The sequence below is a fragment of the Emys orbicularis genome, chromosome 9 (genome assembly GCF_028017835.1).
Source record: "Emys orbicularis isolate rEmyOrb1 chromosome 9, rEmyOrb1.hap1, whole genome shotgun sequence".
Taxonomy (NCBI): Eukaryota; Metazoa; Chordata; order Testudines; family Emydidae; genus Emys; species Emys orbicularis.
Genome location: NC_088691.1, coordinates 96035937 through 96097521, shown reverse-complemented (window position 1 = coordinate 96097521; position 61585 = coordinate 96035937). Strand labels below are relative to the sequence as shown.

The 61585-nt window shown below is 40.1% G+C and overlaps 1 protein-coding gene across 1 annotated transcript; it reads right to left on the bottom strand.

Moving 5' to 3' along the window:
• Window positions 1-14266: 14266 nt before the first annotated feature.
• PIK3CA (phosphatidylinositol-4,5-bisphosphate 3-kinase catalytic subunit alpha) lies at window positions 14267-61251 on the bottom strand. The gene is made up of 20 exons (XM_065410550.1): window positions 60900-61251; window positions 55721-55930; window positions 54714-54964; window positions 53421-53666; window positions 51311-51396; window positions 38893-38998; window positions 37257-37409; window positions 37002-37136; window positions 24036-24160; window positions 23584-23665; window positions 22863-23027; window positions 22123-22226; window positions 20080-20251; window positions 19570-19676; window positions 18979-19100; window positions 18158-18236; window positions 17097-17267; window positions 16122-16239; window positions 15767-15918; window positions 14267-14660 (listed from the first exon to the last, which is right to left on the bottom strand). The coding sequence occupies exons 1-20, from the start codon at window positions 61249-61251 to the stop codon at window positions 14390-14392; spliced, it is 3207 nt and encodes a 1068-aa protein (XP_065266622.1). The 3' UTR covers window positions 14267-14389.
• Between the last annotated feature and the right edge of the window lie 334 nt (window positions 61252-61585).

Genomic DNA, 61585 nt, shown 5'->3' with positions numbered 1-61585 from the left:
ATAGTTACAATACACAGGAGTTGGAATTGGGGGAAAAGACATGGGAGCAGAGTATGGGCAGGTGGGGAAGAGTACATGGGGACAGTGTGGCTGTACGTGGATAAGGCAGGCTCTGCAGGAGATGGAGCATGAATGCCTGTGACATCCTCACTCCATGCTCCTTTCATCCAAGAGCTGGGTAGGTGGGATGGGAAACACTCATTGCACTTGGAATTGGGCCCAAAATGTAATGGAAGCCAGGCAAGGGTTGTTTTGAATATTTTGAGGGGAAACTTAAAATTAATGCTTTAATGTTAATGGAGCTCCCCACCTCAGTGTACCCCCTCCCCCAAATAAATAAACTATCCTGCCAGTTTGATCACAAAGTATGCAATGGCTTCACTGCATTATTTTTTTCATATTTTAGTCTACTGAGAGGATAAATGTATGTTATTATTTATAACTAGAGTACTTCAGGATGGCTTCCATATGTAACGTCATGTCTTTTGTGGGTAAAATGTAACTGCCTGAAGTCTGCCATTAACTCCTTTGGTTAGTTGCAAAGCACAATTTATCAGCTGAACATTTCACTTTACCATCTTCTGTAGCTTGGCTCATATATTTTCACACCTTTCAGAAAAAGCATAGAAAAGACCCAGCAAATTCAGACAGTTCATCCTGTTTTTTACAGCTTTGAGGCTTATGACCCAATTGTGGTTTGCCTGTGTCAGGAGCTTATCTCTATTCTAAATAGGCTCCTGTTTAGCTCTTTTAAAACAGTGAAAACTTTATATATATCAATAGGTGTGTGTAATGTGAAATTCAATTTCATGGCAATGCATTGAATAGTACAATGTTTGCTTAACTAGCAGAAAGGCCATGCTATTTGCATGGGTGTAATTTGTAAAGTCATGTGTGACTGACTGCTGCAAGAAAATATTAAACAGAGAAGGAATACAAATCCAAAACATGCACATTGCAGTTTGACAATGTATGCTCATGTAACAACTTTGGCTTATACCACCTAACTCAAACATACCCATCTCCTTCCCATTGGTAAAATTACTTAGGATGTTTATCCATGTTTTCATACAATTTTGAACCACACATTTTATTACTGTTGAAAGCATGTAGTTGTTTTCATTGTGTGTCAGACAAATGGTTAAAATAACAGGAGTACTTGTATTTTTGCGGATACAGACTAACACGGCTGCTACTCTGAAACCAGACAAATGGTTGCTAACTTGAGTGCTATATTTATTTGAATATGAAACTTATTACCAAGGTATGTTTCACCAATCTTGGTATACTGCTTTACCAATACTATACTCATTGCTGAAGTATGTGTTCACTATAGTCTGGCTTTGGACTTTTAAACTCTCTTTATTCATCTGTGAATGTGAGGGAGATAATTTCAGGCTGAAAACTCAACCTTTAATACACATATCTCCTTAGTTGCTCAGAGGGAGATTCCAGTTACCCTCATCTCATCCCTAACAGAGGAAATGGAAGGCAGTTCCCCATGTACTGTCTCAACCTAGCAGCAACACTTCTCTGCCTCCTGCTCCCCCGAGTTTTCTCGGTCTGGGACCAGCCACACCATTTCCCTGACTCCTCCTTCCCACTGCTCTGGGACTTTTTCTCTGCACTAGGGCCATCTGTGAAGTCAGCCCACAGGCTCTCATGCATAGCTTCCTCATGTGCACAGCCCTGAAAATCACAAGACTGGAGGGAAAAAAATGAGTACTTGTGGCACCTTAGAGACTAACAAATTTATTTGGGCATAAGCTTTCGTGGGCTAAAACCCACTTCATCGGGGGGAGGAGTTGTTCTTATCATGACAGCTTCTCCTGCATGTGCCAAAATCCTGCAGGAGGACTTGCAATCAATTCATGAGAGTTTAGCAGGGGGACCCCTGCCCCATCCACAACCCCCACCCCATCCAGACACCCCTGTCCCCTGACTGCCCCCGGACACCCGCTGCCCCATCCAACCCCTCCTCTCATTCCTGATGCCCCACCGGGCCTCCTGCCCCATCCAACCACCCCTTCTCCCTGTCCCCTGAACCCCTGCCCCTGACTGTCCCCCGCCGCCCCATCCAACCCCCCTCCTTCCTGACTGCCCCCCCCAGATCCCTGCCCCCATTCAACCCCTTGTTCTCCCCCTGAGTGCCCTGACCCCTATCCACACTCCTGTCCCCTGACCACCACCCCAAACTCCCCGCCTTCTATCAACCGCCCCTCCACTCCCTGCCCCCTTACCGCGCTGCCTGGACCACTGGTTGCTGGCGGCGCTATAGCTGCACCACCCGGCTGGAGCCAGACCACGCAGCACAGTGACCAGGTCAGGCCAGGCTCTGCAGCTGCGCTGCCCCAGGAGCTCTCAGCCCTGCCGCCCAGAGCATTGTGCCGGCTGCAGAGTGAGCGAGCTGAGGCTGCGGGGGAGGGTGGACAGCAGGAGAGGGGCCGGGGGCTAGCCTCCCGGGCCAGGAGCTCGGGGTCCGGGCAGGAGGTCCCACGGGCCACATGTGGCCATGGGCCGTAGTTTGCTCACCTCTGACCTAGGCACTTTTATCTGCTATTTACCAGGGTATAATTTAGAACCCAATTATTTCAGGTGCTCTGCACCCTCTGGGAATTGCTAAGAGCCATCGCCTCCCATTAGGTCAATAATGGAAATTCAAGGTTCTCAACACATCTCAGGATTAGCCCTCCAAAATGGGCCTGAATCAGCCCCACCTAGGGTGAAATCCTAGCCCTATTTAAGTAAAGGGGAGTTTTGCTATTGATTTCATTTTTAACTTGAGAATTTTGGAGCAAATTGTGTAGTTCTTTCTGGATTAAGTCTGATTCATTACAGTTTTGTTATAAACTTGTTACTTTTATTAACTTGTAGAGATCTCCTTTAAGATGCTGTCTCTTTTCTTTACAGCTCCTGTATTATGACTGAAGATCTCAATTATCAATGGAAAATCAATTCCGATTTTGTCCCAGTTATCTGTGTGCTTCTTTTAATTTTGAAAATAGTTATTGCTTAATATTTGTTGCAAAACAAAACCACTTTAGATAGATATTTGTGATGTCACAATGCAGATAAGAGCCACAGTGTGCTATAGCAATATATGGAGAGCTGGATGGCTCAATGTACGGATAATGGCTATAGAATGTTATGTTTTGAATTATAGCTACTAAGCCGTGACATTCGGAAGATTTCCAAGTACCATAGCTTTCTCCTGGCCTGTAAATTGTGGAATGAGCCCAGTTTGCAATATTTATGTCTTAGATGAGTTTTTTTCACCACAGCACTATCCCTATATTTGTTGGACTTGCCTTTGCAACTGAAATGGATTGTAGGCTCATATGATCATTTTCACCGCTTTAGGATACAGTCCCTATGTTTCAAGAAAGCTTTATTCCATGCTTGTCTGCTTAATTTTTATACACAGAAATTTCCTGAGATGATGAAAATACCAAGAGCATAAATGAATGGAATATTTTCTTTTTTGGTTCAATTTTTATTGGGAATCCTCTATTAAGAGCAGCCATACTGGTCAGACTAATGGTCCATCTAGCCCAGTATCCTGTCTTTCAACAAGCTGCTTCATAGGGAATTAAAAGAGAAGGGCAATTATCGAGTAACCCATCCCGTCATTCACTCCCAGCTTCAGGCAGTTAGAGGCTAGGGATGCCCAGAGCATAGGGTTGCATCCCTGTCCATCTTGGCTAATAGCCATTGATGGACCTCTCTATCCATCCTCTGTATTACACTGGGACTTACCGTTATAGGTCTCTATTGAGGTTTAGAGAACATATTAGATGGTACTGCTTAACTACTCCACAGAGTTTACAGGTTCTTGACTAAATTATGGGTGCCTGAGTAATCATTTAATTTATGCACCCCTGATTTGGGCTGGATTCAGCTGCCATTGAAATCAATGGAAAGACTCTATAGGGACTGGAGCAGACACTTAGCAAGAATCAGAGGGGTAGCCGTGTTAGTCTGAATCTGTAAAAAGCAACAGAGGGTCCTGTGGCACCTTTAAGACTAACAGAAGTATTGGGAGCATAAGCTTTCGTGGGTAAGAACCTCACTTCTTCAGATGCAAGAATGCGAGTTATGGCAGAGATTATAAAACTGGGGAAAACTATATAGAGACATCTTTAAAAAAAGGTAATCAGCTTTTTCTCAGAGTATTAATATTCTTCTTGTTTGCACAGGGTAGTTACCAGACCCAACCGGAGTGTCTTTAACCCTTTAAATTGCTGGTTGGGAAAGCAAAACCAGATGCCACTAATTTATATGCATCAATGATGGAGCAGCTAAAGCTTCCTTTACTCTTTGGTATAAAACCAAATCACGGACAATTTTAGCCTATTTAGCCCAGGTCAAAAAGCACATTTATAAATTATTCACAAGCCACTTCGTCTTAGGTGGGTGGAAGAGAGACTAGTAGGTAATTTACAAGGAGACAAAAATTCCAGCTACCCAGTGGTAGTAATAACCTGATCAGCTGAGGGTGCAAAAAAGATGAGGATCATGCATCTATCTAATCAGTCTGAAAGAAAGGGTCTTCCTTTGTTTGTACCCTTGCGTGAACTACATTGCCCTGGCAAGCTTTGCTTAATTTGTGTGCACAACAGAAATTACCAGAAAATTAATATAAAGTGTGATCAAATAATAAATGTTCCATTTCTAAATGTTTTATAAAGGGTAATAAATGGTTAATAGATGCTATAGACATGTATGTGTACATCTATGGAAAGTGTTATAGATGGTTATAAAATAACCTGTGACAGATACTGCAACTGCATACAATATTTTTGGGGACTATATTGTATTAAGTTTATGTATCATTATGGGCCTCGGATGGTATGCAACTCGGGGTGGGGGTGGGACGAGGTAGGGGGAGGGGAATCATAGCTCCTCCAGGCGCTAAGAACATTGGGGGCTGTTAGACTAATAATGATTAACCCTTTACTAAAATATTAATCATTTATAACAATTTATAAATGGAACCTTACTATGAAGTATGACCACTATTTGTATTCCAATAGTCCCTAGCGGTGCTAACCAACATGGGCATCGTTGTGCCAGGCATTGTGAGGTTAAAGTATTTTATGGATTTCTGTTTTAAAGCTTTAGCTTGTTTCTCATGAGCAGAAGCTATAGCTGACGAAGGACAACCTCTCTCTTATAGAAGATGTTAGTCTATTGGGTGGTCACTGAATATCCAATGGCACTTTTCACAGGAGACAGGATGTTAACTACAAGATCCCGGCTAAACCCTTATTCTGATAAGTGTATTTAACTATCTACATTCCAGCAACTGAATAGGATATTCTGCACCTCTTCTTCTCAAATATCATGCATAGTCCCGCTAGGGTGAGAAATAGCTGCCTAGTTTCAACCCACAGGTGGCTGTATATGTATTTAAGTGTTCCATATTTTAGCCACATGATAGGATAAGTAATTTATGTATTTTAAAAGTTGCATAATTTATGCATTTGGCTGAGCTCTTCAAAGACACCCAAGGGATTTGGACACACTGGTCCTATTAATTTTAATAGGAATTGAGTAGCCAAATCCCTTATGCATCTTTGAAAAAAATCTCATTAACTCAAGGCAGCTTTCTCCCACTGCAAGGCCACAAAAGGGTCCTGGCCCATGGAACTGTTTTCCACTCAGGGCCGGCACCAAGCACCAGTGAAGGAAGCAGGTTCCTGGGGGCAGCCAATAGAAAGGGGCGGCACATCCCAGTCTGCGGCGGCAAGTCCTTCAGCGGCAACTCAATCGCTCCACTTGTAGTCCTTGGCGGCGCTTCGGCGGCAGGTCAATCGGCTTTTTTCCCCCCCTTTTCTCCCCCCCCCCCCCCCGGGGCAGCAAAAAAGCTGGAGCTGGCCCTGTTTCCACTGGGCATGGCAAGAGCTGTAAATGGAGGGGGACACTCATTCTCTGTAGACCTCAGTTCTACCTGAGCTCTGAGCAACAAGACAGAAAGTTGAAGCTAGGCTGAGAGCCATCATGTGATAAAGAAAACAGTAATACTGCTAAAGCTATTCTGGAACTTCTCCAGCCCTCCCTTCATGCCTAGCTTCCTGCTGTAGGTTAAAGAAAATAATACATAATCTCACATCTTTTCCCTCTTATTTTTCTTTACAAGAGGTTTTAAACAAATTAAACAGCAAATTATATATCCAGATGGGTCAGTGGGTTCACCACTTGTTAAGGTCTGGTCATCATGTGACCTAGAGTAGGGTCTTGTCCAGTTGTTTCACTTAGATTATCAAATTCCTCAAGGTCTAGATTACCGTTTAAAAGGTGTAACATCTTAACAGGAATATCTCCCTTCACACAGGCCATGATGTGAGCACTTTGTTACTAGGGTCATGCAGCAACTCAAACATGCATGGAGATAGAAAACAAGTAGCACTGTCAGCTTTGTACAGAATCCCTTTATGGAGCCTGAACCTTGTTATAGGTTAGGCTGTGATCTCCCCTCAATCTTCTTCCCCCCTCCCCCCTTTTAATAGAGCTCCCTTTGAAATATAAAGCAGCTGCTATCACCGCAAAGAAAAGGCTTACTTAAAAAAAAAAATGAAACTCTACCGTTACAAGAGTCATCAGTAGGACTGGAGTCTAAGGAGCCTTTCTGATGTTCTTACTTCTCAAATTTGCTTTTCCTGTTCTCACAATTAGTCTTGCAGACATCACCAAGACCTTTCAAATAAACCTCACTTGATGTTGCTAGGACATGCCTTTTTTTGTGGTAATTGTAGCAAAGCATTTTCAGAACATAATCAATGCCTAAACATCTAAAGCCCTCTCAGAAACAGTTTGGTTGAAACGCCTCAAATTTGGACAAACATCTGTCCTGTTGTTACAGACAACACATACATTTGAAGTACAAATGACCTATTTTGAGAATAAAAATCAGACATAAATGGGAATTAAGTCTCAACTTTAACTATGGAGCGGCTATTGTGCTTGGATTTAGGAACAGGCAATGTAATTCTTATTTCTAAGAATTTTTTTTTTTTTTGGATGAACAGGTGTACACATTTTCTCTGTAGCTCCTTTCTTCTTACTGTTTGGAATGCGTCCGAGATGAAACACAAAATGTGCTCTAAATCAGCAGAAATTCCTTCAGTTCTACAGCACTAACTCCTCCATGAATATGCATGTTTCAGAATACAAAAACTGTACCAACCATATTATTTTAAATTTACTTTTTAGTATATACATTAACACTCAAAAATGTGATGAAAAACAAATACACATCATGATGAGATACAGACTGCAAAGTTAAATAAAAAGTGGACTTTTTACAGTTTCAGATGAACATAAACTACAATAAGTGCATAGGCCAAACATTTCTTGCTATTTGAATAGCACAGCAAAAAGGAAAAAAAAATGAACATTTTAAAATGATACTGCAAGACTATATTCTCAATACAACAACACATGCATCTTGCTGTGTCTTAAATACTCTTTTGGCCCAATACTAAAATTCCCTCCCACCCTCCCCATGTTGAACAATGTATTATACCACAGAACCTTTATCCATAGAATGACAAACTAATTACAGGGTCATATTTTTTCTCTAGCTAATAGTTATTTTAAAGGATAGGAATTGTCTCCATTTTAAGAGATTTCAAGTAAATACTTTGGGGGTATTTCTATGTTCTCCTCTTGATGCAGGCACATAATTTCCATTAGTTTTAAGGGAATAACATGTGGGCACCAAGAGCAGAATACACCCTCTTGGGCTCTATTCATCCAAAATTATTGCAGCTGTGAGTACCAGTTATGAGGACAACATGAAATCGACTTTCAAAATTCCAAGCACAAGAGCGTTGGAAGTCAGTTTGTTCCATTCTTTACCAAAGATGGAGGCATAGAATTCTTCCCCCTGTTGATGGGCACATAGGAAATATCCATCTCTTAAGTCAGTGGACTTTGACAGTCATGCTCTGGATATTGAGTTATCACTAGTAGAAAGGGAAAGGGGAAACTTTACAAGAAATTAAAGCAGTTTTGAGACCATGGTGGCCTTAAGGCAGAAAAAGAGGATTAGACCTTTTCCACTAAAAATACAACATTAAGACAATTTTGGCCAGTTGATAATCTCAAGGGATCCAAGAAAATTAAAATCAAGCCTAGAGATGGATTAAATGCATTTGCAGCTATGAAGAATCAGGTTTGGGCCCTCATGAACTAGGAGAACAGGACAGGCTTAGAAAGATGATTAAAGATCAAGTCTTGCCCAACTTGTCTCTCCACAGCCTGAGCTATTCAATAAAACAGGGCTGCTGGGTATGACCATGGATTAGATAATTTCAGATACTGGGCCAGATTCTCAGATACTGTAAATCAGCAGAGCTCCACTGAAATAAATGGTGCTACCATAATTTACATCAGCTGGAGATCTGGGCCAGATTATTTAATAGGATCCATTTGGCATGTGAATTATTATTATTATTTTAAACTTATTACCTCTAACGAACACCACACCACACAGTGAAAATAAGGACACTTAAAATGTAAGGTGTATGTGTTTTGAAGCATGTTTGAGCATCAAGTTTTGTGAGCATTGGCACAAGTGGTTGTGTTATAAAAACAAAACGAACTATCCCAAGTAATGTTCCCGTGGTGGTACCTCTCCTATCAAGATTTTGCCTAATTCCTGAACAAATGGTTTAAATTTGTAAACTATGGTATTTTAAAAAAAATTCTTTGTTTTGTATATGCTCTTATTTTTGGCCACAAGGGCTAAATGACATATCTCATGCCTTTAGAATTCTGTGCCCCAGATACTCAGAAGTCAGATGAATGTTCTACTCCCAATGCCATGTCAAGAGCACAGCCATCTTTTCTGAGATCAGATTTCATAAAGCACCCAACTGTCATTATGAAGTATGGAGAGAAACTCTTTTTAAGAGGACAGCTTTCTTTAAACTAGTGAGCTGCAGAGATCCTTGAAGTCTTAAAAACAGAAGCAAAAAAAGATAAGCAAGGCCATAGCACTCCTGAAATTGAGAACTGAATGAAGCTGGTTAATAGAAAACAAGTACACCTCTACCCCGATATAACGCGACCTGATATAACACGAATTCGGATATAAAGCGGTAAAGCAGTGCTCTGGGGGGGGGGTGGGAAGAGGGGCTGCGCACTCCGGCGGATCAAAGCAAGTTCGATATAATGCGGTTTCACCTATAACGCGGTAAGATTTTTTTGGCTCCCAAGGACAGCATTATATCGGGGTAAAAGTGTATTTAGAATTATATGTGTTTTACCAGCCAGTCAGTGTCACCAGCTTGCAATCAGGAACGTTCACAGGACTTGTCTATGCTTGGAATGCTATAGAGGCACAGTTGCGCCACTGTAGAGCTTCAGTGTAGACATTACCTATGCTGACAGGAGGGATTCTGCTGTCAGTGTAGGTACTCCATCTCCCTGAGAGGCGGTGCCTAAGTCAACAAAATAATTCTTCCATCCACCAAGTGCTGTCTATGCTGGGGTTAGGTTGGCTTAACTATACTGCTCAGGGTGTGAATTTTTCACATCCCTGAATGATATAGTTAAGATGACTCAATTTCTAGTGTAGACCAGGCCTCAGCAAGATAATAAATTAATTTTCATGTGTCACATGGACAGGCAAAGACGGAAGAATCTTTTTCAGATGAAGGGCTTAATTTTGATAGCTCATATGCTGCTGTGAATTAAGAGTAACTCCATTGAAATCAGAGTTATACCAGTGTAAAGGGACATCAGAATTACTGGAAACCCAAAGTCTCTACTAGGTCTGGCTCTTGCACACAAACGAAAGGTTTCTACACGTAGGCTCAATTTCTGATTAGTTCGTCTGATCAGTGGAGACCTAAAAACATGACATCTGGAGCATGGCAGAGTGCAAAACATTTTGGACAGATAGAGCCTTATATAAACTGAGACAACTTTGACCAAAGAAAAAATAAATACAAATTCACTATTGGTATGAAATATATTGCAACATTAATTGGGCTTCAATCATCTGCCACACAGTGTCCACAGCTGTATAGTATTTGTATAAAAAGTGTGGTTCTTCATTCAAGTAAAACCTTTAAAAAATGAAATATGGAAGTTGTATTTTTAAACAAAAAACCTTAGAAGCAGCATATCACAATCCTCTCCAATACCACACAGTTTTCTTTAAATTGAAGCATTTTAAAGGTGTCTGACCTCACAATACATCATAATTTCAAGTGGCTTTTTTGTTTTTAAACTGGTCCAGCCTAGGTCTGTAACCTGTACAGACATGAAAAACAGGAGGAAAGCACAATTATTGTTCAGCACAAATATTGAGCATGTCAGTTATAAAATGACAAAGCAAATAAAATGTCCCCAAAATTAACAAACATGGGCTACTGACCACTATGGGGCTTAGATGACTTTACAAGAGAAAAAATAACCACAGAGGTCATCAAATACAAAGTTCTTTACATGCTGCATAATTCTGACAGTGCCCTTAATATCTAGGCGGTTTATATTTTTTCCACAAGATGCCAAACCACTTACAATTTTGGTTTTGTTTAAATGCTTTTTATAAAATTAAGTTATACTGTTAGACAGTACTTTACCCATGAAGAAACTACTGATGCACTCCTTAAGAACAGAAAAGTATGCATATGTAAGTCAGTACAGGAGTTTCTTCTGCAACTTTTTGGAAAACAAATATATTTCAATGAAAAAAAAAAATCATCAGCAGCCTGTTTTTCATTAAAACAAATGTATAGTTTCACAGTTGGAAAAAAAAATTAGTTACATTGTTTTACAATTCAATACATATTCCCTAAGTCACTTTTTCCTAATGGCTTTGTAATAAAATGTAAGGACAAATCCTGGGCTCCCGACTCTGATCAGACTCCTACTACAATAGGCTTCTATGGGAGTTTTGCTGGAGCAAGATGCTTAGATTCAGTCCAAGCACAAAATCAACTATTTTAGTGTTTGCACAGCTGGTATTCAGAACAAAGGGAAGATTTTCAAACCTCTATTCAGGTTAAATGTCAACTGTAAAAAAAAAAAAAAAAAAAAAACCTATTTAAAAAAAAGCAAATTCCAAACAGTTTCACAAAATCTACAGCTCAGTCACCTATGAATTCAGGATCCTTTTTCTGTAGCTGAGATAGTGGGTTTAATTCTCTCTCACACACCAGTCTAAATTAGGAGTAACTTCATTAAAGTCAATGGACTCATATCAATATAAAATTGGTGTAATTGAGAGGAGAATAGGGCTTAGTATATTTAGGGTCAACTTTTTTTCTTTAAATATATTTTCTTGTTACTGTGAACAACTGTTTCAAACCCCACACCTCCATCCATTATCTTCCCATGCTTCCATTTTGTTTAATTCTAAAGTTACCCCAAACCCTAGTATACCTGGGTTGGCTACTCAGTTTGCTGTCTTCTAGCATGCACATAAGAACTCTTTTATAGTTTGTGCAGTGGTTGGTTGCAGTAACTCTTGAAGATATTGGGCCTGATTCTTCACAGCCCTACAACAGCTGCAAAGTGGGTGCAAACACTACCATTCTAATATGTCAGCATTTAACACAAGGTGCAAAATATGGAGAATCAGGCCCATAAAATCCAATAAGCTTGATTGGACCTTTTAATTTGGGTCCTAAAAGGCATCTCTCTACAAGGCAATATGTTGTCTCAATACAAGAGGAATCATAAGGGTAATTAATGTAGCACTCAATGTGGCATTTGAGTAACACGCATCTCTCTGTTAAATCATGAATTACCGCCCTCAGGGTTTCAGATTTGTATAATTTAACTGAATTTCTTGCTGTAACTAATCCCCAATTTTAAAAACTCTAGAACATTAGAGTGGGTTGACTGTACACTAATAATAAATACACATAAGGGTAGTTATGTTCTAGTAACTACAACTGAGTGAAGACACTCACATCTGAGCAAAGGGACATGTGAATTCTGCTGGATTGCTCTAAAATGTTCAGTAGAGATAAGACTAGCCATATTTCCCCATTCAAATCTTTGTATTTTTCATGAAGTGTTTTACCACATGAGCGTTAGTACCTCTGTGTTTAATAACTAACTAGGAATCAAATGACTACAAAATTGTCTTAAAAGCCCAAATAAAAGCCTTGGCTTTACAATCCCCAATTCACTGCTATCCATGTCTTCTAGAATATAATTGATTGCACATTTTTAATGTATTACAATTTGCTAAATGAATCCAACCACTCAATACTTCATAAATACAGCCTGTACAAAGTACAGTTTACTTATAAATGTGCTGACAGTTGGTATTAGAGTATAACTTTATATTACATCTGGTATTGCACTTCTTTTGAAGGGCACCTACACACACGTGTGTCTGTCTGTGTGCATGCATGTGAATAAACCCATCCGCCTCAAACTCCTGGACTTTTGGAATTCACTTCAAATGCTGTGAATCTAACAAGTTTAAAACACTGGAGTAAATGTCCTCCTCAGAATCCTGGGTTTAGCAAGTTACTGTCAAAAATATTTAAGAGTTTATAAAAAAGTTTCAGAATCCCAAGTTCTGCCTGCAGCTGTGCACGAGGACAATCTAAAAACCTCTGGTAGTCTTGATACTTGCAAAAATTGGTGCCCAACAATTCGATTTTCCTCTCACATTCTCACACAGAGCATATGAAAAAGCCAGAGCACGTGTGCAAGTGCATGCATGCTATAAAATGTTTGTTTCGCAGCTCTATATGCTGGGAGCTTTCCAAAGTGTTTGCTGTAAGTAGCTGGTGATCATTTTGAAAATCCAAACTTATTTCTCATGTGTTGGTTATAGAGATTAAGCAGCTACTTTCAAAGGAGCAGGAAAGAACTGAAAGAGAGAGAAAAGGTGGACCCAGAGGCTGAGAGTTTAACCATACATTCCTTGAACAGCCAGCATATCACTTAGGCCATGTCTACACTTACTGGTAGATCAGCAATGCTGCAATTGATGCAGCGGTGCTGATTTAGTGGGTCTGGTGAAGACCCACTAAGTTGCTGGCAGAGTGCTCTCCCATTGATTCCTGTATTCCAGCTCCCTGAGAAGAGCAAGGTACGTCGGCGGGAGGGCATCTCCCATCAACACAACGTGGTGTAGACACCGCGATAAGTCGACCTAATCTATGTCAACTTCAGTTACATTATTCATGTAACTAAAGTAGCATAACGTAGGTCAACTTACCATGGTATTATAGACCAGCCCAAAGTTATGTTAAGAATATTGCCTGAGATTCTTTGAAGAGACTTGGGCCAAGTTCACCTCTGGCACAAGTGGGTATATCTCCCACTGATTTCAGTGGTACTTGTATACTTTTTCACCAGGGTTGAATTTGGTCCTATGAGTACAGCTGAACACCATCAGTCACATGATGGACAATGAGAGTCTTGGACAGAGAGAACTGGGTTGCAAAATTAAATGAGTGACTATGGGACAAATCATGTAAAATAAAGAATATATATTAATAGTTCCTATTATATAAATAGCCTTTATAAAAATAATCTTTCAATAATTTTAATAACTAACCCTTTGCTAGGCTCTGGAAAACATGTGTGAAAAAATCTATTGTGTTCAAGTTAGATTAAATCAAACCCCAAAGTGAACACTACAATGTTTTGTTGCACTAAACCCTATCCTGCCCATTCAATTTCTAAGCCAGTCATTTGGGATGGTGGGGACCAGAGTTTCTTTGTGAAGCTATAAATTTCATCCCTACAAATACTGTCCAGGAGAATACCATACATAGTAGGCTTATTTCCTACTTCTTTCAAAATGGCGCAGATGACAGATCCAGAAGTCAAAGGTTCAATTAAAACCAAAATATATTATGCCTCTGACTAAATTTAAAAGGAACTGTCCCCTCACTTTAATCTTTTAAATCTTTGAGCTGAAAACGCCTTCAGTTTCAACACTATACCTACTATTTAAATAACCATGAAAACACTAAGTTTTCTTCCTTTTCAACTCTTTGAAACCCTACATAATCTTTAAAGTGATACTAGACCTACTGTAATATGTGATGGACTATTTTTGATGATAGCATGATTTTCCTTTTCCCAAATTATCCAAATTAAAAGCAAACAAAAAAAACCCTGCCAATCTTCCAAGTTTACCTTTTTGAGTTTAAGGCATAATATGAAATTGCACATCACACGAAAGCTTAATTTTGAAGTGTACAGTTTTAGTGCTATCCGAACCCCCCCCCTTTTTTTTTTGACCGTCTGGATATTTCATCTCTGCTCTTGCTGTAAATTCTAATGCCGTCTGTGGTTTGTGCAATTCCAATGCAACCAGTCTTTGCTGCTGACAAATATTAACAGTGCAGTGTAGCACCCATAAGTGGGCTATCAGTTTTTTAAATTCTTCACTTTCATTTCAGTTCAAGGCATGCTGCTTTATTGTGTGGAAGATCCAGTCCATTTTCGTTGTCCAGCCACCATGATGAGCATCATTCATCTGCTTCATGAAATATTCTAGAGCTTCTTGTTCACTTTTGTCCAGTGCAAGTGTCTTTCGAATGTACGCAATATCATCAAAAGACTGTAATTCTGGCATTCCTGAGCCAAGCATCATGGAGAAGAGATTTATGAAGAGATTGGCATGCTGCCGAATTGCTAAGTAAGCCTTATAACACATCTCCTGAAACCTTGAAAAGAAAGACAAGAGTTGGTTGGTTCAAGATAGGTGCTATTGGAACCACAAGAACTTTCATTTTTTGGAGGCAACAGACGATGAGAGGCAGGTGGGCCACTATAAAAGTTTGAGAGGCCAACTCTGTGGGGTGTTTTTTATTTATTTACTTATTTTTTTAATATAATGTAAATGCCACAATGGCACTGGAAAAATTTCTTCATTGTATCATCTTCCTAAATGTCCTCCACTTAGGGAAAGTTTATGCTACTGGTTAAGTCGATCTAACTTACATTGCTCAGGGGTGTGAAAAAGCACCTCCGCCCCAGCAACGCAAGTTTTGCACTGTCCACACCAGTGCTATTCCGACGGGAGAGTCGCTATAGTGGTGCATCTATATCAGTGCAGCTGCGCCGATATAGCGCTGTAGTGTAGATTTGCCCTTAGATTAGGTTAATTTTCAAGTGATTTTTCAGTGACTAATTGATACCAGGTAAATTGGAGACAGGCCTTCGCTTCTAAAGCCCTATTTTCAGTTCATAAGCTTTCTCAAAAGGTGAATTATTTAGGGATGTTTAAGGAAATCCACTGAGCCATTTGAGTTACGCAAGTCTAAGAAGAATACATATTTTAAGCATTAAAACAAAATTGCTCATCACCAGTAAAATTTACCAAGGACAGTTGTAGTTCTAACACTTGAGTAAAATTACATTTTTAAATCAAGTATCCTTAAGTGGTTATGTATGTGTCTGATCCAGCAAAGTCAGTGGGAATTGTGGATCAGCACCTTGAAGGATCAGGCCCACAGGACTGGAGTGCTGAGAACCATACAAAGATCTATCCTGGGTGGACAATTTGAAAGATTTGTGTCCCACAACTGAAATTAATGTAAAATTGGATGCCTGCATTATGTTTCTTTGTTACATTAAGCTCTACATGTACCTATACAGGGTCTTATAGCACATAGCTTGATTCAGGTAATAGGCCAAAGTATTAAAGATCATTGGTTCTTTATTATATCTAAAAGATATTTTGCTACAAGATATACCCAAATATATACAAAAACTGATTAAATATTTTCATTTATGTGAAATAACTGCTCAATTAAAAAAAATGGCTTACCTTTCAAATTCCCTTGTTTTGGTACATTCTTGGGCTCCTTTACTAATCACTATTAAGAAATCTTGCGTTAAGACAAATGGCACACGCTCTCGTTTGTAACCAAATTTTTTCTTCTTGTGATCCAGGAAGTGTCCAAAATCAATGTGAAACAGCTTTAAAGAGGGAGAAAATGGTTACACATTTTAAAATTATTTTGCTTATTTAAACAGCTTTCATAGTAACATCAGTTCATCTAGTTTTTGCATGGATTTTGTGATCCAAACACCAATATGCCATACAATTAGTGTCTATACATCAGACAAATGGAAGATGACATATTACATAAGCGAGAGGTTTTTGCAAAATAGTATCTTACTTGTCCGTCATCTTTCACCATGATGTTACTATTGTGACGATCACCAATTCCCAATATGAAGGTAGCAACACAATAGCCAGCGCAAGAGCGTGTAAACAAATCAATAGCTGCATCATACCTGTTGAAAACAAACACTGGAGGCATTATTCTTCTGAAGTTCTAACACCACAGAAGTGCAGAAATAACATGCATGTAATGAAGGATATGTGTATACTAGCTTAACGAAGCCATGCAAATCAAGAGTACTTGGATTTTATCATTGAACTGAATCAAAAAGCTAGGTAGAGATTCAGCATTCTTGGAATACAATAATACCTGTAAGTAAGATCAAAAAATAATAAAAACTTACCATTAGAGCAACTTTTTTAAAGACATAGAAAAGAAATTTTCACTGATAAGCTACCAATGCAAATTCAGATTTAAACCACATATTTGTGCAAGTGTATATCTTAAATTGACAATTTTTTGCCAACTGCTGCATTGTCACAAAAATATCACACAACGCCTTAACCTCAAGAGGAGAACTATGGATAGCAAAAATACCAGGTGTAGAGTATCGCTGTATGACTTAGGGCTAGTCTACACTTACCGGGTAGTTAGACGGCTGCGGATCGAAGTTCCGAGTTCGATTTATCGCGTCTGGTGTGGACGCGATAAATCGAACCAGGAAGTGATCCCCGTCGACTGCGGTACTCCAGCTCGACGAGAGGAGTACCGCGAAGTCGACGGGGGAGGCTGCCTGCCGTGTGTGGACCGCGTCTGAACCGCGGTAAGTTCGAAGTAAGGTATGTCGAATTAACGTAGCTGAATTTGCGTACCTTACTTCGACTTGGGGGGTAAGTGTAGACCAAGCCTTAGTTTCCCATTCAAGAAGGGGGGCATGAAATATTTCTGTTTTGAGGCCTCCATCAAAAAAACAAAAACAAACAGGTACATTAAAAAGGAGAATAAGTAAATGAAAAGTAAAAACCTCACATTTCTCCTTTGTTTTTGTCCTTGAGCCACTGATGTAATGTGTGGCTGTTGAACTGCAATGCGCCCTTTAGACCACCTTTACACTGAATCTGCATAATTGTATGAGAGCTTCTCACCACCTCAATAAGTCCCACACAATCACCAATAGACAAACAGCCATAAGGCAACATCCTGGAAGAAAAAAAAATTTTTTTTTTTAATAAAGAGAAGTTTTCAGACAGAAAGCATTTTAAACAATACAAAATTTACATGTTCTGGTTAGTAACCTTAGTCAGATCAATACCATCTATTGTTGGATTTACTTCATAGTGCTGAAAATACATTTGAAAACCCTACAGCTGTATCATCAGAAGTGTTGAGAAAAAAGTGTGCAAGAATGTTAGAGTTCAATAATGTGCCTGACTCTGTGGCCACTGCATCTGGCAATTTATTTCCTAGTTTTATACTGGGAAAAGATTTAAGCTGAAAATTACTAATTGTTTCCCCAATACCTCTGAATATTATCAATAATCATTAATGGAACTTTCAGAATGTAGGTGGATTTATCAAGACAGATTTCTGTACAGATCTTCAGACTTTAATACTAAGGGCAGGACAGTCTTCAGACTTTCAGAAAGGGAACATTCAGCACAACCTGAGTGCTACCAGAAACGCATAATACAGAATAATGCTTAAGTAAAGCCTACTTTAAGAAACCCCCCACATGCAATTTTAAAAATACATTTCCAGAGCTATTACCTGACAATATTATAAAATTGTAATGGAAACTCATGAACTGCAGCAATGCTGGTCTTAAGCTAGTCTTACTGATGGCCTTTCCTTGGAACTGGACTGAGGCCACCAAAATAAATTTTCACACAAGGCACTGATCAGTTTATAGACCCCAATATTTTGGATATCTTGAAGCTATAAAAGTTACAGTATAACATACAGAAACATGCTTACAAATCATTTTAAGTATTACAATTGTTTTTCATGGAAAAGGAAGGGAACCAGCTGTAGTGAATAAGTTAAACAGACAACATTAAGAATGGCACTTGAGAATACTCTCTGTTGCTTACCGTAGATCAAGACCCTGATTTTGCCAGATGTTTTCCATAATTCGAATGATCTGAAGTGTCAGCATGTCCTGGCGTAAATCTGAAATATTCAAGTACATACAGATGTTGTGGATTTTATAAGATCAGCACGAAAGCTTTTTGTAACATGCCATTTTATTTAGTTTTTTCCAATATATTTTAGACCGGGACAGTAGGTTGTGTATTTCACTAAAGTTATGTTCTCTAAAATGTATTATCATTATGCAGAAGTCAAAAGCAACCTTTAAGGTTTAAGAATTAATGTAAAAGAGTTGGGGTAGTTTCAAGACCGATTATTAAGATACAACTTTAAAATCTGCCTGGATTAATGAGATAGATATCAAACATGGCTTTACAAATTAGAGCAAATATTCTAAAGCATTTTAAAATTTGAATAGTATTACAGTTAAATAATACTGTGGTAAGCGTAAGAAAATATTAGACAAATCAGTTTCAATACTACGGAAAGTACAGTGCATACACGAGTCATGTTCTAAGAGGAAAAAACAATTCAAAATATTGTTATAAGAGAGAATGAGTGTTTGAAAAAGAATAGCCTAGGAGCACAGCTACAAAAATACTGTGCATGTGTTTGTCTGTTCATTTTTTACATGCCTATTTCTCTAGAAACTCTAATTAGCAAAGCCAAACAAGGTATGTTTATTTCTCTAACATGTATTCTACAAATTATTTAGAAAAAAATTTAAAGTCAACAGGCAAGGTATGAGAAGAGAAGTTTATGTATAAACACACAACTCTCTGGAATATGTTAACCAGGATATGTATGTATTTTGTGCCCTTACCATCTCCATTTTTAAAGATGATCTCATTGTTTTGAAACAACAGTTCAGACATAATATCTGGGTTTTCCCAGTTCAACCACAGTGGCCTTTTTGCAGAGGACATAATCCTGCACTCCTCAAGCCTACAAAAAGATAAGATTTCTTCTAAATAAGTATATTGTTGACATTAGTGAATGGTGTTTTTGTAATATTCCTGCTCTCTTCACCTTTCCTTCCCCCAACACTTATGGCTGATATGACACTGGATGGGCCGAGATGGACAGTTAACAACCAATTTTCATTCATGAGCCTTAAACTTAAAGCAAGAAGTGCACTAACTTGTGCTGCCTGAGAAGGGAACTGGCTGTATATAATCTTCAGGCAGCATCACTTCTGGCCAAATAATAAGGTTCCTCACAAAAATTGCAAGCATTATTCTGTGGTCATTTAAAGTTGTTTTATTGATGCTACTGGCTTAAGGTTAAAAAAAAGTATCCACTATACAATTTTCTTAGTACATTTGCAAATTTTAAAATCTTTTCCAAGATGCACTAATTTCAGAAAAATGGTCTAATTAAATATTTTGATAAATTCCAAAAGCGAAAAACATACCTGAGATTTCCCAGCTGATGAGCAGGGTTAAGAGGAGAAATAAAGCCTTGTAAAGCATCCATGAAATCTGGCCGCCTCATTTGTTCAACAAGAAACTTCATCTGTACCTGAACGGTAATCACATTTAATTTGAGAGCTTTTTGATTATTTGAGAAAGATGTACATACATGCTGGGTTTTAATTTTGATTTAAGCTGTAATTTTGTGTAATGCAAGTGTTAAAAAAAACCAAAAAAACCAACAATCCCACATTAGCCACATATCACTAGAACTGAAGCATTATTTTTATATTACCTGAGAATAGTTGTATGACATAACTTCTATTTAAATGACCTACTCAACTGGCCAACAACAGTGGGTACAGTAAAAATATCTCCAACACCTGGTAAGGAATTTTATTATTTACTGGAGTAAACAATACCACACTGTTTTAACTAACCAAATAAAGACCCAATTCTTATTAAACTACTTTTAAACATACTTAATTCTTGTATTCTGATAACAGTAATACCTTTTGTGTCTCATCCTTCTTCTCCTGCTTGAGAATATCTGTGAGGTTTATCAGTTTCTCCATAGCCTCCACCTGCCTGCTCAAATGTTTTAGGTACATCCCACATGCTCGACAGTAGGACTCCAAAAGTAAACCAAATCTCTGGCTTACATTTTTATTGTGCATTTCAGACCTATCAAAAGAGAACATTTTCAGGTAAAAGAAGAACATTTTCAGGTATTACTGTTTAGGGCTGATGCTGTCCCTGTGCCCTTTCTCTCAGTGGGCACCATTTCCAAGAGACAGGCCTACAGTTGCACTTCTCTCAGAATGGAATTCCACAATTCAGCCCACTTTTAGACTGAACAGATCAGGCAACAGCGTCTCCTGCTTACCCCCCATATTACCTCAGCAGGTCCAACTGGTTTTGGTCTCTGCTATAGACCCCACTCTGGGAGCTGTGATCCCCTGCTAAACACAGGGACAGAACAGCTTGTTCAAAACAGTATGATTTATCCATCCACAGGAACATAACAAGCAGAGAGAAAACGTTTAAAAATAACAAAAGCATACAGTCTTGCCCAAACATAGCATTTACCTCATGCAACCAAGTAGGCCTAATTTAGCCTTGACACCCTTCCTGTTTTCCCAGGGACCGAGTTACTGCCTGCTTCTCTGCAGACCCTCTATCTCTATGACTCAGAAGCTCAGCTTTTCAACTACATTCAATCTCTCTGTTTGAAAGTTCCTGCATTGAAACTCTAAGGGTGTCAAGTGGAGCTCTTGCACTCCCCTGCAATGGGGCCTGTCAACCCAATTCCACATTAGTGGAGGTAAACCTCCAAGGAATTATCAGCTCCACTGTCCATTTGAGAACTGTCCATCGGGATTGTCTACACTCAACCATTAACTTTTGGTTCCTAGAGAAGTAAGTTAACTATGGCTGATTTAACGTAGTTACTCTTTCGCCAGCAGCACAGTAACTTCAAAACCCACATGGTGTGTATATATATAAAAAATATTCATAAAATACAAATAATTCCTACATTCTTCACAACAGGCAATTTTAAAAGGCTCTTGCATATAAAAGTAATTTGAAATATCTTAAATTTAGAAAGCAAGCAACGGATATGAGCTAATTATCTACAGTGGCTATGTTCATGTGGAATTTGCTGATAATCACACTGTACATATCCAGTTACTAACTCCTCAGCAATCTTAATTTAAATTTCAACATCACGCACCAGCTATTTTTTAAACTTTTCATTACACTTTCAGCAGTGATTTAAGTAGAAAGACAAAGTGGAACAATGATCATGACATAGCATCATAGGACTGGAAGGGACCTTGAGAGTCATCTAGTCCAGTCCCCTGCACTCATGGCAGGACTAAGTAGGATATAGTGCAACAACAAAGGTCTAACCATAGGAACAGAATAAGTATACAGTAAAGCCAGAGTGACTGCTTCAGTAAACATTAACTGGAGGACAGGAAAGATTGAAAGAAACAGAAGAGAGGCTAAAGGAGGAAGACCAATGAAGAATGGTGCTCTTAAAGGGGAGCATACTTTCTTAGTGATACTAAATGCAATAACAAGGTCCTGAATAAATAAATAATAATTAAAAGTTATTGATCTTTGTATAAACCTTCCACTGAGAACAGTAGGAGATCTATTGTGGATTGAGGGAGTAGGGGGCCCTAAATTTATACCCTCAGCCCATCAGAGAAGGAATTCAGTTCTCTTCAATGACTGAGCATAACATTCCTACCTTAGATACAATGCTGGCTACTACCAGGGGGGGGGAAAAAAGGTAGTTTATTATCTTCTGTATCTTTCCAAACTTCTAGACACCTAAACTGACTACAGATTTGAGAACTAATTTTGTTTGGGGAGTCATGCTGCTTATATAGGAAACAAAAAACAAAATACAAAACAAAAAACGTATGGTAGGTAATAACTTAAGAAAAAAGGACATTTTAGTCTGACATTTCATACCTCTAACTACTGTGGTATAGCTTGGTGGAAACCCACCATTACCCAAAAAACTTCCCAAACAAACTTACTTTAAGTGCCAAAAGAAAAAGTGTCCTATCCTTTGATTGGTCAGTGCCTTCTTGAGTAAAAATCTCACCAGCAGATTATCCAAATATTGCTCATATTTCAGAACCTATTTATGGGTAAGAAGAAATGAGAATTTGGAACTGTAGCTTTCATTTTGCAAATATTTCCATGGATAATACACATCCAGACAACATACTATATAAAAAAAGAGCCACATTCTGGAAAAGGATTTTATAACTCAAGAATGTCTGGCCCTCATATTTTAGAGTTCGTAAATGTTAGCAGGAATTGTTCCAACCCTGCCTAACAGTACACACACTGGATAAGGTCCAAACTTACCACCTATCTGACATTTCCTTTATTGTTAACTTAACTGACACCAACCAAATTTTAGCCTCATTTTGCTAAGGTTTCTACAATTGCCTCTTCAGGGAACCTGCCCAGTCCATGCTACAGAAAGACAAATGGTCTGGCTGCCAATGTTAATCAGCAGTACAGCTCTGTATCTCCTTGCAGGGTCCTAACATCTCATATCCTATTTACAGAAAATAAACCAGGTTTGATCTTTCAAGGTTGCAACTACTGTATTTATTATCTATTCCCCAGAATCACTAGGGAATTACTGTTTGTCAAGATTTCTTCTCTTTCTTCTTGCTACATCAGATTTAAGAAGCAACAATTAAAAACAATTGTCAACAACAAATATACATAACCTCTAATTTAACAGAACAAGCTAGGGTACCTGTACTAGTTGGATTAAGTACTGAGACAGTTTGTCATCTGTCAAATACTTCTCCAGACACCGAACTGCGAATGCTCGCACCATTGGGTCAGGGTAATTACAGTCCAAAAGCTCCATTGCCTGTTCTGGCTTGATTGGAGGCCAGTCTTTTACCAAGCAGTACATCTATGTGGAACAAAAACAACAACCCAACATAATCCAGACATTTTAAGCAGTTGCATGGACAAAACAATAATTGTGAAATAGACGCATGTAAGACCAGCAATCATTTTCCTGTTTAAAAATTGAATTTACTCTTTGATCTCACAAATGACTAACTTGATGTAAACTACAACCTGCTAAACATTTTATCTACTATTAAAAAGGCTATAGTACGAATTACAACCTCAGTCATTCCATAGTCAGTAATGTCAACCCAGTGTAACTCACTGGTCAGCAATACATCAGGGATTGAACCAGGGACCTCTAGAGGGAAAAGCATAAGTCTCTTGAACTAAATAGCCTGGCTCTGGAGCCATTAGCTGTAACAGACCCATATCATCTGTGGATCAGGCACAGAGGGGGACAGAACACACACCAACCAATGGGTTGCACGAGCAGAACATATTCTAACTAACGATTGCTCACTTTCATGCAAGTTGAAGAAAATCACTTTTAAAAATCAAAATACTGTGTTTAAAATGATGTCTTTTAGCAGAGTTTCTTGAATGCAGTACATTACCTGGGCTACTTCATCTCTAGAGTTCCATTTAACAGACAAAAGTAGTTTTGGTAGAATTTCTGGGGTATTTACACAATAGTGTCTGTAAAAGAGAAAAAATGTAACTTGCATATACAAACTAGAGGTAAACAGTAAGTAGATTTACTTTGATCACAGCAGACTATGGTCCTCAATCCTGAAATATTATCTACCTTTATGCCTGTAGAGCCCCACTGAAATCAGCAGGGCTCTGCATGGCACAGGTATCTCTGTCCAGGCACGCAAGTTTGCAGAACTGAGGCACATAATGATTACTTCTATCACCAGCTTTCCTCCATAGACGTATAAAACTGTAATATATGCTTTCCTAAAATGCTAACCATAGCAAGGAACATAGTGAACAACAGGTCAGAATTCAAGTCAATTATGTGTTTTAGAGAATTCCAGAACCCCATCTTTATGATTCTTTATACCTGTGGCTCCAAAGGAAGTCCTTCTCTTGCTCAGTAATTTCAGACAGAGGGTCTCGAGTACAAATTGCACGGAGTTGCTCTTTGTCACTTTCTCTTAATTCATTATCTCTAGCTAGCCTGTTACTCTGTAAAAGAAAATGGTACATTATCCTTCCACACACTTTTTTCTGCTCTCATGCAAGCTACATATCTGATGTAAACAAAGTATTTTTATATAGTGTAGCATCATTTATACTCTATTATTAAAAATCTGTTGGTTGTTTCTTTCAATCTGAGTGCAGCTCTGTATTAGATTTTAAAAAAGATGAAATAGTGCTAGCTTTATAGTGTTTTGATTTTTGTAACTGCTTACCACCATGGGCAGGGATATCATTCCAAAGAAATTAGTTGGATGAAGGGACAATAGCAGTTGGCACACTACCATCAAATGAGATTCTAGCAAGAGCCTGATAAACCACAAGATGAAAGCGACAACCCCATCCCCATTTATCAAACTATTCAGGAAATCTGCTGCAAGGGGGCAGAGAAAAAGCCAAGACTGGAGAAGCAGAATGTGGGGGGGAAAATAGGTGAATATGAGGTCTGAGAGGAAATGTGGAACATGTCCAGGAAGCTTTGAAAATCAGAGGGAGAGTTTCAAATTGATTTCCAATGTGACTATAAAGCCAGTGTTCGTTAATGCTGAACAGATTCCCCAAAGGGATAGGGACACTCAAAGTAACCCCCTGGGGAGCTGGGTGGATCCTGCGATTGAGTTCATTTAGTGTCATTTCATGTGCTCAGAGCCTGTTACATAGATGCATTTTATAGATACAAAATAAAATAAACCACATGACTCCTTGGCCCCTTTTCTTTCTTTCTCCCATAATTTAGTAACTTTTAGTCTATGGTTGGTGTAAAACTTCTTCGTTTTACATCATGATGCCAGGGTAATGGAGCTTCTGATATTTTGTGTGTGGAATGGTTTGCAGGGTAAAAAGACAGAATTCCTAAGGGGTTTCAGTGATGTAGAGCTTTGGTATGCTCTTTAGCATAAGCCACAATTCACAGAGCATAGTGAAATTTTTCATCTTAAACTTGTTTCCACCAAAAACCACAGATTTTTCTGTGTTAAATTTGCTGAATTGTTTCAGATGAAAAAAACATCCAAAAAATTAAAAATAATATGTTTTATGATGACATTTTAAAAATAAAAGATTTTGGATTGATTGATTTTTGGATTCAAAACAACTGATTAAATAAACCTCAAGTTTAACAGAAAAAAAAAAAGCCACATTTTTTATTTTATTTTGAACTTTGTCTAAAAAAAGTTTTGGGTCAACTCAGAACAAAATTTCTCCCAATTTTTTTGGTACAACCAGCAAACTGAAAAATCAGTTATTCATCCAGCTCTATTTCTAAGTGCTATCATTTTTGCCATTTATTTGTCAGAAGCTGAAATGCTCCAGAAACATCTAATTTTATTCAGCTGCACACATCTTTAAATATGAATTCACATTTTGAGATCTTCAGGATGCATAGTTATAAAATATGGCAAAAAGAAAAGTGAAGAGGTAAGCCTCTTTGCCATGTGAAACGTGCATTAAAAACTAAATTTTGTCTGAAGTTCCCATTTTGTTGACAGAAACCTTCTTTCAGATCTAGATTACTGGGTAACATCATTGTGGAACTACCTAGAACAGGGGTTGGCAACCTTTCAGAAGTGGTGTGCCGAGTCTTCATTTATTCACTCTAATTTAAGGTTTCGCGTGCCAGTAATACATTTTAACGTTTTTAGAAGGTCTCTGTCTATAAGTCTATAATATATAACTAAACTATTGTTGTATGTAAAGTAAATAAGGTTTTTAAAGTGTTTAAGAAGCTTAATTTAAAATTAAATTAAAATGCAGAGCCCCATGGACCGGTGGCCAGGACCCGGACAGTGAGTGCCACTGAAAATCAGCTCGTGTGCCGCCTTCGGCACGCGTGCCATAGGTTGCCTACCCCTGACCTAGAACATCTTGGTAAGAAGATTTTTCTGTAAGTGTGGCTGGTTCTCATTTGAGAAACAAGACAAACTAGAATCACCCAGAGACAGACAGACATATTGTTTTGTCTTTTAAAGAGTATTATGACTTAAAATGTACATAAAATATTTTAACGCAGAAGGAGCTGACAGATTATAGCCTACTGCTACCTACTGCCTTTTAAAAAAAGGTACATAATAGATACTTAAGACTGGAAGTACTATGCTTTGCCTTCAGTTTTAGTTATGTCATTTTTTTGTTTACTGTATTATTATAGTTACTCACACAAAGCATGGATCACGGTGTTATATGGGGACATTTAAAAATGGCTTAAATTAAGTTATGAGCATTTCCAAAGGGAATGAACATACCACACTCCCTTGCAGCACATATCTACTGAAAATCCCTCCTTGACTTGTTCCCCACCCATCTCTCACCTGATTAGTAATCCAGCCACTCTAGCCTGTTCACTTTAATGCGTGCAGCTTCTGAAGCAAGTGAATTGGAGTCAGATATGGGAAGAGGCAAATTCTTTAGAACTACCACCAGTGGAAATGTTTTTTTAAAAGAACATGTAATAGATAAAGCACAATAATGTCTATTCCAAATGTCTCAGAGACATCAAAAACTGGGATATATACTTGATGTTATGGCAAGAGATGCTATAAAAAAAAAAAAAAAGCCTAAAACAAGAGAGAATTATGGGAGGTAAATTAGTGGATAAAGGATTCATGCCAGGAGTGGGGAAGCTATATATTCCATCCTATAAAAAAAGTCACACATTTATGTACTATTTATAAAATAGGATTAAAAACTTTTTAAAAGCATGTATTTATCTATCTTCCGGTAGAGGCTCATCACAAGTAGAACAAAGCCAAATTAAAAATAAGGAAATAGAACTAGCATACGTGCTACTGTCTAGAGTTAAAGCATCATCAACTAAAAGACAAACCACACTTCTGAAATTCCTTTTATAGCTGCAGCTGTTATAAACAATGAAGATTATTGTAACTTAAAGTGATTACAGAAAAATGATTTTTCAGTTTGTTTCTTTAGTTCACTCTTTTTCCTATACAAGTTATTCAGTTTTCCTTCTTGTTTGTGTGGGTATTTGTTGAAAAGCAACCAGGCAGGGAAAAAAGAAAATGGTAAAAAGGAAATTTGTTTACATACTATACACACTGGTAAGTGGATTTAGGGGATCAAGGGTAGCACTGGAAACTCATTTTTCAAAACTGACTAGATTTCAAGTTGACAGTTCCCCCTGTAAATTCAATGTAGCATAAAAGTTTCAGAAAGTGACTAGGAATCAGGAAGCTCAGTTCAAATCTAGATTTGCTTTTAATTCACTATAAATTTGGAAAAATCCCTACATTTTCTTGACCTTCACTTAATACCACTGTAAAATAAGATTATTTAAAACTATTTGCACATGTTGGATCATAAGACAAAATGTACCTGTATATTAGGTCAGAAAGTTCATGGTTTAGGTCAAGCCCAGTGGGAAAATGCATTTATCCTGTTGAGGTCAACATCAAAAACTTGAAATTCTATGAAGTGTGGGACAGTAAAGTAGATAATATATACATTTAATATTTGAGAAAGCTTCTAAAATATTTGAAGTAACAATGGATCTATAAATGCTCCATTATAACAGTATCTATGCCTGATCTTAAATATTTCTACTAATTTATTGGTTAAAAGTGCAATGGGGGGGGGGGTGTGAAAACATTTCAAAATTAAACAAAAAAACATGTCTATTGTTTTGTATGTTAACAGAAGATGTTTTATAGACCACCACTATGGTAACTTGGCCTGGTGATTTCCACAGCATTTGGGACTAACTTGTTTAAAATTTTTGACAAGTGTATTGGTAATTGGTAAACTCTAAGCCTGTGTCGGATCTTGACTGTGTAGCATGCATTGTCTTGTCCAAAGTTTTCTTTTCAAGTTACTTGGCATTATTACTCTACTATTATACAGCCATAAACACACGCGGTACTTTACAGAATACCCAGCTCCTGCCCCAAAGAGCTTACAAGATAAAAACAGGTAAGACAACATAAGGAACAACAGGTATGATGTGGAGATATCAATAGTGATGAGACAAATTTAGGAAGATTTTATGAAAAATGTTTTAAAGAGGGATTAGAAGGAGCAGCAAGAGGATACTTGGCAGACACAAAGTAGGAGATTATTAGAGTTTTAGTAGGTAGCAGTGTGGGGGGAAAAAAAAACACAAAAAGAGAAAAAGGAGAGAGTATGAGTAGCACGATGCATTACTGGATTGACATGTAAATGGATGCTAATACACCTTTCTCCACCTCTAACTGCTATGATCTCGCTCCTGAGTATTATAGGGATGAGCAAGCTGGTTCAATAGGAAATAAACACCCACCTAACCTTGAAAAACAAACCCTGAATATTTCTGAAGTTCAAAAAGTATCACATCATCTTTGTTGTGCCTTTAAAAACTATCAGAATTTATACCTCTCTGCATTTTCTAGTTTCAGCTAAGGATAGAAGAAACAGTACTGAGGTGGCTATATTTGAGCCTTAAAGAAACCAGAAAGCCTCTAGAAAACTAAAAAGCATCTGTTCTTTCAAGATTTACACTCAATCAAGAAGATACAAATATGCATCAGATATGCACCCCCCAACTTCTAGATTCTCACATGACCATCCTGCAACTCTGCCTCATTCCTACTTTAAAGCAACTTCTGCAGCGGAGGCGAATTGGACTAGTAATTAATGAGCAGATTTGTGTCCATCTGTGATTATCAGAGGACCCCCACTACTAATCTGTCCTATAGGTGGGAGAAAACTACAGCATTCTGAAAGCATAACTCTCACCTAGTGCATACTATTACTTTCACGTTGAAGAAAGAGAAATGGGGACATTCAGGAGAGTGCTTTGTAATTTTTAAAGGTACCACAGTCATGGGCTCAAAGAAAGAACCTAGACAGGTTTCAGCTACTGTAGAGATGAACATTTTAGAAACCACTAAGGCCTGGTCTACACTACGACTTTAATTCGGATTTAGCTGCTTTAAATCGAATTAACGCTGGACCCGTCCACACAACGAAGCCATTTAATTCGAATTAAAGAGCCCTTTAATTCGATTTCTGTACTCCTCCTCGACGAGCGGAGTAGCGTCAAAATCGGTATTGTCAATCCGAATAAAGGTTAGTGTGGCCGCAATTCGATGTTATTGGCCTCCAGGAGCTATCCCACAGTGCACCATTGTGACCGCTCTGGACAGCAATCTGAACTCGGATGCGCTGGCCAGGTGGACAGGAAAAGCCCCGGGAACATTTGAATTTCATTTCCTGTTTGCACAGCGTGGAGAACACAGGTGACCACAGAGAGCTCATCAGCACAGGTAACCATGCAGGCTGATAATCGAAAAAGAGCACCAGCATGGACCGTACAGGAGGTACTGGATTTGATCGCTATATGGGGAGAGGATTCAGTGCTAGCAGAACTTCGTTCGAAAAGACGAAATGCCAAAACTTTTGAAAAAATTTCCAAGGGCATGATGGAGAAAGGCCACAATAGGGACTCAGATCAGTGCCGCGTGAAAGTCAAGGAGCTCAGACAAGCCTATCAAAAAGCAAAGGAGGCAAACGGTCGCTCCGGGTCAGAGCCGGACATGCCGCTTCTACGCCGAGCTAAATGCATTTCTAGGGGGGGCCGCCACCACTACCCCACCTCTGACTGTGGATTCCGAGATGGGGATAATCTCATCAGGTACACCTGATGATTCCACGGAAGGGGAAGAGGAGGAGGAGGAGGACGAGCTGGCAGAGAGCACCCAGCTCTCCGTTCTCCCCAACAGCCAGGATCTGTTTCTCACCCTGACTGAAGTACCCTCCCAAGCCAGTACCCAAGACCATGACCCCATGGAAGGGACCTCAGGTGAGTTTACCTTTTAAAATATAAAACATGGTTTAAAAGCAAGCATTTTTAATGATTAATTTGCCCTGAGCACTTGGGATGCATTCGCAGCCAGTACAGCTACTGGAAAAGTCTGTTAACATGTCTGGGGATGGAGCGGAAATCCTCCAGGGACATCTCCATGAAGCTCTCCTGGAGGTACTCCAAAAGCCTTGCCACAAGGTTTCTGGGCAGTGCAGCCTTATTCCGTCCTCCATGGTAGGACACTTGACCACGCCATGCTAGTAGCAAGTAATCTGGTATCATTGCATGACAAAGCCCGGCAGCGTATGGTCCCGGTGTTTGCTGGCATTCAAGCAACATCCGTTCTTTATCTTGCTGTGTAATCCTCAGGAGAGTGATATCGCTTAGGGTAACCTGGTTGAAATACGGGAATTTAATTAAGGGAACAGAGGTGGCCGTTCCTACTGGGCTGTTTGCCTGTGGCTGAAAAGAAATCCTTCCCTGCATTTAGCCAAATGCAAAGGGGGGAGGGAGGATTGGCCCAGAGCTTTTCGCGTTTTGCTAGCAGGGATCTTCCCTGATACCAGCCACGCGGTGGGGGGAGGGATAAAGCACTCATCCCAGAGAATTCATGGCGGGTTGGGGGGGGGGTGTTAGTTTGGTTCCTGCAGGGATCTTCCCTGATACCAGCCACGCGGTGGGGGGAGGGATAAAGCACTCATCCCAGAGAATTGGATGGTGGGGGGGGTGTTAACCTTCAGCAGCAGAAAACAAGCTAACAGGAAAACTGCAGCACAACGGGCTTTGCTTGGTATGTGGGAAAGCAGGGCGCAGAAGCCTAAAGACAGTGGCTTACCATGGCAGCATGCAAGCTGAATTCTGTTGCCCGGACCTGCGTCTGTGATCTCTAGCAGCAAAGCCACAGGCACTCAATATTAAGAGGCAAAATGCGACCTTGCACAGAAATCACATGTGCTATGTAATGTGAATAGTATTTGTCACCGTGAAAGAGTATAAGCATTGTTCTGAAAAATGTATCTTTTAAAAAAATTCTCTCCTTTTTTCACTCCCTCCAGCAGCTGCAAATGTTTCAAGCCTCCCTCCTCCTTCCCGAAGGCTATCCCAGATAAGGCGTCGGAAAAAGAAGACGCGAGACGAGATGTTTGCAGAAATCATGCAATCCACCAGGAGTGAAAGAGCTCATCTGAATGAGTGGAAGGACACGGTTTGCAAGTATAGGAAAGAAGCCAGTGAACGTGAGGACAGGAGGGACCAACGTGAGGACATGAGGGACCAACGTGAGGAGGGGAGAGATGCTCGAGGTGAGAGGTGGCGTCAGGAAGATCAGAGGAGGCAGGATGCAACGCTGGGGCTGCTGCGTGAGCAAACAGACATGCTCCGGCGTCTGGTGGAGCTTCAGGAACGGCTGCTGGAGAACAGAGTGCCGCTACAGCCCCTGTATAACCCCCCTACCTCCTCACCATGTTCCATAGCCTCCTCACCCAGACGTGTAAGAACACGGGGGGGAGGCTCCGTACACCCTCCCATTCCACCCCAGTGGACAGCCCAAGCAAAAGGCTGCCATTTTTTTAGTGGGCTTTTCCTTCCCGCTGATCCTCCTCCCAAACCCCACTCAGGTTCTCTCCCTCTTTTTATAATCAATTAATAAAGAATAAATGATTTTTAAACAATAGTGACTTTATTTCCTTTGAAAGCAAGCTGGGGGAAGGGGGAGGGTGGGTTCCTTACAGAGAATGAGTCAATAAAGGGCGCGGGTTTTCATGAAGGATAAACAAACAGAAATTTCACACTGTAGCCTGGCCAGTCATGAAACTGGTTTTCAAAGCTTCCCTAATGCGCAGCGCTTCCTGGTGTGCTCTTCTAATCGCCCTGGTGTCTGGCTGCGCGTAATCAGCAGCCAGGCGATTTGCCTCAGCCTCCCACCCTGCCATAAAGGTCTCCCCCTTGCTCTCACAGAGATTGTGGAGCACACAGCAAGCAGTAATAACAATGGGGATATTGGTTTGGCTGAGGTCTGAGCGAGTCAGTAAGGATCGCCAGCGACCTTTTAAACGGCCAAATGCACATTCTACCACCATTCTGCACTTGCTCAGCCTGTAGTTGAACAACTCCTGACTCCTGTCCAGGCTGCCTGTGTATGGCTTCATGAGCCATGGCATTAAGGGGTAGGCTGGGTCCCCAAGAATAACAATTGGCATTTCAACATCCCCAACGGTTATTTTCTGGTCCGGAAAGTAAGTCCCTTGCTGCAGCCGTTTAAACAGATTGTGTTCCTGAAGACGCGAGCGTCATGAACCCTTCCCGGCCAGCCCACATGGATGTTGGTGAAACGTCCCTTGTGATCCACAAGTGCTTGCAGCACCATTGAAAAGTACCCCTTGCGGTTTATGTAGTGGGTACCCTGGTGCTCCGGTGCCAAGATAGGAATATGGGTTCCATCTATCGCCCCACCACAGTTAGGGAATCCCATTGCAGCAAAGCCATCCACTATGACCTGCACATTTCCCAGAGTCACTACCTTTCATAGCAGCACCTCCGTGATTGCTTTGGCTACTTGCATCACAGCAGCCCCCACAGTAGATTTGCCCACTCCAAATTGATTACCGACTGACCGGTAGCTGTCTGGCGTTGCAAGCTTCCACAGGGCTATCGCCACTCGCTTCTCAACTGTGAGGGCTGCTCTCATCTTGGTATTCTGGCGCTTCAGGGCAGGGGAAAGCAAGTCACAAAGTTCCATGAAAGTGCCCTTACGCATGCGAAAGTTTCTCAGCCACTGGGAATCGTCCCACACCTGCAACACTATGCGGTCCCACCAGTCTGTGCTTGTTTCCCGGGCCCAGAATCGGCGTTCCAAGCCTATAACCTGGCCCATTAACATCATAATCTCCAAAGCACCGGGGCCCGCGGTCTGAGAGAATTCACGGTCCATGTCCATGTCCTCATCACGCTTGTCGCTGCGCTGCAGTCGCCGCCTCCTCCTCCTCACCTCTTTTTTCTGGTCCTGGGTAAGCATAAACTCCACGAGAACGCGCAAGGTGTTTACAATGTTCATGACTGCGTTCTGGAGCTGAGCGGGATCCATGCTTGCTGCGGTATGGAGTCTGCAGAGTTCACTCAGGAAAAAAGGCGCGAAATGGTTGTCTGCCGTTGCTTTCAGGGAGGGAGGGGGAGGCTGTACCCAGAACCACCTGCGACAATGTTTTTTGCACCATCATGCACTGGGGTCTCAACCCAGAATTCCAAGGGGGGTGGAGACTGCGGGAACTATGGGATAGCTATGGGAAAGCTACCCACAATGCAATGCTCTGGAAATCGATGCTAGTACGGTAGCTTGGACGCACACCACCGAATTAATGTGCCTAGTGTGGCCGAATACATTCGAATTTATAAAATCGGTTTCCTAAATTCGAATTATATAAATTCGGATTAATCCCGTAGTGTAGACATACCCTAATTTACAAACCCTCACTATAGTCACTACTGATCTCTCCCTTGCCAATCCTAAGGACCATACGCATTCTCTTCAGTCTTTGCTACCTTTAATACTGTTGACCACCCAGCTCTCAAAACTATCTTCATCTTATGTGGACTTACAGCCCTTTCTTTTCTGGTTCTTCACCTGCATGTAATCTCCTTCAGTGTTGCCTTTGATTTATCATCGCACTTCTTCAACTTTGTTGCAGTTTTTCAGAGTCTGCCTCACCCCCCCTTCTCTTTTCCTTGTACAACCTCATACATAAGGCTGATCTCTTATCACCTCTATGCCAGTGACTCTCAGATCTACCCCTCATCTATCAAGGATTGCATCTCTTCCTATTTCTTCAGTATCTTCTTCTGCTTCCTCAATCCTAGGCTGTCAAACATGTAAACTTTGACTTTTCTTCTTCACCCTTTCTTCCCCAGTTTCAGACAACTCCACTATCCCTTGGGTACTCAAGCTCACAACTGTGGTATTCTTTTAAAGTTGTCCCTTTCCTTCTCCTTTCACATGCAGGCCCTTATCAAACCTTGTCACATCTCTTCCTATGTTACCACCAAAATCTGTCTCTTGTTCCCACTGCTATGCCTTTTGGTTCATAAAGTAACATCAATCAGGTTACCCTAATTTTTTGTCAGCTTTGTCCCTCTTTCCCTTTCCCGTTCCTCTTTCTGATCACAATTTAAAAACAGGAAGCTCTTCAAGGAAGGGACTGTGTCTTTATTTCTTTGTATACTTATTTCTTTCATGTAAGTTACAACAGTGATGATGATAGCCAATATTGTATAGTTAGGCAACTAAATTCACATTTAGGCACCTAATAAAATGAACTGACTCAGAGGTACTGAGCACCCACTGCTCCAATCAGATTCAAACTTCTCAACCTCTCTGAAAATCAGGCCACTCAGGGTTAGATCATGCCTAGCACTAACATGGCCGCACAAAGGAATTGGGGTGGGGTGGGAGGCTTCCTACCCACTCTGTGAGGCCACAATAGGGCTACAAGCCAAGCTGGGATGCATATATGCTGTCTCACATAAAGGGGTATCATAACTTACTCCTCCTCCAGAGAAGAAAAGGAGGCATTGTGGCTCTTAGAGGAAATATTGAGGCCTGGTCTACACTGGGGGGAGGGGAATCGATCTAAGTTACGCAACTTCAGCTATGTATAACGTAGCTGAAGTCGACGTACTTAGATCGACTTACTGTGGTGTCTTCACTACGGTGAGTCGACTGCTGCTGCTCCCCCGTCGACTCTGCCTGCGCCTCTCGCTGAGCTGGAGTACAGGAGTCGACGGGAGAGCGCTCGGGGATCGATTTATCGCGTCTAGACTAGACGCGATAAATCGATCCCCGCTGGATCGATCGCTGCCCGCCGATCCAGCCGGTAGTGAAGACATACCCTCAGCTTCAGTGACACCTGATCAGAGTGGAATGATTTAAATCAAGGCAATTTAAATAATCAATTTTAATCAACTTTTCCATTTGTACTTCAACTATTTTCTAAAGAAAGGTGCATTCTCATTGGTTGATATAACCATTAAAACATGCTGATTTACAACTAAATAGAACTAGATTTGGTACATTATAACAGTTTTATTTAAGCAATTATATAGCTTAATATTTTCAGATTCTGATTAATTGTACATGTTTAGCATGTTAGAAAATGGTGAATGATATATTGCCTATTTACTAGCTAATTAATTTTTGCTCATGATTTGTGTCAAGCTGCATTAGGATAGCAACTAGAATTTAATTAAACAGCATATACAATTTATTTTTATTAAACAAAACAAGCTCTTAGTACAGTACATGACCTACTGTGCCATATTCCTAAAGCTTGATCTCAAAAGTTAAATTTTTTCCCCATTTTCATTCTTCATAAAAAAGCAGCTTTTTTGGTAGAGGCTCATGGATTCAGCATATTTATTTCTCATTTAAAATGTTTTAAGAGATTATAAGAAGTTTAGGATTTAACATATTTTGTATTACATTCAGATTTCATTTTAAAGAGTTATTTTTAAAAAACAATTTAAATAAAATAAAAAAATATCTGATTTAAATAAAAATGTTTTAGTTTTTCCAAAAGAAATCACTGATTTCTATTCACCCTGAACCTGATGCTCCCACGGGCACTGTGCCTATATTACCCTTTCCCCTCTTATTCAAGACTGCGTCTTAAAGACAATTTATTCCTTATTTATGTGCAAAATATGACACCCAAGTCTGAATTGTGTGTGCTTGTTTTAAAGAAGGTGAAGCGCACATAACTCTAGGCACCTACGTTTGAAACTTTGGCCAGTAATGGTAACAGAAGGAGACTGCAATATCTAGACAACACAGAGCCCTACTTATCATTCACCACACATGGCCATGCCACTACCACTAGGGCGGCCCAGTGCTTGGATAAGATCAGCTCAAAGACAAAGAACAGCTGGCTGAAGCTGAACCCAACCAAGACCGAGGTTGCGCTCCTGGGCAGGGGAAAGCATTTTGAAGAGTTTGCAGACACAGTGCAGTCCATACTGACCAACATTTTCCAATTAATTTCAGGGAGGTTTGTGGAGGCAGCCAGGCCAAATTTGACTGAGTGGCATTGTGACGTGGCTCTTGGGGTGGCAGTGCCACTCATGTTTGGCCCAGCCAGAACAAAACGGATGTACAAAATAAAAACAGTCTGAATGGTTTGGAAAAGCACTTAGCGTCAGTCTTCTAAGGTTATACCATATACTCATGGCCCCATGGGATTCTGAAGTAAACTGGACCTAAACTACCATTTTTAGGTTTCAGTGCCAACAGTCTTTTGACATGAATGAGTTTACATATAAGAGCTATTGTTTCAGGAAGAAAACATTGAATTGGTTTTCATTCACATTTTTGAGGTTTTCTACTTAATCATCAGGGCTAGAAATATAATTTAATAAAAAAAAGGAAGCTCAGCATTTGAAGCAATAGATAGATTTGGTGGTAAATTTCAAGGCCACCGAATCGCAGAATGCATGGGGCTCAGCTCAAGACACTGTATCTCTGACTGCTAATAAAGTTAACTTTTGGCAGTTTGGTAGAACATAGAACTTAGAGATCAGCATTGCCAAAGAAGTTACGAGCATATTACAGACTATAAAAGAAAGGTTTTTCAAAGATAAAACCTATATACAACAGACAAGAAATTGTGGGAGGGAGGGAGGGGAGAGAGGGAAAAATTAAAAGAAATAGTGCCACTGATGGAGAATCTAACCCTATTAAGTTAATTTTGCAAAAAATGTAACGTTCAGACATCTAGACAAATTGTTTATATAAGCTGGGAAAAGTCCAGAACGGTTTGCACAGTAAGACACAGTTATATCCTTAAAAGATTTTGGTTGATCAGTGAAGCATCAAGATGTTTTACTGCAAGAGACAGAACCTGTTGACCATTTTTTATCTGGTGTTTATCAAAAAAAATTTGGCTTCATGTATTTTGATATAAAATATATTTCCCCCCCACAAATAAAGCACTTCAAAATGTGCAAATATTTTAAAGTTTTAGTATCTAATCCTGGAAAATAAATTCCCCTTACCAGCCCCGCATGGCTGTAGTTAAACCCTAGTTCTCGAGATATAGTCCAATTGGCATGTTCTTCAATCACTGTCATGTCTGGAAACTTTACAGGGCTGCTAAACCAATCAAATTCCAGCTCTAAACATGGAGTTTCCTGAGGAAAAAAGAATTTTCATGATTGTTCTGAAACAAATTATAAATTAGAAATCACTATAATCTGAACAAGTAGATGTGTGTTACTAAGGCTGAAATTAGAATATAAGCATCAATTTACCTTATTTGGATTTGACCCAGTAACGCCAATAGGATTTAGCAGATCTTCCAGCCCATGAGGCACAGGCCACAGATTCAAAGCCATTTTCCCAGACACAAGAGTGTCTGTATAATCAAACATGTTTATATTTCCCCAAGCCAATGGGCAGTGTTCCTTAAAAAGATCAAATGATCATTAATAAATGAGAGTGAAGAGTGATCAAGTTATAGTACAATATTGGATTTCAAGGAATAAAGGGAGGAGGAAAAAGATTTTTTGAAAAACTGAACTATGGAATCACACAATTATAAAGTAGATCAAAACACTATTTGTATTGTAGTGCATTGACACTATGAGAAACCAGAAATAATATAATTTATCAAAATGAAAGCCAGCATAGTTAACAGCCACTATTTTTCCTACATTTTTGACTTGCTTGTTTGTTATATCTTGATTTCTAAGTTTTCTAACCAAGAAAACAACACCACCATATGCGCATGAAAGTCATGTGCATGCACGCTGAATCAGATATTTCTCAATACTTTTTTCAGGCAATCTTGTTTGGATGTCAGCTGGATTAAGGAAAATAGTGTAGTAGAACCTTGCTATTAAGAATAAATAATGTATTACCGTAATTAATCAATTTTTTAAGTTAGCAAAAAGAGCAAAGCAAACAATTAAAAGGCAAGAATTACATCGCAAGTTGTACTCTGTTCATTTTGACAAATCTAGTTTTAATTATTTGTGATAATACTTAATTTACACAATATATTACAGAACATATAAGATTTGTCATGAGACATCATTACAGCACTATGTCTCTGCTATTAAATCCTTACTGTCAAATGTGGAGAGACAGTGTGTGTGAAAGTATGGAGGTTAGCAGAGAGCAAATTATGACAGCTGTAGCATATTTTCCCTGTGAGACTTCAAACCTCTGTCTTGTCAGCTGCTGTGACAATCATTTCAAAGAACACAATCTAAACAGTTACAGCTGCCTACCAGGATTTTTTCCTCAAGTAAGTCTTTCAAGGATTTTAAACTGCACAAAAATGCGAAGTCTTATATACTCACAAACTAACATAAAAAACGGATAGTACATCAGAACACATCCACACACACACACACACACACACACACACACACTTAAGACCAAAGTTTTTGAGCCTGGATGCTTAAAGTTAGGATCCAAAACCCACATTTTAGGCACCCCAGTAAAGCTTGCTGATTTTTTTCAAATTGTTTAGCAACCCCAACTCCCATTTAAGTCAAAAGGAGATACAAATGCTCAGCACCTTCTCACACACCTGTATTTTTTGGGCACCTAAGAATGGCTTGAGGAACCTAACTTTAGGCACCCACGTTTGAAAATTTTGGCCTAACCCTTTCTGTTCAACCATACAGACCACAATTAGTGCTGCATGGATAATATACAACAAATATATCAGGTAACAAAAAAATTAATTTGTAGTCAAAGTTAAGAGAAGTTTCTATACATCTTGGGTGATATTTTAATCAAATAAAAATTCAAGAAAATAAAAGATTTTGGTAAGACCAACTTCTATTGAAGTGTTGGCCAACTGTTCTTCCCAAACTTGGCTGCCTGGAGTTTTATCTTACAACACATTAGAACTATTAAAATTATTAAATATTTTACCTCCTTAGCACCCTTTCTGCCCTTAACAGAGCAGATGGAAAGGCAAAGCCGAGCAGCACGTGGGAGATCAGGAATGTACATGTCATATGACAGCCATTCATTCCATCTGTGGGATTTTAAAAGTAAAATAAAAACCAGGTTAAAACAGATAAAACTCAGTACACTTTAGTTAGTAAATAGGCACAAAATGATATGGAAAAATCAGAGTTTGTTCCTCCTCCAAGGATATTAAATATATATTTCTACTCTAGAAGAGCATCATCATCAAAATGGCACTTTCTGATTGAGCAGATCAGCCTCCTGCATGTATTCAGTCACGTCTACTGCTTTTAGTCACCAAAGTCCTTATTGCTTTTTACTCTGGTTAGCCCTGCAGAACCAATGTCGCTCCGAGAAAGTGAGCTGGATTTTATTCCTTCTTGAGCAGCTCTTCAATAGAATTGTTTACCAAATTTAATCAACACTCGCGCAGACTCCCTAACTGTAATTGTCAACGTAGTCCTAGTCTGAAGACATGGGCTTGCATGGTTGTTATTGAGGATTTAATTTGGCCTGCAAAATCTTTAACTATTCATGAAGATGCATACAAAGTAAAGAAGTTGGCTTGACTCTCAGAGCCCAGTTTGAGTTACAAGAGCTAGTTAGAAACACATATTTTCAACTACTTGTAAACTCAGTATTGGGATCATTCGGAAACAAACAATGCCATATTTATAGTTACATTACAATATAGAGCCATGCATTTTTAAGCACTTTAGTAGGCTTAAGTCGAGCAAAAAAATTTAAGCACGTCAGAACAGGATATAACTAATATGTAAGGCTGCGGGTTTGTCATGGAAGTCACGGGATTCCGTGACTTTCTGTGACCTCCGTGACTTCTGCAGCGGACGGTGCGCCTGGCTCAGGGGCAGCTCAGGCAGCCCGTGCTGCTGCTGGGGCAGTCTTGGACCCCCGCACCCCCGCCAGCAGCAGAGTTTGGGTGTGGGAGGGGGCAGGCGGCTGGGGCACAGGACGGGGTGAGGCGGGCTCTGGGCGGTGCTTACCTGGGGGGGCCCTTCAGGAGCAGCGACGTCCCCCTTCCTCAGCTGCTAGGCGGAGGCGTGGCCAGGCAGCTCTGCATACTGCCTCCGTCCAGAGCGCTGGCTTTGCAGCTCCCATTGGCCAGGAACCACGGCCCATAGGAGCTGGGACGGTGCCTGGCCACCCTTCTGCCTAGCAGCTGAGCGAGGGGGGTGTCGCCGCTTCCAAGGAGCCCCCCCAGGTAAACGCCGCCCAGAGCCTGCCTCACCCCTTCCCATGCCTCAACCCCCTGCCCCCTTCCACACCCAAACTCTGCTGTTGCTGGGGGTGGGGGGGAGGCGTGGAGCCAGGTAGGGAGCCTGCCGGCCCTGCCAACCCCCCCGCCCCAACACTAGCAGGGGTCCCAGCCTGTGCGCCACCACCTACGCCCCCCCAGCACCAGCAGGGGTCCTGGGCTGCCCCCCCCCCAGCAGCCAGGCTGCCCTCCCCCAGCATCCGCAGGGCCCCCAGGCAGCGCTTACCCCCCTACCCCTCCCCACAAGTTTTATGCACTGGTATTTTTAGTAAAAGTCATGGACAGGTCACGGGGCATGAATTTTTGTTTACTGCCCATGACTTATCTGTGACTTTTACTGAAAATACCCATGACTAAAATGTAGTCTTACTAATATGTAAATAGACGCTCTCTGAAGAAATCCCCCTCCCCTTCCAAGATGTAGAGGAAGTACTGTCACAGACAAATGGAAGAAAAAAAAATTCAATTCTGAGGATATAAATCCTAAGAGGAAGTAAATGAATGAAAAACTGTCATACACCACTGGTCAGTTTTACATTTAGTAAAAACCAGTGTCTCATCACTCTTCTCCCTGATGTACACTTCCTTTTCCCGGGTATGATAAAATATTGTTTTTTTTTTTTTAAGGTTAAGTTTCGCTACAAATTTGGTATTTGTATTTACTAAATGCCAACGATCTACAGCAGTGGTTTTCAACCTGTGGTCTGCAGATCCTTGGGAGTCTGCAGACGACGTCTAAGATTTCCAAAGGGGTCAGCCTCTCTATTTGAAATTTTTTAATGGTTCGCAAATGAAAAAAGGTTGAATATCACTCATCTACAGCAATACTTCCTGTACAACAGTGTAATAAGAAAGAATAATTTCCTAGCTAGCTAATGGATACTTTCCAAATATTTGCATAGCTATATTAATTATGATTCTGTTGAGACTGCACAGGAAACAATTAACAACACTGGAGAAGAATACTTGAATTTAGTACAGGATGTCTGTTAGCCAATGAAAGTCAGAGAAGCTTGAAGAACAGTGAGTGCAACCAATTACTGCGCTGTAACTAATAAAATAAGGCTGTAAAGATTGTTATAATTACAAATGGTTTCTTCAAATGCTCCATTTTACAGAGCAGCAGGATTGAAATTTTACAGTCTTCTATAAGTGACAGTAGGGATTTTCATCTCAGTAGCTCCCTAGCATTACATACTCTGCACATGAAGGCAATTTTTGGAGTTCCATCACCTTTTAACCTCCATATAAATAATAAACAGGCACAGACTCTGCTCTCTGCTACAAACACTAATTCTGGGGTTACTCCACTGAAGTTAATGGAGTTACTTCAGATTTACACTTGGGTGTCAAAGAGCAGAATTTGGCTCTACAGAACTACCAAGTATTATCATTATTATTATTGTTGTTATAGACTTCTTAAAACATGTTGAATATATCAACTTATATGTTTGGCTATTACCCTACCAAAGCAAAGATGCATAATTATATTTTCTTTGTTGGGTTGCCAAGTTAGATTTCCTCTGTTCGAAGAGGGCACCAGCTTTTAAAAATTGACTATGCTCATGGAAGAACTGAAAAGCTAAACACAAAATGCTAAAAAGGAGCATTTTAAAAGCGAACATTAAGTTCTTAAAAGTTGCAAGTGTATCAATAGTGCTCCCTTAGCTCTACATAGACCTTACTCTTTGGATTTCTGCTTAAAAGGAGACTGATATTATTTAAGAACATAAGAATGGCCATACTGGGTCAGACTAAAGGTCCATCTAGCCCTGTATCCTGTCTTCCAACAGTGGCCAATGCCAGATGCCCCAGAGGGAATGAACAGAACAGGTAATCATCAAGTGATCCATCCTGTCGCCCATTCCCAGCTTCTGGGAAATAGTGCTAGGGACACCATCCCTGCCCATCCTGGCTAATAGCCATTGATGGACCTATCCTCCATGAATTTATCTAGTTCTTTTTTGAACCCTGTTATAGTCTTGGCCTTCACAACATCCTCTGGCAAGGAGTTCCACAGCTTGACTGTGTGTTGTGTGAAAAAATACTTCCTTGTGTTTGTTTTAAACCTGCTGCCTATTAATTTCATTTGGTGGCCCCTAGTTCTTGTGTTACCTGTATTATCGTAGCACCTAGGAGTCTTAAGTCATGGATCAGAAACCCACTGTGCTAAGTGCTGTACAAACAGAACAAAAGGACAGTTCCTTCCACAAACAGCTTGTAATCTAAGTATAAAACAAGAGACAAAACAGATGGATACAGATAGATGGGGGAATATAAGGACACGAGACAACAATGGTCAGAATGACAGGCTGTGGCCTCTGTGCACCAGTGGCCTAGTTTTTGTTCAGTTTTTTGGAGCCATCACAGAAAAGGAGAGAGTTTGAAGGAGGATATTGATGTAGCTTTGCAACTATTTACTCGGAACTCCTCTAATGTGTGAGGGGCAGCATGGGAGAAAGCACAAAGGTGTTTGAAAACTTAACAATTAGAGGATGGATGCTGTCATCATTGACCAATTGGAGGCAAGAGTCAATATCTTGGTAATGAATGAGAGATGATAGGTAGCGCAGGCTGCAAGGGGCTCTGAAAGTGAAGACGAGTAACAGGTTTGATGCAAGACAGAAGGGGAAGTCAGTGGAGGGCCATAAAGAAAGGGGTGACATGGTTAAAGCGACAGGCTAGGAAAATGATTTTTGCAGCAGCATTCTGAACGGTAAGACTGAATTAACCAAGGCCAGAGAAAAGGATATTGCAGTATTTGAGATATGCATTGATGAAAGGTTGGACAAGAGTTTTAGTTGTGTGAATGGATGGGAAAGGTTATATCTTGGAGTTGTCATACAGAAAGACTCAACAAGACTTTGATCTAGCTTGGATGTGAGGATCTAGAGAGAGGTCCAAGTCAAAGATGACACCAGATTATGAGTATGAGCAACAGGCAGGCAAGTGGGGTTGTCCACAGGAAAAAGAAAGGAGGCAGCTGGGAGGCCTTGAAGGGGAAGATAAAGAGCTCTCTTGTAGCCATGTTGCACCTGAGCTGACAGCAAGACAGCCAAAAAGAGATTTCAGAGAGATACGCTAAGATATTAGTTCGGACAGAAGGAGACTGGAGTAGAGAGGTAGATCTGTGAGTTGGCCCCATAGAGTTGAATTTGTGTTTGTGGGGGAGATTACCCAGAGAAAGAGGTGCAGAGGGAGAAGAGAAGGGGACCAGGGACAGAGCCCTGCAGAATCCCCCCCCCCCCAAATTGGGAGATGGCATGATGAAGATCCTCCAAAGGACACGGTGAAGGAGCAATGAGAGAGTTAGGAGGAGAACTAGGGGAGGGAGAAAACAGTTATGGAAGCTAAGGGAGGATAAGATTTCAAGAAGAAGGGAATGGTCAACTATCAGGTCAACGAGGATGAGGATAGAGTACTAGTTCTGAGATATGGCTAAGAAGAGACCATTGGCAAGAGCAGTTTCAGTTGAGAGCAAGAGACAGAAGCTGGACTGGAGAGGGTCTAAGATGGAACTAGAAGGGAGGAACTCCAGACAGCAATTGTAAACAATGTGTTCAATAACCTTAGAAATAAAAGGGAAAAAAGGGAGATAAGGTGGTAGTTGAGATGTAATTAAGTTGGAGAAGTAGAGTTGTTTAGCTAGGAAGATGGCAGAACTTACAGAGGAAAGAACAAATCTGTAGTGGAGGAAGGTCAGCCTGGTCACAGAATTTCTGCCAGAGATGCTCCATGGTATGAGAGCAGGAACAGAGGAAGCAGCTATTGAGAGTGATCCAGGACTGGGGGGATGGTACGGCAGACCTTGCAATGTGAGAGAGGGGCAAAAGAGTAAGGATAGAGGAGAGGAGAAACAGAGAATCAACCACCATAATAGTAGAAGAGAAGGCTGAAAGCAGACAAGTTGTTAGCATTGGATTGGAAATAAGAATGTCAAAATGGCCATATCGGGACATACCAAGGGTCCAGCTAGGCCAGTATTCTGTCTTACGACAGTAGCTGGTGCCAGATGCTTCAGCAGGAGTGAACAGAACAGGGCAATTATTGAGTGATCCATCCCCTGCCATCCAGTCCCAGCTCCTGGAAGCCAGAGGCTTAGGGACACCCAGAGCATGGGATTGCATCCCTGATCATCTTGGCTAATAGCCACTGATGGACCTATCCTCTATGAACTTATCTAATTCTTTTTTTAACCTAGTTTGGCCTTCATAACATCTTCTGGCAACGAGTTCCAAAGGCTGACCGTGCGTTGTATGAAGAAGTGCTTCCTTTTCTTTGTTTTAAACTTGCTGCCTTTTAATTTCATCCTGTGACCCCTGGTTCTTGTGTTACATGAAGGGACAAATAACACACCCTTATTAATTTCCTCCACACCATTCATGATTTTATAGACTTCTATCCTATCCCCACTCAGTTGTCTCTTTTTCCAAGCTGAACAGTCCCAGTCCTTCTCTCTCTCCTCACATGGAAGCTGTTTCATACCCCTAATCATTTTTGTTGCCCTTCTCTGTACCTTTTCCATTTCTAATATATCTTTTTTTGAGATGGGGCAACCAAAACTGAATGCAGTATTCAAAGTGTGGTCATATCATGGCTTTATATAGTGGCATTATGATATTTTCTGACTTATTATCTAACCCTTTCCTAATGGTTCCTAACATTGTTAGCTTTTTTGACTGCAGTTGCACATTAAGCAGATACTTGCAGAGAACTATCCACAATCTCTTTCTTGAGTGATAACTAATTTAGACCCCATCAGTTTGTATGTAGAGTTGAATTTCATCTGCCATTTTGCTGCCCAGTTACCCAGTTTTGTAATTCTTCAAAGTCTGCTTTGGACCTAGCTATCTTGAGTAATTTTGTATCGTCTGCAAACTTTTCCACTTCACTATTTACCCCTTTTCCAGATAATTTATGAATATGTTGAACAGCACTGGTCCCAGTATAAGCTCTTGAGGGACACCACTATTTACCTCTCTCCATTGTGAAAACTGACTCTTTGTTTTCTATCTTTTTACCAGTTACTGATCCATGAGAGAACCTTCCTTCTTATCCCATGACTGTTTACTTTGCTTAAGAGCCTTTGGTGAGGGACCTTGTCAAAGGCTTTCTGAAAGTCCAAGTACACTATATGCACTGGATCACCCTTGCCCAGATGCTTGTTGACCCCCTCAAAAGAATTCCAATAGATTCTTTCCATTCAAAATATGGAAAGGTCAAGTGACAGGGGGAGTGTGCCAATAACACTGCTCTACAGCCAAAATGCTTCTGAAATAAACCTAGTCAAACTTTACTAATTCTGGGTCACTGAGAACGAAAATGATGCTTAAAATTGTTGATTGGCTCTAGTTTTCGAGATATGCTATTGGGTCAGTATATACGACCCTTGACTTGGGAATGGCGGCGGATAAGTGAGTTATAAAGGGAAAGGATCTCAATTTAAACCAGAAATGACTAAAATACATCTTTGACTGGATCTATGAATAAATCTATGACTGGGTTTGGACAGTACTTGCTTTTTAGGCAAAACAATGAATGATGCAATCTGAAGCTGGTATTGCGTCATACATGATATGAATTGCATCATGTTATTCCTAGAAGTCATGGATGGATGCAATCATAACGAAGCTTACATCACTCTGCTGAACAAATTGCCCTATATCAGCTCTAGAAATCACACAGTGTCGTGCTCTTATTTGTCAGTGTTTGATTTTGCAAAGGGACACATTTCTGTTTAGCCAAAGTGAGCAGAGATGCCTCGTACTTGTGTGAACAGTGCAGATAACTTCTGCTATGTTTGTGGTGAAGTGACTTTTGCATCCCAAAAGCGCAGTATAACCACTATGGTTAAGAAAACCTATCACCTTTATTTTGGCTGCAAAATTGGAGATCAGGACAAGAGGTGGGCCCCACACATATGCTGCAACACTTGTGCAACAAATCTTTGCTAGTGGTTGAACAGGAAAAGGAAATCTATGCCTTTTGCAGTGCCAATGATTTGGAGAGAGCCAACAGATCATACCAGCAATTGTTACTTCTGCATGGTGCCTCCAGTTGGGAAAGGTGTGTCAAAGAAGAAAAAGTGGACTGTGCATTATCCAAACATTCCATCAGCTATACGCCCAGTACCCCACGGAGAAGGACTGCCGGTTCCTGATGCACCAGAATCATTCTCACTTGAGTCAGACGAGGAAGAGGATGAAACTTCTGGTCCTGAACCATCAATGTCACAGGACCCACATTTTCTCCCATCCTCCTCCTCTGAGCCACACCTCATAACACAAGGTGAACTGAATGACCTTGTCAGGGATTTGGAACTACCCAAGAGTAAGGCAGAGCTGTTGGGCTCCAGACTACAGCAGTGGAATCTCCTGGCAGGTGATGTTAGGGTTTCCATGTTCCGTGACCGTCAAAAGGATCTTGTCCCATTCTTCTTCATGGAAGGTGATCTTGTAGCCTGCAACAACATCGATGGTGTGATGGCAGCCCTCACCATTGTTCACGATCCAGATGAGTGGCGACTGTTCATTGATTCATCGAAGACGAGTCTTAAAGCTGTTTTATTGCATAATGGCAATGTTTTGCCATCAATTCCAGTTGGTCATTCAGTCCATATGAAGGAAACCTATGACAACATGAAACAACTTTTGAGGTGCATAAACTATGACCAACATCAGTGGCAGCTTTGTGGCGATTTGAAGGTTGTTGCTCTCTTGCTTGGTCTGCAGACTGGATACACAAAGTACTGCTGTTTTCTCTGTGAATGGGATAGTCGTGCAAGAGATTCCCACTACATCAAGAAAGATTGGCCACTCCGACAGTCATTGGACCGTGGGAGGAAAAGTGTTCAGCATCCACCACTTGTTGAATCAAGGAAGATTTTGTTACCACCCTTACACATTAAGCTGGGTCTGATGAAGAACTTTGTTAAGGCCATTGACAAAACACAAGCAGCTTTCAAGTACCTCCGTGGTAAATTTCCAAGGTTAAGTGAAGCTAAGATAAAGGAAGGTGTCTTTGTTGGTCCTCAGATTCGTGAACTTCTTTGAGATGATGCATTTGACCATGCACTGTGTGGCAAGGAAAAGACGGCATGGAAAGCCTTCCAGTTAGTGGCAATCAATTTTCTCGGAAACAACAAGGCAGACAACTACAGGTTGTTGGTGGAAAACCTCCTCAAAAGCATACAAAAGCCTTGGTTGCAACATGTCACTAAAGATACATTTTTTGCACTCTCATGTAGATTTTTTTCCACCGAACTGCGGAGCAGTGAGCGATGAGCACAGCGAGCGATTTCACCAGGACATTGCAACAATGGAGAAACGCTATCAGGGCAAATGGAGCCCATCAATGCTTGCAGACTATTGCTGGACAGTGACAAGAGATGCTCCATTTAATGAATACAAGAGACAAGCCAAGAAGCGCCGAATAGACACTGAATAGGACTAAACTATGTACATAATAGTTTTTTGCCTTTTGTTTCATAATAAATTTTATTTATATAACCCTTTTGCTGATTTTTAAAGTGTTACATAAACAGGACAGGTGAAATATTATCATGTAAAGCAACCATAAACACATGAAAAGACCTAGGTTTACAATTTATGATTAAAACTCTACTATCTACACAATATACATAGACATAAAATGTAAAAACTTAAATATCTTAGAAACAGTAGCCAATCAGTTGTTTTAATTGTCATATTTGAATTCAGCACATCAAAATACATAATAAATAGCACATTTTATTTCTGAAGCAGACGACTTCTCAAAAATTGTAGACCAGTGTAAGCGATACTGAAAAAGACCAAGTGATAGTCTGAGAGGGGGAACTCAGCAACGGAGAGATCAGAGAGAACAGCGCTTGGTGAATTTCCACATCAACAGCTCTTTTGGTGAATGGGAGAGTTGAACCAAGGCTAACAAGATCATTCATTTTCCTATTAACAAAATGTAGGTCACATTAGATTATTTTTTTACCATTTGTATTGTTTACTCAGCATGGATAGTGCAACTAGACCAGTCTGTTTAGAGTCAATTCACTTTCTGGTTCTCATGAACCAGTATAGTGCTGCTATGTTTGGTTACTTGTCTTGGGTGGATGAAGCTCCCCTGCAAGAGGCTAATGCAAAAGGGATACGGATGCAGATTCTGGAACGCAAATGAGCTATATCAAGTGATATAATCCTCCACCAAGAGAAAAGGGTGGCCTATCATGAAGCTTCTGATGAGCATAAACTTCAGAGGCAGTGGCTGTCAGTATAAGCCACCTTCATTTCCATCCACATGATCTTCTCAGGGATGGAAAAACAAACGTGCGCACAGCCTCTCACATAGTAGGGAGCTAAAGTACAGCATGGTTGAAAAGATTCCTTTTAAGTGGATTCATGCTGCAGTCACTACAGAACTACACAACTCAGAACCCCCAATACAGCTGCAATCCCTGTTGTTGGCTGCTAGTACCTGCTATCAGAAGACTAGGGATATGGAGGGGCAACTTTTTCTGAAAGTTCCTTCCCCTGAAATTACAATACGGGGGGGAATGGCTATCTTGCAGCCTCAAGAGCTTTGGAGAAGAGCCAGTGGCTGAAGACAAAGAATGGAAAAACTTTTTTAATGAATATGATAATGTTCTGGACTAACACCTTTCATCATTCTTTCCCTAAAGAGAGACTTCCTCCCCAAACATCCATACACTATATTAACACTGCAGATAAACTGAACCACAGCTACTGGGGGAGAGAAATTATTTTTCAATAACCATATATTATATAATTAACAGGCCTAATAGAATATCTATTCATTCCCTTGGAGAGCAGTAGTGTTTGCAAGCAAAATTTAAGTACCAACTAATAAACTTTTCTAAAGACATGCAAGGTCAATCAGACAGAAAATGTGAATTTGGAATTATTTTTGAATACATTCTGGGTCTGATCCAAGCAGATACTGAGGCCCCACAACTATCATTAGAGCCAGAGAGCGAGCACTGAAGAAGCTGCAAAGTACTTTTTAGAGATTAAGACCTTTGTTTTAAATTCACTGGCATACATTTGTACCACACACACATTTTGTGTTTACATCACCACCATTTGAATTTCCACATTTCGTTTTTAGACACAAACCAGAGTAGATCTAATCTATTTAGGTTTTCAAATCAATTAATTTCCATTCTAGTGAATTGCTCTCTGATCTTCTCTTTGCCTCGTAGCTCTTCTTTACATGGGCCACAGTGTATGTCAATTCCACCTTTTCCTCTGTATTTTTATTTATACACTTTTCTCTTCTCACTTACAAAACTCTTTTCCCCTAACAGTATCTATTCCTATATTTTTTAAAGCTCTTTCTATTCCCTGCCATATTTCAGGGGCATCCTAATTCCAGACTTCCAGTTGCCCTGAAGCCCTAACAGCATTTTCCCCTCCCTAATGGCTTGTGTTGGGTTGGTGGACATTGATTAAATCACAGTCCAACATGTTGACAGTGAAAAAGGTTTCCACTTAAAGCACGGATCTCAAACTCAAATCACCAAATCACAAATGAGGACTAGTACGTTGGCCCAAGGGCCGCATCACTGAAACCTTTTCATATAACGATACAAAAGTATAGTAAAAAATGAAGAGTAATATACTATGCTATTAAAAGTCAATTTAACAACTTTTTAAAAACTGTAATGCAAAAAGGGGTTTTAGTAAAATATAAACACCTGTAACTATTCCTTATGTGGTCAGTAACACTGATGATGATCTACACTAACAGTCTATCAACATAGCTGTAATGGCAGGAACTTTTTTAAAGTAACTATTCTTACAAAATACGTTGCCACTTTTAACAAATATTCTTCCCAACTACTCACAGCAAAGAATCATACATACTGAACTTCATACCTCAGACTGCTCATCTAGTCCATGAGGCCCCGCCCCTGCCCCGCCTCTTCCCACCCCTTCCCCACCCCCATTCCAACCCCTTCCCCAAATCCCTGCCTCTTTTCCACCTCCTCCCCAAGCATGCCGCCCCTCCATGCTCCTCCCCCCCTTCCTCCTGGAAAGTCCTAAGTGCCGCCAAACAGCTGTTTAGAATCAGGAAGCGCTGGGAAGTAGGCAGAGGAGCGGGGACACGGTGCGCTCAGAGGGGAGGACGAGGGGGGACGGGGGGAGTGAGGGGAGCTTGGCTGCCGGTGCAGTTGGCGCCTATGGCAGGCCGCAGGAAATAACTCTGCGGGCCGCATCGTGTTTGAGACCCCTGACAAAGTGTGGTTTTATTTTGAGAAGTGATTCTATTAAACTGTATTGTGAGGCTCCCTGTTTATTATGCCTCACTCATTGAAAAACAATTGCCCAAACAGATGGTTTGTGTTGTGATATTGCCTAGGAACCCCAGTCATGTACCCAGATTCTAGTGTGAGATCAACAGAACAAGTGGTAGAAGACAATATGTTAAGCAGCCAGCTCTGCAAACACACCTTGGGATCTGAAAGTCAAGCTATGTTTGTCTTTTTGTCATAGTGATAGATTCTGCAGGGCAAACACTTGTGCAACCCTCTGAAAAGAACTGTTGCATGTTACAAGCAGAATGTGAACTTGCAATTGGAGCTTTGCTAACAAGTCACAAGCCAGAACAGAATCTAGCTCAATTTCCAGTAGCTATGCTGGTTCTGTATTGTAAAACAAAAAGGGGAAATGTAGCAAATTTTTGGGTCACAGACAAAACTCTGAATACACGTAGAGAACAGACCTGTTGAGCAAAAGGTTGCTGCTTTTACATAATATTTTACAAGCCAAAATGAAGATCTGCAAAGCCTAAATTAATCCAATTAAACAAATTTGTAAACGGAAATGAGTAATCAATTTAAAAGGAAAACGCCAGTGATTAATTATAATTCTTAGACAGCTATACACGTTAAATAAGAACGCTTTTCGTTTATGATAAATGATTTTCAGTACCTCCTTTTAGAAAATAAGGCTTGCTTTTTCTCTTGGTGGGGCCTACTATCTTAATGATACTCCCCTGCTTGATGGTAAAAATTGGTACTGACAATCTATTTCTGCTTTAGAAAACTCTGGAAATCAGATTTCCCTGAATTGTTACAGTAACATTATTTACCTGGGATTGGAACAAGGTACCCTTTGAGTATTCACATTGTCACATAATGGTTCTCCTCCATGGTAGATACCAGTTCGGACATAGATCTGAAAATAACGTGTTTAAGCATTATCACCTGTTATAGCCCACTTGAATGCTAGACCCTAGTCTGAACAAAGGTTTTACTGTAAACACCAACACTATTAGATGCTGATTAGAACCATGTGTCACACTTTAATTTCTATCAATTTGAGAAAAAGCTATATGGCATAAATGAGTTCACATACTGTCAAGTATTCTTACTGTGCTTCTAGTACAAAATTTTAGTTTACTATCTCTGCATCACCATTTCAAAGTTAGTTATGACAGCATTTCAAATAACTAAGTAGTAACATAACTGGAATTTATCCTTGATTACCAGGGAAAGCCATGGGGATGGAAGATAAACTGGGCAACTTCCAAGCACGCAAAAGAGCTAGGGTGGTAACAGTTTATGCTGAAATCTCTTTCTTTCTTTCTTTCAAGTAAGGGTAGTAAACTTGTCCCAGTTCTTACAGTAATGGCTCTTTAAGCATAGTATTTGTTGTTTTAAGATACACAAGAAAAATCTTTACTTATTTTTTCCTGCTTCTCCCCAAGTTTATTTTAGATAAATCACCAAATTAAGACCTGATACTACAAATTGCTAAGCAATGCTCAATGCTTTGGGTTTCACAGATTGTAAGTTACAGTAATATGTAAAAGGGAAAATTTTAGAAGAAGTTTTATGATGCTTCTTATTAAATGAATAAGACCAAAATTCTCAGATTTAGGTGTCTAAAACAAGTGGCCTAATTTTCTAATATGTCATGTAATTCCTAGTACCCACTGAAATCAATGTCAGCTGAGGGTGCTAAAAAACTCTGAAAAATCAGGTAATGTATCTGGATACCTAAAGAAAGATTTAGGTACTTTAGGCAGCCAAGTTTGAAAGCATGGGCCTGAATTTATGTACTGACTTCTATGTATGTCAAAAGAAAAAATGGTGGCATTAGGAGCAGCGTGTGCGCACACCACTTTTAACTTCTGGAAGATACTTTCAATTTTGTTTTGTTTTTTAAAGAGGCGTTTATATGGCCTTTTCAAATACACTGCAGCTTAACCATAATTTTTTCCTTATTTGATGGTCTATCACAGGGGTGGGCAAACTTTTTGGCCCGAGGGCCACATCTGGGAATAGAAATTGTATGGCAGACCATGAATGCTTACAAAATTGGGGTTGGGGTGCAGGAGTGGGTGAGGGCTGTGTTTGGGGGTGCGGGCTCTGGGGTGGGGCCAGAAATGAGAAGTTCAGGGTGCGGGAGGGGGCTCCAGGCATGGGTGAGGGCTCCGGCTGGGGGTGCGGGCTCAGAATGAGGAGTTTGGGTTCAAGAGGGTGCTCCAGGCTGGAATCGAGAGGTTCAGAGGGTGGGAGGGGGGATCAGGGCTGGGGTAGGGGCGTGGGGAGAGGCTCAGGGGTGCAGGCTCCAGGCGGTGCTTCCCTCAAGCGGCTCCTGGAAGCAGCGGCATGTCCCTCCTCTGACTCCTACGCTGAGGTGCAGCCAAGTGGCTCTGCACGCTGCCCCGTCTGCAGGCCCCACCCCTGCAGCTCCCATTGGAGCGCCAGAGGGGACCATTGGACCGTGTAGGAGCCGAAGGGGGGGGGCCATGGCTCTGCTTCTGGGAGCCGTGTGGAGTGGCCCCCGACCCTGTGCCCCAGCTGGAGTGCGGGAGCAGGGCAAGCCCCAGATCCCACGCTCCCAAGCGGGAGCTCGAGGGCCGGCTTAAAACAGACTGTAGTTTGCCCAGCCCTGGTCTATCATGTACTTTTAGTTAGAAAATGTGCTTTGAAAATATAAACTTTGCTAGTTGTCTGTGTGCTCTGTATGCGCCAAGGCCCTGTCCAATACTCACTGGTTAGTGGGAGTCCTTCCACTGACTTGAAGTGTGAGTTAGGCCCCTAATCAACACTAGTAGCTGGTATCAGCATATACTGTTGACCAACTGATTCCCTAATTTTGTTAGAGAGGCCTATTGAACTGAGTGTGGCTCAGTGTTTTCATTCTGATTCTAGGCAATAATTTAACATCCATGCATTCAGAATTTCACTTACCTTGTCAATGTCTCGAATGTTTACATTTACATAGGTGGCACAAAGAATTCTTATCCTGAGAGCACTGTTTATGACCCAGAGAGATTTGGCTGAAGCTTCGCCATTCATGTATGGTGTAGCTGTAGAGATCCGCCTGGAATAAGATGGCATTGTAAAGGTATCCAGTGGCAGCTGGGTATAAAGGCTTTCCTTAGCCATGAGCATCAGGTTGGGCATTCGGCCAAGCATTATACAACTTCTTATGTACTGCAATAGTTGGAAGAAAAAAAGAAAAAGAAAAAAAAAGACTGTTTTGCTGTATTTTCTTTGTAATCAACACTTAAAAATATTAAAGGAAAGTGTATATACAATCCAGAAGACTAAAAAAATTACATTTAATGAGCTCTTGTAGCAGTTATCTTTATAGCATCCTTTACATTATTTTCAGTTACAACACCAATGCTTTTAACTAGCTTATTGCACATGACCAAGCAGGCAGCATGATATACAAATTTGAAGAAAAAAATAATCAATGTCTGCAGCAGTAGCACATTCTATCTGAATTCCATGTTTCCAGCTAGCGGTAAAGGGCTGGAGGTGTCGTGTTACAATTGTGGTACAGTCTCTAAAGAGAAAGCAACACAACTCAGTCAGTCTCTGTCACCAGGTCTATTGAGTAACATTGATGTCTGCTCCAAAGGGAGCAGCTCACCCACTCTTCCATCCAGTGGTTCCCTGTCAAAGTGATAGCTATTACTTAAGACAAAAAACCACAAGGCTGGGAGAAAAAGAGATAAACCCAGGGACAAAGAAAAATTAAAAATGACTTACCTATAATTTCTGCAGTGGAGGGATACTCAGTATTGTTATATCAATAACCACAAAGCAAACAGGAGTTAGAATATCTATTTCTAAATAAAAATGTCATTTACAGTAGTAATGTCTATTTTGTAATTTAGCATTCTCTCTCTCAGAAATGTAGGGTGGTATTTCCAACAGTGCTCAGCACTGGCCTTTACTCGATCAGAATAAATTCCCACAGACTTCAATGGGAGCCTGGGTAGACCAAAGCTGAGCACTTCCGTTGCATTTTTATTTATACGGCAATTAACTGTACACAGTAAAGTCAATTGCACAAAAATTTAAGCTAGTTGGCTAATATGAATTTTCATTTTCTGCCTTCTGAATTAGTTTAAGAAATGAAACTTAAGTCAGTCACAGAATCTTAATACATCAGTCCCTTACTGCCCTCCCAATTTTAATTCTTCTAGTGTATTTTTAAATAAATCCATTAATTTACAACAAGTAACTCACCTTATACTGGCTCAGAGGATATTTTTCTAGCAAGTATTCATCACAGCCGCACACTTTTAAAATATACTTGCCCTGGTACTCTAAAACGCAGAGTTTTAGTTGTTCAGATGACAGCAACATACTTCGTGTTTTTTTCCTGATTGCTTCAGCAATAACTTGCTCAGGAACACAGTCATGGTTGATTTTTAAGGTATATTTCTGCTTGTCATTGTTCGGGGACACTATTACCCATATCACCACTATTATTTGCCCTGGAATAATGTGAAATAACATCAGATTCTATTATTGCCCATACATAGTCTTCTAAAGAAACTGGTCAGACTCGGAATTGCTTGTCATAATCCTTACTGAAAGAACATGCAGGCACAATTCACAGCCCAAAGTGCAGAGAACCTTCTGCAAAAGTGCTCAAAGGACTCTACTTACATTGACTTCTGAAAAAGCCATTCTGGTCTTACTGTCCAAGTACATGTACATTCAAACTGTCATTTAACTACAAAACTATTTCTAAACAACTAGTACTTATTCAGCCAATCTTTTTCCACTGACAATATGACTATTCTGTAACTAAGGACTAAAAGATAGTTTATGTTTCCAGGATCATTTAATTCTACATGTTCTAAATATTATTAGAGACGCTTCTGAACTCAGACAAAAATGCTAATAGCAGCTGGCAAATCAGTCCACCCTGTCACATACTCACTGAAACAGTTGCATCAATCAGTGCAATAACTGGATAACTCAAGCTGTAAAAGTTTTCCTAGTTCAATTTTCTATATTCTATGTGCTTGATCAAATGTGGCATTTCTTTTGAGTTCAACAACTACTAAGCAGGTTATCCTGACTGAAGACAAAGCGTGTAACCAAATTGTAAGACGTTGCTAAAGTGTATTAAATATACTACATAAATAACAATTCACCTGTCGGCCATCACGAATTGTACTAACTGAAATTTTTGTTAATAGAAATAAGTACCATTAAGTCATTATAGCAAACATTTGTTTTACCTTTATCTAGTTTACTGTATATGTGCTTGGGCAGTTCAGGTGAAGATTCAACATTTGGCGGACAGACATATAATGCTCTACTATGGGGTGCATTCACATCTCGAAGATCCACTGCTTCTTTACAAACATTAAGAATATTTCTTCTGAAGTCCTGGACTTCTGGATCCTTAACCATATCAAATTCACAGACAGGCATGCCAATAGCAAAACCTAAGATATTGAAAAAATACTTAAATAGTCAGTGACTAATAAATATATCGTAGTACACTTTTCATAGAAATACTATTTTTCTATTGCTTACAGAATAAACATCCTGTATTTAAGCAGCTTATAAAAGCAATTCAAAATACTTGTTCACACTTTATATTAGCCACTAGTCCTCCACTCCTGCAGCTATGCTGTATAATGAAATCAACCTTATAATGGTAACAGTATACCTGGTAAATCTGGCAGCACTGCATTCAGGAGCACATGAAAGGGTTAGAACGGCATACACTCACTGAAGTAACCTGGGAGCTTCTGGGTCACTATAGGATGCCTCCCCCTGACCTCATCACAGCCAACATCCTCCAATAAGAACAGGACTAATGAGACTTCCTCTGAAGTCAGTCAATGAAGCTCCTTAAATTCGCCAGAGGAGTTGCTGTTACAGGACTCTCCCCAGACCTTGACTGGGTTTCACAGTGTGCTCAGAGCCCTCATCAGCTTCCTTCTATAACTTCAAGATCTACTTTACTGCACGTCAACTTTTCAATATTCTAGAACAGCTACAAGATTTAAGCTTTGACTGTCACATTAGGCACTTAACTTAGCTCTGGAAGATTCAGCAAGGGACCAATCCTGCAAATTCTTACTCAAGCACGTAGTTCCATTTACCTCAGCTGGACTACCCACAGACGTAAATGTTTACAGGATGGAACCCTCAGATTCTGGGCGTCACTTCAGAAACATGCTATGGGGATTGAGGAGGCATGCAAAGTTGTATCAGCATCCCCATTCCCGCCTCCTGCTGAGGCCACAGTTGCTTGTGAGGGGTTATTCGGCCACTCCCATCCGAGGGGCTGGGGGGGAGGAGTGGGGGTGTCGGGGGAAGTGTGTCCTCACTGACGGCTGGCCGAGGGCAGGTATTGAGCCTGATTTGCTCCAGACTCAGCTTTGGCCCAGGCTGCCACCCGAGGAGCAGTGCTGACAATGCAGTCAGTAGGAGCTACAGCCTGACCCAATGCCCCCACAGGTCCAGGGGAGACACCACAGTGCTAGTTGGTGAGGAGCTATGGCAAGGCTGGGCGGAGGGCCAAACCAACTGCCCCCCACCCCATAGCAAATGATGCCTCTGCTCAGACTGTACTGATAAGTGATTAAGATAACCTATTCAGGACCACTATTGTATTTTTCAACTTTCCTGAACTTGGAAAAAAGTCTATAGGGGTTCTCAAACTGAGGGTTATTATGTGGGGGTCGTAAGCTGTCAGTCTCTACCCCAAAATCCCACTTTGCCTCCAGCATTTATAATAGTGTTAAATATAAAAAAAAATGTGTTTTTAATTTATGGGCGGGGGGTCGCGCTCAGAGGCTCGCTGTGTGAAAGGAGTCACCAATACAAAAATTTGACAAGTACTGGTCTATACTAACCATTTAGTTTATCCTAAGTAACATTTTGGGGCACCCTGGGGGGAAAAAATAAGTTCTCTCACTTGAGATGTCCCTATTACAATAAATTTAAGATGCATCTGTTAGAGGCTTTAAGATTGGCTCATAAAACTTATTTTTAGCATGAATATTTACTGTAGTGCCACATTCAAGTGAGCAGTAAAGTGGCAAACTCAATGAAAAAAGTGAAGATTTTTATCACCCGGTTTTATCTACAAGATTTTATTTTACAAAATATAGTTATCTGATTTTTCAGACTGATAGACTGGAGCAGGATAAGAAGAAAGCATTTATACAAAACTGGTTTGCTGTAGTGATTATTCCAAACAGTTATTAGTCAATCAAATACACCAAGGAGTGAGAATACTCACTCAACACTGTAAAAGAAAAGAAGGGGTGAGCCAACTGGTTTTGTACTGTGATGTGGTTATAATTGTAAAACACATTGTTGATCAGTGCTGGATAGATAAATACAAAAGCATACTACCATAATTTGCATTATTAAACCAAACATTCCCACCTAGGTTTGAAAAAGTTCTGCTCCCTCCTCCCCCCCATCTCATTCTCTCTGTGAAGTCGTCTTTTCTAAGCATGCTTTAAAAAAACAAAAACAAAACAAAAACAAGGCTATTTAAAATCATTATTTAAATCTTTTTAAACAATTGACTTAAATCAGATTGAGGCTACGTAAAACCAATTAGACACTCTGTGTTAACACATTACATTAAAATTTATAATGAACTAGCCTATTTGAATTTTCCAAAATTGCTATATATAGGCAAAAGAAAAAATATCAAAAATTAAGGCTCTGATCTTGTAAACATGTAAGCAGGTACATAACTCTGCTCACAGGAATAGTGCCACTAACTTCAACAGGATTACTCATTTACTAAAAGCTAAGTGCATGCATAAGTGTTTGCAGCACTGGGGGCTAAAATTGTATTTTATTAAAAAACTTCTCTCAGTAGCATAAAATCTTTGTCATTTCAAAACAAAACTGCTTCAGTGTTAAAGAAAATTATTTCAATACATTAAACAAAGTTATTGCAAACTTTATTAAAAAAAAAATAAATCACTCAAGCCAAAGTTTTCAGAAGCAGGAACCTAAAAGTTAGGCTCTTAAGACACACAGTATGGATGTTAATGAAATCCTGGACTTGTCTTTTTCATTTTAAGTGTGAAACTTCTTAGCAGAAAAAAACTCTAATAATCTGAAATTCTACTAACAAGCAGGAAACTAATTAAAAAGAAACAAGTAGAAAATATCCACTTTAGCCATACAAGAATATAAAATAGGAAGAGAAAGAATTAGCAACATATAAATAAAAAAAAATCTGATTTGAATGATAAATATTACTTGATATTTTAAAATCATGATTTTTTTTATCCACTGTCTTGTTTCCTCCACTCTCCCCTTCACACTCACAAACTCACCCTATCTACTTATACCCACCCCTTCATACACTTTTCAAGCCCTAATAGCCAGCAAACTAAACAAACAGCACCAAAGATATGGAGCCACAGAGACAATGCTTTGTTGAGAACCCAAGGCCCTCTCACCCCCTTTGAACAATCTGCTAGGAAAGAGTGGAGTAGACTTAGACCAGATCACAAGTACTTGCCCAGTGGCTGCATCAGAATTTAAGTGCTTCAGAATTTAAGATTTTTTAAATCTCTAATCAGTCTCTAATCTTTAAGAATACAAAAGTAGTTACAATGAGTTTAATTTTATTCTGCTATTACATGCGGGCAGAATCTGGAAAAATTACCATTTATTCTTTCCCCTACGCTCACTTTAGGATGAAGAGGAAGGTTCTGGATTCCTAACAGGGTGCTGTCCACGGACCCTACACACAGGAACTCCATCTTTTGTAACCATCAGCTATCAAGTGCCTAAAATGTGAATTCCCCAAACACACTGGATGGAGGCACTCTCTCTCTTGGCACTGCTCCCTGATTCTCCTAACTGCTGCAAGAATAGCGGTTGTCTGCACTGGTCAACCTTTTCCCAGCCTCCATTTGGGGTTCTCCTCCCTAGTGTATACCTCCAGTGCCTACCTCTGTGCTGCCACCTAGAAAAGTCATAAGCAACAAAGTGAAATCGACCAGATTCTTGGTCAGCTTCACTGTTGCTTACAGGGTTTCCCTATTACTCTGCTGCAGATTGGGAAGGCTTTGAGTAGCTACAGGCTTGTTTACACACAAAAGCTGTACCGTTTTACCTATTCCGAAATACAAGGTACAACCCTAACATCCGTTAGCTCTTCAATCATTACTGTTTCACTGAAGATCTCAAATTGTTTCTGTTTATTACTGTAAGGTAATAAATCAAATACAATCAGTATCCAGTTACAGTGTGCTCTTCCTTGGCATTCATTGCTCATGCTTGGGACCATATGGCAAAATTACCATGGAAAACAAGTAAAAGGAACCACGGTGGAATTTTCCAAAGGAACTAAATCTGTGTCTACAGACAAAAGTTGGATTGCTTTCACTATACTGAGAGCGATAAAACAGTACAATCCCACAAGTGCGTCACAGTTATATTAGTATGGCTTATACCAATAGAGAAAGGTGAAGAAACCATTCTGGTACAAGATACATTTATAACTGTGTCCACACTAGGGATTGTACTGATAACTATTTCACTTTAAAAAAAAAAACATCCCTAACAAAAATAGTTATACCAGTACAAAAACTGCAGATAAACCAGGCAAAAAGAAAGACATTGCATCTGTTTACAGACTTAGAAAGATACTGACTTATACTTGGTTTATGGCTGGAAATTTATCTTCTAGCCTTAATGGCTACACACTTTTCCTTTTAAACAAAAGTTTTGAGTCTGCAAAAGTTGATGACTTATTAGGGACAACTTCACATTCACCATAGTTAAGTGGATTTTTCAAGCTCCTTCTCCACCCCACAGTAGGAAATATCTGTTTTATATTTTGACACGGCTACACCAAAAGCTCCCTACCTCCCTACATGCTACTCCCTGAAACAATCGAGACAATCAATAACAGGAATGACTTCAGGGTTCAGAACCCATTTGTACAATAATTTTACCCATTTTAAGAGGACAATTTCTACTGTTTTAAAATTAGTAATAAATAGTGTTCCACAACCATTTCTGGGGAACTGTATAAAGACAAAACCAAAAAAACCCACACCACTTTCAAATTATTATTATTTTTTTTAAAAAACACTTTCCACTGACATTTTGCTTTAAAAAAAAATCCCTCCACTGCTAGTGAAAACCTACTCGCTCTCCAAAATGAGAACTGCAGCAGTTAAAATCCCAACTTTTTATTTGCACAACACAATAAGAGTGTGCTGGTTTTATTGTGATCACTGTCTTCGCTATATAGCTCATAACACCACCCTTAATCTCTGCCAGACAGCAGCAAGTTACAATTGATGAGAATCACGTGCCCATTTCAACTCCTCTTTCAGTATTTTGAAGAGGACAAGCTGATTAAGTTTATTAACTAGGTAAATCAGAGAAGCTTTAAAACACAGAACATCTTACCAATTTCCCGATTAAGAATCTTTTCTTCTCTGTTGCCTACTGGTTCAATGACTTTTAAAAAAGGCTGAAAGAGCCGCAGGTCGCAAAGTCGCCGTGTTTCATCAAAAAATTCTTCTCTTTCGGCTTCTTGTGTAACACTTACGAAAATGTAAGAAGATTCATCTTGAAGGAGCTGATAAAGAGGGTATTTTCTTGCTTCTTTGAAGAGTTCATGCTTGATAGTCAGTAGTGTGGCCTCACGAAGGCATTCTAGAGTCACTATCATTCCATTAGGTAGAAGACACTCTACAAGGATCCTTGGTGGCATCAAATGGATGCCCCATAGTTCACCAGATGATGGTCTTGGAGGCATCTTCTTAATCTTTTGGTAAACTTACAACAGAAACCAGTTTAAGCACAGATTCCTACAGGAGAGACCTAAATAAATGTAAAACATTAAAACATATTATAATGAAAGATATAAACCTCACAAATTAGAACTGATAGAGCAGCTTTATCTAGACTCTTATATAACCCCAACTGACATAGTATCTGAGCACTTCTGACATGAAATTGGGGTAGGACATACAAATTATTGCATTTTACCAAGGAGGGTAGGGGGAGGCAAACCCAAAGTCGGATGTCAAAGGAAGTTCTGGGGAAAATCCATATTTTTACTATGGATTAAATCCCTCAAATGGCACAAT

What these genes read in the sequence shown, in the direction of transcription:
- PIK3CA (XM_065410550.1), bottom strand. Translation starts at nt 61,251, where the DNA reads ATGCCTCCAAGACCATCATCTGGTGAACTATGGGGCATCCATTTGATG. An exon ending in CTAGAGATGAAGTAGCCCAG is followed by an intron (nt 23,028 to 23,583) that starts GTAATGTACTGC and finishes TGTTCCACATAG; the next exon opens with ATGTACTGCTTGGTAAAAGA. An exon ending in TGGTGAAAGATGACGGACAA is followed by an intron (nt 15,919 to 16,121) that starts GTAAGATACTAT and finishes CCCTCTTTAAAG; the next exon opens with CTGTTTCACATTGATTTTGG.